The sequence below is a fragment of the Ammospiza caudacuta genome, chromosome Z, assembly GCF_027887145.1.
Source record: "Ammospiza caudacuta isolate bAmmCau1 chromosome Z, bAmmCau1.pri, whole genome shotgun sequence".
In the NCBI taxonomy this organism is placed as follows: Eukaryota; Metazoa; Chordata; class Aves; order Passeriformes; family Passerellidae; genus Ammospiza; species Ammospiza caudacuta.
In genome coordinates this window covers 29,765,309-29,837,397 of record NC_080632.1, presented here as the reverse complement: position 1 = coordinate 29,837,397, position 72,089 = coordinate 29,765,309, and the positions used below count along the sequence as shown (strand labels likewise).

Here is a 72,089-nt window from a genome sequence, read left to right as displayed (position 1 = left end):
TTGCAGCTAAATCTGGAGGTGACTTTTCTGCTCTTTTTCAAAGTAGAAAACAACATAGTACCAGTAAAAGTTGACCTCAGAATTTTAGTTCAGCAGTGCAGATCTATAGTGTAGAAATGAGAAACTAAAAATCAAAGGGCAGTTTTTCCCTGAATACTGTGAGAATTCTTTTTTACTTTGTGGCAAGTCTTTCACTCAACCTCCTCATTTTGATTGCTTAGCTGTGAAATACTTTGCTGTCCTCTGTATATGCTGCAATATGTTACTGATTAGGTAGCAGAGATGTTGTGGCAGAAGGTATTGTTACTGTTAAGTAAAATATTTGAAGAAAATTAATTAGCAACAGCTTCACACAGTTTATGGTATATTTGTTCTTCAGATGCAGGTTTATCCTGTCACCTGTTTTCCACTAGCATGTTATCACACAGTTGTTTCTATAACACATTGTAGTTTGTTTTGCACTTGCAAGCTACAGTGTCTGACAACAATCTGAAAATGCTTCTAGCCTTTTCCCCAGTGGCTTGGTTTGTTTGTAATGAACAACTCAAAGGCAAAAGACGTTTGCTTTCTGACTGCAATCTGAATATCAATCCTGATTAATATCAATCCTGATCCTTGAGAATACGGTAATCTACATTTATCCTGCAGAAAACTTCATCTAGTGAACAAGATGAAAGCAACTCATTTCTCAGATATAATAATTTTTCACAATGTCTGAAGTGTGATCAGATTGTCAAATGTGACGTATTTAACAATTTGTAAACCAGGAGATTTTGACAGTCTTCTACAGAATGTATAATTTAAAGAATTCTGATAACAATAAATTCTGAAATATCCAATGAGAGCTGCATGGTGGTTCACAGGATGAATTGTTATTCAGCTATGTGCACTCAGTACTTTGGATCTTTTATTGGATATTGGATCATATATATTGCAATCTTCCAAGTAATTCAGCAAACTAGATGTGATTATATTATCTACTAGTTTCCTCTTGTAATTCTTCAATTTTTGAGCCAATTTCAATGAAAAGGAGGAGAATCTTTGACAAGTCTTGTGAGAAGAACTTTTTGGTGATTATACCTTCACCCTCTTGCTAAAAACAGGACTAATTTCACATTAGAATTTCAACAGAGAAGTTTGAAGAACTTCAAGCTCAAAATCTTATTTCAAGCTTGAAACCCAATTTCAAGCTAGAAGCTAGAAGCTTGGCATTTTGTCCAGTCAAGTTTTAAAAGTTTCTAAAAAAGTTATTATCCATTTCCTCAAAAAAATCTCTTGTTATATTACATTTCTAAAATTTAATGAAACCTATCTTCTCGATAGAGTGGTCAGTAAAAGTGTCATTGTCAAAGAAAAGGCACATAGAAGACAATACACATTTTGCTTGACTTTCTCTAGTTAACTTTTTAGCTCATGGCTGAGGTTCTTATGGCACACAGAAACTATCAAGAAGGAAACTAGTGAACACATCAAGGGTAAAAAATAAACTTTGTTTACTCTCCTGTTTTCAGAATATATTGGAAAATTAACAAACACATGATGGTAAGCAGAATTTTAATTTTTCAACTATTTTTGTCACCTATGTAATGTAGTTCCACTTCCTGGACAGCATTTTACAGTAGAGCTGTAAAAAGCAAATATACATAACTAGCCCAGATTAAGAAATCTTATTTGCAAACCTGTTTCAAATAAATGTAAACCACTTAGATGCATTTTAAGCAGCATTCAGTTTGTTTTAGAAGGCTGAAAGAATTGAAAGAATTGGCTGAAAGATTGGCAGGCCTGTTATGTACTATCTAATCCTGAGTTTCTTTCACAAGTCCAAGAATGTACTTTATGTAACAGAGGTTTTTTAGAAATCTGTAAGAATAAAAAAGTATCAAACATTACTGAATGAATATCAGTGTCTCATATAAGGTTCTAGTACTCATAATTCTGCACATTCCTACAGATGGGGACTAGAAATACACAGTCAACACAGATGTACTCAGACTTCAATATTCAAAACCACAATTTATGAGTCAATATCATGGAAGATGAATGGCAAAAAATGGCCATTTGTATTGTTTGTGGTTTCCATCTGAAATAAAAACATTCTAAATAGAATATATTCTTATAATAACTGAGTGATTTTAGACTTCTGGACCTTTTAATGACCCAGTGTAGTAAGAAAATATGTATTTTAGTGTGTGGGTGGCTGTTATGTCAGTTGTCTAGCAATGGAAGAGAAAAGCCTTTTTTATACAGTTTTACTTGAACATTTTATTGCACTTGATCAGACATACCAATAAAAACCCTCCCAATTTTACATAATTTTTTACATTACATCAGAGGCAACAGAGCAACAAAGTTGAAAATGTCTGCAAAGCAAATAGCTTAGGCAAAATTTGTTTTCCAGACTGATTTCGTTGTTGTTTCAATTGGTATCTAGCCTCTAAGTATTAAAGAAAAATAGCTTAAAATTATAGAAATAAATTCTCATTTCAGAGCTAAAGGCTTACATTAAAATCACCCTGAGAAATTGGTTATAAATAACCATGGCAACTGTGGTCTGTGTATATGAGCATTGCATACAGCTGTACTTAGCAATCCACCGCTATACATTCTTGAAAGGGAGAGTGACATCAAAACCACTCAGCATTTCAGAGATCCAGCAATACAGACTGATTATTTCTTATTTCAGATGTGGAGGTTTGTTTAACTGACAAATTGAATTTTATTTCCTAGTCAACTGTATCTTTCAATGACTGATCATCATCCAGCCCTGAAATTAATGTTACCTGATTAAAGTAGTAAAGGTTAAAACATTTAAAACACATGCTGTAGACCTCAGAAATCAAGTCAAGATGTGTAAGGGTATGAATTATTAGAGGACTTATGAAATCCGCCCTGAACAAATTAATTCATCAGTTTAGCCAAAGGCCTGTCAATGAATTCAAGAGCTCTTCAAAAAATGAAACATCTGTTGCATATTTAAAGGTTCTGTGTATATGTAAATGTGTAAATGTTGTAGCTTATTCTTTCCAAGGTGGGATATGCTGTTTAAATCAATGTGTTTGGAAGTTACTTTGTAATTGCTGTAATGTCCTTGAGGATAAGGGGCAATTCATGAAGGGCTCCAGCAGCTTTTGAATTCTCAAGCCTTGGGAGTTATTGACGCAAATTAGATCTTGAGTGAAGCTGAAAGATATGTCCATAAATCTGCACAATGACATCATTGTCAAAACAACCTATTACCCTACAAGAGTTAATAGTAGCTTGCCTTCTTTTTTTTTTTAAGCAATCAAGATTACATGGCTTCTTAGAAAAAAGGTGAAATTCTTTCTGGATTCTGCTTTTTTTTCTGAGATGGCATAATAAACTGAGGGTCTCATTTGTTCTACAACTAAGTACTGACTAATCTCATTCTGTTGAGCAAATAATTGGAGCATCACTCAGCTAAAAGAATCTGATGTTCCGTCTTTGTTGTGAAAGGATGGTAGTGATCAAAATATTTGCATCAAGCGAAAGTTTGAACACTTTTTTCCTTCGGTATATTTATACAAATTTGGTGCTGTGAATGAACACCCCAGACTCTGCAGAAAACTTACTTGATTGTGATAGTTTGTACTAGTTACATAAACCTTATATGCACACAAGTGTAACGAACACAGCCACATACTAATTGAGACATTTTAATCTTCCTACAGTTTACCTAAAGTATTCTAAGAAAATATTTACATGAATGTAACTAATTTTTTTTATATCATGTAGATGAAATGTAACCTGAACTATCTGGCTGAGAAGGTGACTTCTTTGCCGCAGTATCTATGGTGACAACTTCTACTCCATTTATTTTTATGCCTCCATAATTGTAGTAGTTAGATGATAAATATCAAAGAAGTCATAATAACATAACAAATTTATCTTAAACCAGAATTATTCCCTCACACCTACAGATACAAAGCTAGGTTAATATCTTTAAGAAAAAGAAGAAAAAAACCATGCAATGAGTGACTGGTTGTTGGGAACATTTTGTTCTGCTATTTTTTCCAGTTCATTAAACCTATGACTGCAGGTCTGGAGTTTTACCACATCCTTTTTTGGTCAAAGTCAGTAGACTTCCTTTTACATTTATCCTATGTAGTCAGTTATTAGTTCATTCTACCCAAAGACCCACATGGACAGAACCAGCCCCCAGGTTCAACCACAACAGACAGCTGGATTTGAAGAAAGGCTGGTAAGGTCTGGATTGGCAATAATCTTGAATGTTGTGGGTAGTCCCTGGTGGGCCTGTGCAGAAGGCAGAAGCAATAGAATGCTATATATTTTACTCTTTTTTTTCTGGCTACATTTCTTTGGTTTGGACATTATGACTTAGCTATTATGGCATAGGGGTAAAGTGTGCTATTTTGTGGTTTTATTATGTTTTAATTACAGATACTTGCATTTGAACAGCCTTAATTTCCAACTAGGAAAGGGTTTCAGTCTGGTTTTGGGCCAGGAACACACAATCTGCATATGCACATATATGTACAGGTCAAGAGATTGCTTTGAATAGTCCCAACAGAGATATTATCTATTAAAATGATCAGATACCTAGCAACAATTTTACGTTACATCTATACATTAAAATGTATGTATGGCAACTTAATTTTTATTATAGAATGTATTTCTCTTGATTCATATCATTTAAAGTAACTTTTATGGTAGCTGGCTTGATAAGTCCTTTGATGTTTTAGAAATCATATAATGATATTTCTCCTATTTTATCTTCCATTTTATTTATAAGCAAAAACTTGAAAAAAATCTACCACAGTTTTACTCATATTATAATCTATTGCCAGTGTCACAAAAGGTTTCATACTTTTGTAACACATTTACTTTTGTAAATCATTGAACAGAGGCTGAAAATTTGTCTAAATCAAAGATATACTTTACAGTGTAGTTACCATTGTATTATAAAATGTGCTTGGGTTACTGACAATACATTTGTTATATTGAGAGCTGATTCAGCAGAAATAATCTCTGACATACTGGTCCCAGACGTTTGTGGTTTCTGGCACCACCAGCAGTCTGATTCCCCTACTAAAAGAGGTTAAATTACTTCAGAGCAAGAGAAAAATACCTTCAGGGATATAGCAAAAATATCCCTGCCTTCCACATCAAACCCCAGCATTCTTACATGCTTTAGGGGAGCTGACTGGTGAATTGTTTGACAAGACCCCAGTTTAGCCTGTCTCTAGTTTACATCTCTAGCATATTTGTACACAGCTATAATATTCCCCTAAAAACTGCCACTTCATCAAGCTACCCTACTTTGTTAGACATATAGACAGCACAAAGAAGAAACATAGGAAATAACTTGTAAAAAGCACTGTATTCTACTCACAGTATTGGAATATAATTTTTTGTGTTTAAACGGGAGTCCTATACTTAATGGAGCTCCAGAGTTTCTTCCTAATATGCTTTTTTTGTGTGTATTGTATGTATGTCTCTTGCTCGTTTCCTCAAAAGTATAACCCATCAGGTTATCAGGTGTTCACAAAATTAATGATGTAAATTGCTTAAAACAGGTAAGAAACAAAACCAAGATTTATCTTTAAGAAAATCACTATACAGTTTTTCTTTATTTGTGGATCCTCACAGCAGCCTAGCAATTTAGAGTGGGCATTCATATTTCCTATACTTTCATTTGGTTAGAGATATTTTGGCTAGGTATGACTTTATGATTGAGTCAGATAGCTGCTTACAAGGGCTGTGTATTACAGGTTTTACAAATTTAGTTATGAAAGATATTCAAATCTCCCACACCAGATCACACTTTCATCTCATCTTCTTAGGAGTTTAAAAAAAGCTTATCTCTTGAGAATAATTTGCCATGTTACCATACCTGACCCCTACCATCTAGTCTTTTTTGCTTTCTTTGTGTGTGCACTGCTTTTAAATCATTCCCCTCATGTTTTGCTGTCAATCAGACCTCAAAAAATAGTGAAATTAAACCTGAGGAAGCAAGTACTTTTTATTTTTTCCTCAAGGAAAAAAGAGATTACAGGAACTAAACACAATTGCAATTAAGCATAAAGTATTTCTATAACTACTAGTCCTAATGGAAAGATCTGTTCCCTTTTAAAAATAATTTCTATTTGTAAAGTGAAATCTGTAACACATAATAAAAGATTCTCTGAAGAACAATTATGCTGATTTCATTTAACCATACCCAGAGTGTAACTGAGACTGGTCCAAAAGCCTTTCAAATGTTCACAGACTTTTCTGAAACATTCAAAACTGCTCTATACAAATACCTGCTAAAAATCCAGTGGAGCTGACAAGGCTCATTACACAGTTCCCACTCCAGGCAATCATGAAATTGGAGTGTTGCTGACATGATCCATTTATATACAATATTTATTTAAGAACAAAACTTGACATTTTCCTCAAGTCACCCTTTAGCCAGACACTCAAAGGAAATGAATCAATACTTCGTAACACTTGTGGAAGCAGTCTCTCAGGTTTATTCAAGCTGAGTAACACATCATCTGGCAGACAAACTTTAAAGGACAACTTTACAGCAGTTATAAGAATTATACTACCCTGGCTCCTAAGAGTTAGTAAGATTTAGGACTAGCCAGAGTATAATTTGAGGGAAAATGAGTTAACAATACAAGGAATATCTGACTCACTAAGTTAAACTCCCAAGATGTTATCTATTTTATGGGTTGTGCCCATGTTTAACTGTGCAGCATTTCCAAACATCTGTAGTTAGCATTTTCAGGCTTTTATTTTACAATTGAGGGTACAAAAGAGAGGAATGACTTGAATATCTTAAAGTTATTAAGAATAACCAGAAGATAAGATGAGAAATATACATAGAAGTAGATTAGAAATGGTGCCATATCTTAACAGGACTGTGCAACAGGACAAGCTGGATTCTGTCTAAGCAACCTGCCTGCTATCTACAGCTCTTAATTTTTAAATAATAGCACAAGCAGTTAACCAGAACTCAATTTAACCTACACGATTCCTCACTCACAGAATAACCAAGGGTGGAAGGCCCTAGAGTACATCTAGCCCAACTATGCCTACTCCAAGTAGGATCACCTCAAGCAGGTTGCTCAGGCTTGTGTACAGATGAGTTTTGACTCTCTTCAAGGATGTGGATTCTACCTCTCTCAGCAAACTGAGGGAGTGTTTGGTCACTCCCAAAGCTGAAAAGCTTTTCCTTATCTCTAAATGGAATTTCCTGTTTCAGTTTGCACCTGCTGCCTCTTGCTGTGGGAACCATTGAGCAAAGTATCCTTTTACTACCCTCTCATCAAATGTTTGTGCACAGACAAGACCTCCCATAACTTTTCTCAAGCCTACACAATTCCAACTACGATCTCTTAAACTTCATGGCCTTGATTTTCTCCACTATCTTCAAGTTTTTCTTGTTGTGGAGAGATATGAGCTACCCTTGGGCTGCTGAGCAGTGCTCTTCCAGACAAAGCCCAAGACGCTGTTGGCCTTCCATGCTGTAGGATGCACCGCTGGTTCATGGACAATTTGATGTCCACCAGGACCCTTAAGCTTTTTTCTGCAAAGCTGGTTTCCAACTAGTCAACCTCCAGTCTATAGTGCAGGGTTATTTGACTGCTGTCATGAGACTTTGTTGAACTTCATGAGATTACTACCTACCTATTTTCCAGCATGTCACTCCCCACCTTGCATGGGACCACGAGTATTTGGTCTGTTAGCCACTCTTCCCGACTGAGTGTCATCTGTTAGCTTGCTGAGGATGCACTCTGTCCCGCCATCCAAGTCATTAAGGGCCGGTACCAGCCTCAGAATCATACCCCAAAATAATACACTAGTAATGGGAAGTGCAGCTGGACTTTGTGCTGCTGATGACACTCGTTTAAGTCCACAAGATGAGCCTGCTTTCAACCACCTCACTGCTCATTTACATAGTCCATTTTTCATCAGCCTGTATATTGAGGATGCTCCAAGAGAAAAGAATGAAGACATTGCTGAAATCAAGATGAACAATATATACTGCTTTCCCCTAATGCCTAAGCCAACAAACTCCTAAAGTTCAGGGTCATGATTCTACTACTAGATTTGCCTTGTTCCCTTCTCTCAAGACCCTGGACTCCAACATCTCGTGGTCTCTACAGACCACCAGGTAGAGCTCCACATGTCCTGCTGCTGTCTGAGATAAAAGGCCAAATCTGCTCCTACTGTCCTGACCTGTCCTTTCGAAATCCTGCCCACATCAGCCCACTGTGGCATTCAGCTGTGTGAGCTATCCCTCCACATCTCTTGATCACAAGGAGGAACTGTGGCCCTGCAGCTGCACACCGGGGCTCTAATGCCTTCTCTCTGTTTGGTATGGATATGTTTCAGAACACCCAGTCATGCTCATTTTCATGAAGAACTCTGAGAGCTTCTTGAATACTGTTGATGGGTAATGTTTAAAACACTGTGGCTAATAAACTGTTGAAGGTGCAAAAGGCTTTCCAATATCTTAATTTGGTGAATATCACATTGTGAAGTTCCTCTTTGTGGCACTTTTAATACTATCATGCTTAGTTAATGCCAATTAATTGAACCACCTCTTCTTTCTCCTATATATTCTAATATAGGATTGAACAACCAACATTTAAAAGAATTCTAGGTGCCTGTACTTTCTGTGGGTTTTGGTTAGGCTTTCAAATGCTGAGTGTATCTGAGAATCAGTCTTGCTGTGTTTTCAGGCATACTGATGTGGAGGATGCTGTAACCAAGCTGCCCTTTTCAGATGCACATCAGTTAATTCGTCTCCTCTCTCTGTCAAAGAAGAGTGAACAGGAAGGCCACAGTGTTACATGTGAAATGCTTTCAGGGATATAGCACATATTTAAAAAGTGCTTATCCCCATTATGGTATTCGCTTTGGTTGTTATCTTAGCCTAACACTTCTCTTACGAAATCTAAACTAAGTCAGATATGAAGAGAGTTCAAATTTTAATATAGAGTTTGGATATATTCAACTTTTCAGTAATAGCAACAGCTTTTCAAAATGAAATCTTTTACAAATCTTTTCCTGAGGAAACACGATGTGAGTTATTTTTTGACATCCCAGAAAATAACTTCTATCTTGTGCTAGAAAGATTCCTGAAAGGACCTACATTTTCCAAAAACTTTTAAAGATACGTGACAGAGCTAAATATTCTCTGGCCTTGGGATACGTTTTCATTATGGGCCCAGTCCAAACATGGTATAGCATTAAAGAAGTCCTAATCTCAGTGAGTCAGCTTGATTTCTAGCTTCTTCTTCAAAGTGAAGTAAAGATACAGAAACTGCGTGTAGCTGGCAAGAGAAACATTAAAGGTAAAAAGAAAACTACCTGTTGGCATACAGCCACCCTGATGTTCCTGTTAAGGGTGCTTTTCTCCCTTTGTTCTCTCTCCTGAATGGAAAAGCTTCAAGTGTGACCCTAAATGTAAGGAAGACTCATCCTAATGACTTCATCAGGATTTTCAGGTGAAATTCTGTTTCCAGCTAAGCCATCAAGGTCTTATCACTGACATAGAAGCACAACGGATCCTTGAACTGTATGTAGAATTTTTCTGCCTTTTTTATCAGAGAAATTGCAGTGCTTAAGAAAGAATTTAACTTTTCGTATGTTTTATATCATGAAGGCAGAATACCAAATTTGTCACTGTAAAACAGCAGCTCAAAGCTGCATCAGAGTCCTTATTAAGCACAAACAGCTTCATAAGAATCAAATGCAACCTTGTAGAATAAACACACATTTATCTTCAAACACAATACATTTTTAAAGCTTCCTTAGAATCAGAACCTATATTCTTGCTCCTTTTTTAAAGATGCTCTCAGGATCAAGGTCTGTTATGTACCTGAAGTCTTGTACAGTTTACACATGTTTCTTCAGTGAGAATTTTAAAATCTGGCATGCCACTCCTTTCAGTTTTGGGATATTTTTGTGGTTGGCATAGTTCCCTTCATCTTCCTTTGGAATGAATGCATGACTACACACTTTTTAAAAATAATGTAGCATTGGTACTATATTATTCTCTACTGCTGAGCAGCCTCCTGTAATGTATGGGGTGCTCAATGCTCACGTAGTTCATAGTGGAACTTTCTAACATAGCACTAACATAGTGCCTTCATGCTTGCTATTTTCCTATTACTTTAAGTGGCTGAGCAACCATCACCCATCTTTCATTAACCTCTTTTGGAACAAAATTCTGGCTAATAGCAGACAAAGAAGCAAATTAATGCTGCCCTAGGCTGCACAAGTCTGTATTACTCCTAGAGCAAACAAGGCAGGGCAGCCTTTTGCATGTTTGCTGCAAGCAGAAACAGCATGGAGACCTGTATCTCCTGCCTTGTCCTGCTTCTGAAAATACTGTAGGATGAAGAATTTTGATTAGGTAGTCTAATTATCCATCTTAATTATACAGAATTTTGTGGCATATGCTGAAAGAATATAGATGTTTTACTGCTGATGTTCAATCCCTTCTATAAATTCACCACAATTATATAAACTGAAAGATAATTAAAAGGAATGGAGAAATCATCCAAAATACCTTGTCTTCTGCATTAAAAATCAAAGGTGATTTAAAAATAGATCTTACATGCTCCTTACACATAAGCATTTAACTTTCAGAAGTGAAATTAGTATAGTGCAATTAAATGCATGTGAAGGCGTTTTGTCAAAATAATAGCAAGGATCTGGGAAGCCATACTGTTCATGTAATACTCCATTGCATTGCTACTGAGATATGAGTCAATCTGAATAGATTTCTTGGTGGGACCCATTTTTTTTTCCAGAAAGAACCGGGTAATTGCTACTCACTGCCTTCACAATCTGCAAAATCTAACTGTGTCCAGTTCAACTCCCCTGAAAGCAGAGCGGTTTTCATGGATGGAGGTGGAATGGCTGTAAACAAGCGGGTCTTTCTTGATTTTGATTCTTCCCAAATATCAGATCCTTGGCTCTCAGCACCCATCATCTCCACTCAGCTGGCTGCTCTGCACTGTGCCAGCTCTGCCTTCCATTGCATCAACTCTTTGTCCTGCTTCCTCACCTCTCCAATTTTTTTTCTTTTGCCGAGAATAACTTTAGATCTCTTTACCCCTGCTGCCCAGAATCACAGAATGGTTAAACTTAGATGGGACCACAGGGGATCATCTAGTCTAACTTCCCTGCTCAAGCAGGGTTATCCTTGAGCATATTCCACAGGATTGTGTCCAGTCAGTTCTTGGATATTTCCAGTGAAGGAGACCCCACAACTTCTCTGGACAACCTGTTCCAGTGCATGGTCACCTGCCCACAGTAAAGAAGTTCTTCCTCATGTTAAGGTGGAACTTCTGTGCATCAGTTTGTGCCCGTTGCCTCTTGTCCTATTGCTAGGTACCACTGAGAAGAACCCGGTTCCACCCTCTGACACCTTCCCTTCAGGTATTTATACACATTGATATGGTCCCCTCAGCCATCTCTTCTCAACATTGAACAGGCCCAGCTCCCTCAGCCTGTCCTCACAAAAGAAATCCTCCCAAACCCCCTAATCAGCTTCCTAGCCCTGTGCTGGATCCACTCCAAGAGCTCCAAGCCTCTCGTCCCCTGACGAGGACAGAACTCCACACAGCTCCACCGGGCAGCGCGAACCCAGGCACCGCCCCTCAGAAACATCTCGCGATATTTCCCGCCGGCGCCCCTGAGCACCGAGCACCATGGTAACGCACTTCTCGCGATACCCGCGCGGCGCTGCCCGCGCCAGGCGGGGCGGGGCGGAGCGGTGCGCGGCCGACGTGCGGCCCCGGCCGCGGGCTCGGCTCTGCGCGGCTGCGGCGCTCGGGGCCGGCCGCGGGGCGGGCAGCGGGGACAGCCACGGCGCCTGAGGCGCCCCGGCCGCTCCCTCGGCGCCTGCACCGCCGTGAGCCCCCCGGCGGAGGGGCGGCGGTGGGTCCCCAGCGCGCCCGTGCCCCTCCGCCCCCGGTGCCTCCGCCCGCGGCCCCCGTCGGGCTTTGCACGGCCAAAAGTTAAAATGTGTGGTGATGGTGTCCCAGGTAAGCGTCTTCCATGTGTCTTGCTCTGCAATATCTTCGAATTCTGTTTATACAGTCATTTATTAGAGTGTAAAAACAAAAAAAAATTAAACGAAAGGAAAACGAAACCTTGCATTTTAAATTAAGTTGTCAGCCCTCACTAGTTAGAAGGCATTCGACATAGTTTCATAGAGGAGTAGTGGTTGAAAGGAAGTAGTGTGTGACAGGAGGCCTTTAGCACCATGATTTAGTACAGTCAAAGTTGACAGTGGCACATTTTTTCCACCTGTAGTAAAAGGCGTAAGTACAGGTAAGCATCTTAAATACCAGCTTTCATCATTGGTGGCAAATGTATTGTACCCATGCTAGGAAGCCGTGTGAGATAATTGTCTTTATTTTTAAAAACTGATCCACATAAATTATGGTTCTAATTCAGAAGCCAAGAACTTGGTGAATCAGGCTAGTTAAACTAAGCAGTTCATGCTTTGGCTTTAACAGCATTATTTTCTGGCCTTATGCAGCAATGGTGTTCTTAATACCATTTCATGTCTCAGCCTTTTTCTCATTCTGTTCTCTGCTTCTCACTAAGTTTGGAGTTTAGTAACACTAATACTATTGCCCAGTGTAATTTATTCCACTTTGCACCTGAACTGTAGTTGTGAGGATCCATATGCAACTCTTTAGCCTCAAGTAAAAGCTTTGTTAAAAACAAAAGCTCTGTCGTCTTAAATAATGGCTTTAACTTGAGAGTTTCTGAACGTGTCCCTTCACTGCTGTAAAAAAAAGGAACTACAGAAGTGCTGTGTAGCACTTTGATTTGCATATATAGCAGTGTGCTGAACATAGCTCGTTTCAGTTTTTCAGTTTTGGTTCCTGTTCTCATGAAATTGCAGAAAGAATTAGATGCTACTGGAAGAAGTTAATGTACTCGTCTTTTTTACATTGAGATGAGAGATGGACAAATACCATGAACTTTAGGGATTAATTATGTATGATTTGTTGAATACACAGCCTGTACACACCCTTTGCCTCAGAAAGTTACATTTGAGCTTCAAGTCTTTGAGAAGATCTGAGGGAATGGCTGAGGGTCTTGGAGCAGCTTACGTAGCAGGTCACAAGGTGTGGGGCTGAACTCCAGAAAGGGATGATGGGGCCATTATTAAAGAGATCTGCAAAATAGTGAATTGAAGGGAGAGACTTTGGTTTATGATCTTGTTAGTGTAAGAACTGGTGGGCCATCAATTTAGGTCTTTGGATCGAAGTTCATATCAGGAAAAAGTGTGACATGTATGCAGAGCAGACCCACAATATTTTTAGTCAGAAGTCACCAAATTCTAGGAATCTGCATGTGTTGAAAGGGGAGTGGAGCTACTTGAAAGAGTGAGTCTGCTGGTATTTGCTAACCAGACAAACTACCTGTGGCTCATGAAATCTCTGTAACTAAAATAATATTTTAGAGGCCAAAGAATTTTGGAATAAGGGTGTTCTGTAGGCTTGTACTATTTTTATTGTTGCCTGCACGTCAGCTTAGGGCTAATGCTGGCTGCAGAATAGTGGGCTTGGCTATATGGAGGCTTTTGTTTTTTCTAAGTGTATATAATTAAATAAATTTAGTAAATGACTAGTGGTTATCATTGATTTAACTAATACATTGTGGACATTATCCTGTAAGTGTATGCTTCTAGGTGCTCAGAACTTGGTGAGTCTTCTTGCAGTTTTTACACAGAGACATTAAAATAGGCTAAGGTGGAGTTTCTTGCCTTCAGAACTTTTTTCCTTACCTGTGAAAAATGTCTGGGTTGATGTGTCCAGGAATATATACCACCACTGGTCATAGAATGATGAATACTCGCTCTGGTGGAAGATCTCCCTGGCTCACTCCTTCCTATAAATAAGGTGCATCTCATGGTAATTGATAATTACTTTCTTGTAAGTATCAAAACTCACTCCAGCAAATAGATAAGAAACAATAACAGTTCTGAAATTAATCAAATCATCCCTTTGTTTTAGTATGACTGAGCAGGGGAAGATTAGAAATTGTTTCTGCAAACTCAAAAGAGCATCCCTTTTTCTATCAGTTGAGATTTGGAAAACTTTGTGTGGAGCCCTTATTTGTGAGATCTTTTTACTATGAAGAGTGAAGATCTTGTTTTTCTTAGTAGAGGTATCTTGTATTATTTTTGATTGCCAGTGCGATGTGAGGTCTTTCCACTTTGTGTGTTTGCCTGTGTGAAGCCACTGTGTTAACTTAATGCATCAGAACCTGGATTTTGCTTTTTTTCCTATACACATTCTGTTATTTCTAAAATAGTGGTGTTAGAGCAAAAATTTTATGTCTAGCTGTAAACAGTAATTGCTGTTTTGATTCCAGTGCTACCTTCAATAAAGTGCTTGTAGAGAGTTGTATGAATTTTGTAAACTAAATTGATATCCATTGTTTTAATAGTGAAGAAATTAAATACTTTGTACATCAGGCCAGTTTGTCACTATGTGTGTTTGGTTTTTTTATAGATCATTGGCGTATTGGGGAGAAATGCCTTGCCCCTTGTTTTGAAAATGGAAAGCTTCATGAAGGAACAATAACTTCTCTTGAAAAGGACAAGAATGGAAAATCATTTGCTGTTGTATCATTCTTGGAGTCTGAAGAAAGGAAAATACTAATAACAAAACTTTGTAAAGTCAAAGACAGTAGAGGACCCTGGAAAAGCTTAATATTTGATGAAGGTGATCTGGAAAAGCCATATTTTCCTGACCGAAATCTTCCATCTCCTGGAGTTGCTTTTAAATTATCTGACAATGGCGATTTTATCCCGTATACAATTAACAGATACCTGCGTGATTATCAAAGGGAAGGAGCCCAGTTTCTGTATAGACACTATGCTAATAAAAGAGGGTGTATTCTTGGAGATGATATGGGCCTTGGAAAGACAATACAGGTATTCTTTTTGTTTGTTACTGAGGGAGGAGGTAGTATTTTCTGGGATCTGTAAATCTTTTTTTAAAAAGCATTGTTTTTATGAAATTTAGACCTCCCTCTGCTGTTGCTGAGATGAATGAGGCAGGACATGATGCCCAGGCAGCGCTCAGAGCCAGGAGTGCGTTGCTGATTTAAGACTCACTCCTCACAGGCCATAAAACTGGGATGTGACTCCTTTTAGTATAAGCACGAGTAATTATGGTAGTTAAAATGTTAGTGTGTTGAATTTACTTTGAGGATTGCTACCTGCCTGTCATGAAAGCAATTTGCACTGGAGTACACTAAAAGAACTTGAGACCCTTATGTGACTCTTGCTTTTAAAATACCTTTTTCCTTTTTTCCTGAAAACAAACAGTTTCACTGTTCTGGGAATACAAAAGAACTGACACTTTCACTCCCATCTCTGGACATAGTGCTTTGGTATTCCATGCTACTTCCATCACTTTTTTAATAATGCAGCTTGATTGATGAGAGGATAAAGTGTAGCTGGATTTTTTTCATTGTGCTTTGAATCTGGAATTTGCATCCAACCTAAATTACTTATTTTTCTTTACTTGCTCTTTACTTGCTTTGCTATAATTAAGGTGATTTTATGTGTGGAAATTCTCTACAGTCTGTCTGATTTAAAGTGAGTGGTTTGAGTTCTGTGGGAGATACTTTTTGTCCCACTCTATTTTGTCCTGCTCCATGTGTCCAGTGCAAGCTCATTTCTTCGCTCACAGGTATTGGTTGTGGTACCTATTGTCTTTCCATTTAGGAGAATGTTGATAGATGTCTTTCAGCACAACAAAAGTGTTGTCCTGTAGTAAACTTAACAAGAGGAGTGGGTAAACTAAACTGTCAAAACTCTGCATAGAGCATTTAGAGGTGTATCATGGATTTGTATAAAGATTTGTATCATCTGTTAGCTGATGCTTCGTTTTAAGAAGGGCCAAGTTTCTTGTCCGTGGTAGTTGAAGAGCTCAATAGTTATGGAAGACTGTTCCTGCTCAGAGCTGCAAATAATCTGATTTCATATAGTAAGACATGTCTATATATTTATCTGTCTATCTGCCTATATATATGTGAAAGATAATAGTAAGCTTTGGGGGCAAAAACTAAATTTATTTGTCGTGATTGCATCTTGCATTTTTGAATCTCAGAGCTGATTCTCTAGGCACATTTATCACAATTCCACATAGGAACATAGTGACAGTGTGTTCCTGTGTGGAATTCACATCTGATGGCTATTTCTTTTAATCTGTGTCAAGTTTTCAGAAGAAAGGTAGAGATTTCAAAGAATATTTTATGTGAAGAGTATCATATGTGAAGAATAACAAGAAAGGATTCTGTAGGTACAGAGGTCAGAAGAGAAAGGTTGAGGAGACTGATCTGAGGCAGTGGCAAACTTGTGCCTGACCAGTCTGATGACCTTACATGATGAAATTATGATAATGGTCAATGTGGGAAGATGGACAGATGTCTCTGATTCTTGTAGGGCCTTTGATACGGTTGCACATGACATCCTTAACTCCAAACTGGAGATGGGTGGATTTGATGGATGGACAGTTCAATGGATAAAGAGCTGGCTGGCTGTAGCCAGGGAGTTGTGGTCATGCCTCTGTGTTGAGGTGGAGGCTGGTGATGAGTGATGTCCTCAGGCTCTGTTTTGAGAACACTGCTCTGCAATGTTTACCTCAATGACACAGACGGTGGGATCGAGTGCAATCTCAGCAAGTTTGCAAATGACACAAATCTGAGCAGTGCAGTTGGCACAACAGAAGGATGGGATGCCATCCAAAGGGACCTGGAGAAACTTGAGAATTGGGCCCATGACAACCTTATGAAGTTCAGTAAGTCCAACTGCAAGGTGCTACACCTGGGCTAGGACACTCCCAGACATGAACACAAACTGGGAGCTGTAGAGAGCAGCCCTGAGAAGGGGGACTGGGGGATTCTTGTGGGTGGAGAGCTGGATATGAGCCAGCAATGTGTGCTTGCAGCCTAGGGATGCATCCGAAGCAGCATGTCCAGGAGGTCAAGAGACATGGTTCTTCCCCTCTGCTCTACTCTTCTGAGACCCCACCTGGAGCACTGCATCCAAGTCTGGGGTCCCCAGCACAGGAGGGATGTGGGCCTGTTGGAGTAACTCCAGAGGAAGCCACGAGGCGTTCTGAGAGATCTGCACCTCTCCTATGAAGAGAGGTGGAGAGATTTGGGGCAGTCCTGCCTGGAGAAGAGAAGGTTCTTGGAGGACCTCATTGCGGCCTTCCAGTAACCCTTGTGTTCAGGTTGGATGGGGGCCTGAGCAATCTGGTCTAGTGAATGGCATCCTTGCCCATGGCAGGGATTGGAACTAAGTGATCTTTAAAGTTCCTTCCAACCCTTACCATTTTATGATTCTGTGATCTTGTGTATTTTTTGTTAAACAGAGTGTTTGTGTTCAATGTGTTCAAATTTCAGCATGGGAAAGTCAGTTCAGTGGATATGAAGTAAAATGGTAGAGTTCACTTGTTTAGAAAAGGTTAGTACATATGAAAAAATAAATTTAAACTTCATTGAATAACTGGTAAAGTCTTTGAGAAAAGTTGTCTTATGATTGTCAGTTGGCAGAAGCTTAGTGTTTCTGAATTATAGGATGGTTCATGAGATAAACTTTTCTAGAGATCCTTTGAATGTTAATGTTCTTTGTATTTCTGAACTGATTTTTGCTTTAAATGTCCTGGCTATATGGTTCATACATATCAAGCTGAAGTTTAGCTGAAGGCCTAAACTTCACCTAACAATAGAATAATGTTGTTTCTTAGTGATTACAGTAAACTAGGCATTTAGATTGCTTTATCTAGAAGAGCCAAAGATTTTTGATAATGAGTTGCTATTTCACTGCCTTTGTTACTCTTAGAAATATGTGGGGTAAATTCTACTAAGAATTGAGAAGGTAGAAAAGACATGGAGATTTATTGTTCAGTTGAATTTGATTCTAATTCTCAAAGGATTTAAAGGTAAAACCCAATAGTTAAACAACATGTGCAAACTGGCAGGTCATCTCAACCTCAGTTTGTGAGATATTATTTATATGAAAATGCTTGGGTTACTTTTATTCTACATAGCTTTCTTTTACTCTGTGGCCATACCTAGGATGGATTTTTTCTCTCTTCTGTCCATCCAACTACTCTTTTCAGAGAGGTGTTTTTTCTGCACTCTGCTCTCCTGACTAGCTCTTTCTCCCCATCATTAGAGGGAGAAAGTTCTTTTTTTGGACATCAACAGTTGGTAGCTTTACCTCTAGCCTGCTATGAGCAGCTGTGTAGCAGCTGCAAAAAGGAAGTGGCTGGAGCTGGCTGCTCTGAATAAAAGGGGCCTGTTGAGATTTCAAAAGAAGGGCACTTCTCTGATGATGCACCTGGTCCTTGCTGCTACTTAGTCCATGGATACTGTTTATCCCAAGTGAATTTTTAATCTGCATTTTCTGGCCAGATCTTCCTCTACCTTCTTCCTGTTTTGGAACATGATAGGAGTAGTTTGGAATAGCCTGTGCTGGGATGTTTGTCCTTGCTGTGGTATATTGTAATAAATGTGTTCTCATAATCACCTTGACTGGTTTGAATCAGATGGGAGAATATGACACAAAAGGAGGAAAATGGTTTTGATGTCAAGAACAGGAATTTGAAAGAATGGAACATACAGAAAAATGTGTATTAGTAAAAAACAAACCCGTAGGATAAGCCTCTTCTTCCTTTTGCAGAAATAAAGTTGAGAGGATAGTTAGAGGATATCTGTTCCTTCTGTTTTCTGATCTGAAATTCAAGTTCCCTGAAAAGGAGGAGAGTTGCAAGACAAACCTCATCTCTGTTTTTTCCTGGCTCATTCATACTCTGTCTCTTGTGTATTTTTGTGACATTTCCACTTAAAGAATAAAAGACTGAGATAGAGCAATTAATTGCTCCTATCATTAGTGCAAGGAGTTCTTGGGAATCCAGAGGAGGGAGGGGTCCCATTTTAAAACCAGATTTATTTATAGCCAACAAACACTCCCTGCTGCACCCCCCAGAAAAAAATATTCGCCCCCGCTAAACCAAACCACCTTCCAGAGTCCTGTCCAGGATTTTGTCCTAAATGTTTATTTTTTGTGGAATTCATTCAATTTCTTATTATACATAGTTACTGAGAATTGTTTTCTTTCTCAAGGTCATTTCATTTTTGGCTGCAGTATTGCACAAAAAGGGAACACGTGAGGATATTGAAAATAATATGCCGGAGTTTTTGCTGCGGACAATGAAAAAGGGCTCAGATTGTAACCCCAAGAAGGTACAACTTTTAGAGATACTAACTTAAGGATTTTGATGAAAGGCAATACTTGCATTTGTTTGGGTTTTTTTGTTTGTTTGTTTGGTTTAGGAGTTTATATACATTAATTTTTAAAATTCAGCTGCTGAAGTAGGATTTCATGCCTGTCCTAGTAGTGTTTGAGAAGCCTTCCGTTTTCCAGACTGCCATAGTGCCCCTCTCTCTCTCTAGGTGTTATTGTGTAATCTATTACTACTGTTCACCTGCACGAATGGAAAACATTTGGAGGTGTCTGGGTTAGATTTGTGGCTAGAGTACTTTGAAAAACCCAGTGAGTAGAAAATTAGTGTTTTGTGATGATATTTTTAAAGTAAAAAAAAGTGTGTCTAAATAACAGGGTATTGAATTAAGACAAATCCGTATTTTTGGAAAGTGTAATGCTTATAGCCCTGTGATGTCTTGTGTTTTCTTGATTGGCTGTCATAATGTTGGAAGTAAGTCTGGCTGATAATCTAGGTAATGAAATACAGTGACAGCAAATAAAAGATACATATAAAAGTTCTATGTGAATAAGACACATCTGAAGATCATTTTAATTTTACCCATTACTGAAACCATGTGATTTCTATTTTCCATTGTTATTTTGATGCAATTGTTAGAGAATTTGACTGGCATAATGGGTTATGTGACTTAGCTCTGTGAGTAATGGATACATTTCCTCAGGAAATACAGGCTGAGAGGAAGGGGTAAAGGGATAGCACTTCATGTGCAAAGAAGTAGGAATGATTCTGGCTCTTGATTGTATGTGAGGAAAGGATGTCACTTTGAGGACATTTAATGTTGAATGAGGTCACAGAGAGGTTGTAGACCCCATCCATCCTTATGGGATTTTGAAGACCTCAGTTGGCTAAGCTTGGGTTTGAAGTCAGTGTTGCCACTGCTTTGACTATAAAGTTGGACTGAAAATGTCCCAAGGTCACTTCCTACCTCTTTGATTTTATTATCCTGTGATACTAAGTGAATTGTATGAGCTGTCCTAATTTTTTTAACTCTTTTCAGGACTATCTGTTTTCAATTCACATGATGACTAGACTTACGGATTTGAGGAAGCTGCTTACCCTCTTCATCCTTTTATTTTCTCCATTTGTAAAACATTTTACAAATTTATATATATATATGTACACAGATGCTATGACAACACAAAATGATAGTGTTTCATATCTTACTGCATTTGTTAAGCGTATAATTTAATTGTGTTTTTTAGTATTTAATTTTAGTATGACAGTATTTTTATGATGCATTGTATACTTACTCAGTGTAAACTTTTGAGTTTATATTAACTTTAGATATTTTTCTTACATCCTTTGAAAGGGCAGAATTAAACAGTCAGACTGCTCGGAGCAGTAAAATAGTTAAGATCTTGACTTCCGTTATTGAGAAATTGGTATGTTGTATTTTTTCTGGTGATACTGTAATATATATTTGTTTTCAGACTTTCCTCATAGTGGCCCCTCTTTCAGTGCTGTACAACTGGAAGGATGAGTTAGACACATGGGGATACTTTAAAGTCTCTGTCTTACATGGCAGTAAAAAAGATGATGACCTGAGTCGCATCAAGCAAGGGAAATTTGAAGTTGCTCTTACAACATATGAGATACTTCGCCTATATTTGGATGAATTTAACAGGTAATAGTTTTAATATGTTTTTGTACACACTGAATTTTAACTGTCTAATCGTGCATTGTTCTTTTCAAGGACTTTTTTCCGTACAACATATTTGCTGTAAAATACATTGACTCACTGTGCGGCAGAGAAGAATTCCTGTACTACTGAATTTATCCTGTACTTCTGAGTTTAACCTGTAGAGTTCTGGTGGGTTGACCTTGACTGGACACCAGGTGCTCACCAAGCCACTCTATCAGTCTCTTCCCAGCTGGACAGGGAAGAGAAATTAAGATAAAAACCAGCTCTTCAGTTGAGATAAGGCAGTTTACTAAAGCAAAAGTTTACACATGCACAAACAAAGAGGGGAAGAAGAGGTTTGTTTTCTGTTTCCCGTAAGTGTTGAGCCACTTCTGGGAAATGGTGCTTCTGCACATGTAGCAGTTGCCCTGAAAAGTAAACATCATAAATAACAAATGCCCCATTCCTCCTCCTTTTCTAGCTTTTGTATCTGAGCTGATACCGTATGGGATGAGTTATCCCTTTTGTCAGTTTGGGTCAGTGGGCCAAGTTTTGTCCCCTCCCAGGATCTTACCCATTCCCAGTCTGCTGATATGGGGGGAATGTTGAGAGACAGCGCTGATGCTGTGCCAGCACTGCTCAGCAGTAGCCAAAGCACTGGTGTGTTAACAACACCTTTCCAGCTACCCACCAGTGAGACCAGTGAGAGCTGGTGTGGGAAAATCAACTCCATCTCAGACAGACTCAATGCAACTGTCTTTGTAATGGGACACTTGTAGCACTAAGTGTTTGAATGAAACCAGTCTTTGCTGGTAACACACTTACGAAATGTTCTCTGAAAGATGCTGGACTTGCCTGCCTGGAACCTAATGACTGCTAAAAGATACTTAGAAAGTATTTCTGTCTGTCAGTATAAGGAGAGCAATCACCTGGAATTTTTAGCAAATGCTCAAAAAGGTATTTTCCTTGTTACTTGCTCTTTTCACCAGCTTGATGAGATTATTGAATGCGAAAAGCTTTGAGATTTAAACCCACACATTTCTTATCCAATCCTAAACATCCTTTTCCCCTATGTCATCTTGAAAGTAGGGTATGAATTGTGTCAGTGGCTGGTGGTAGCACCTTGCCCTCAGCAGCTGATATAAGTGGATCTGCAGATCTTGGCATTTCAGGTGTTGGGAAAGGTCCAGGCCCCAGAGGGTACCTTAGTTGTCTGGAGATCCATCATCAAAACAATCAGATCTTCATTTCTGTGCTCAGGTCTGAAGTACAGAGAATAGAGAAGTACAGATAGAAGAATAAAGTTGTTTTGTTATCAACGATTTGTGTTCTTTCTGAAGAACTCTTCATGCTTGATCATGGAATGGACTGTGGTCAGGAAATAGGTGCATGTGTGGAGGAGATCTAATGTGTGACTGCAAATACATTTCTTCAACATGCAGATTATCAAACTGTTTCTGCACAGGATGTGACTGGATGGGCCTGTGATCTTGACACCAGGAGAACCTTTGTGTCTTGCTTCAATACAGTAATGGATTGGCCTCAAAAGCTGCTCTTAAGTAATTAGCTGTCAGGAATAAGGATATATATGCTCAGTTATGCATGTAAATCAGTATGAGAGATTTAAGTGGAAGGAGCTAGGATATGAACATCCATTAGGCTTTTCAGAAACTCCCAATTTTTAGCATATTTTGGGAATGTAGGAACTTGAACATGAATTAATTTATTTAGTGATTAGCAAAAATGCCACAAGATCAGCCTTCATTAGTGACCTAAATGCAGCTTGCTCAGGAGATGTTTTCTGCTAAACATCTCTAAACATGTCTGCTTCAGCTTTTTGCAGCATATCAATCTGGATATGGTTGTGTTCTGAAATATTCATATATATAAATTTAATTAATAAAGTTAGTAAATCTCTTCCTAAGGACTTGAAGTCTTTCTTTATTATTATCTCAGTATACAGGTCATTCTATCCCTAAGTTTTATTCTTGAATTGGCTGCAAAATATCTTTTGGTTACTGCTTAAAGTTCCTTGTCATCACAATCCCAAAATATTAAAATTCCTCTGCTATATTGGTATTGTATATGTTTTCTTGAGTGATACTTTACATGTAGGAAACCATGCAGATTGAAATGTTTTCAGTTCACTGGTATTTGCCTTGGATAATTTTTGTTGGTAAAATGAAGTATACCTATGTTAAGTATATTTCGATAGTTTACCTACAGAGACTTAATTATTTTTCGTAAATCTTAATTATGAGTGGAGTTAATTTTAGTGAGATATGCTGGATTATTGGTCCACAGATTGAAAGCTTCTTTGTTCACAGAAAGCATTTGATACAGGAAACAGGAGGTTATTTATTTGATGATGTAGTTTAGCCATTATGTTCAACTATGTTAATTTAATTTACTAAACAAACAATATAAGGAAATGGAGTGATATTATGTAGCAAAACAGAGAAATCAAAAAGTAATAATGTGTTATAATCACAGCTGTTTGTGTGGCTGGCTTCACTTTTTGTATGTATGTGGGATGATGGGACAAGTAGTGTCAATTAATGAAATCTTTTTTTGATCTGCAGTATAGAGTGGTCTGCTGTGATAGTGGACGAAGCACACAGAATCAAGAATCCAAAGGCTCAAATAACTCAAACCATGAAGTCATTAAAATGCCATGTTCGCATAGGTCTTACTGGAACCATTCTTCAAAACAATATGAAGGAACTTTGGTGTGTTATGGACTGGTAAATATTTTCTTTTATGTTTAAACATCTCTGTGTGTTGACTGTGCAGTGGGGCTGGGGCAGGACTGGATGGTATGGACCCCTCTGTGTTATGAAAAAACAACAAAATACAGCCCTCAACCTCAAAACACCTGCTTTTTTTTGAGAATATAACTTACTGGGGAGGTAAGCTCCTGGTATTTTACAGTTGTTTCATACATTTGGAGTTCATCCCAGCTGGCTTCTTTGGGGAATTTGGGAAGTAGTTAGAATTATTCTTCCTCTGCCTCCCATATTACCCTTTTTTGTTTCTTCCTTTTTTTTTTTTTATTTCCATAGGGACAGTCTTTTTTTCTTCTGTCCTTTGCCCAGTAGATAGGAAATCATTACACAGCCTTGACCCACATAGTGCCTTTGCTCTGTCCAGTATGTGCAGGTCAGTCTGAGACCTACTTGGAGGATGAAAATAATAATATTTTGCTTATTTTTTTCCAAAATGTAGAAGTACACATATTTGAAAAGTAACAGTCTTGTCCAGAAAAACTTTTAATGGTCAAGGAGAGGTGCAACTCACCATAGATACAAATTTAAATCTTCTGGGAATGCTTTGCAGAGGAGAAACAAAGCAAATATATTTTAAATATAAGGATATACAGAACAGAAATAGCAGGAAGAATATTCTAAGCTTAGTAAATTGTTCCAATGTGTAATGCTGCCAACAGTTACTAAATTCTTTCTACCATTGGGTTTCTCAAGATTTTATTCAGTTAATTGTAATATCTGTATAGTCTGATTTCATAAAACCAGCGAATATTGAAAACATGCCTGTTTAGCTTCCAGTTTAGGCTCCTCAACACTAGCAGCCTTGTAGTTTAGAGCTTCTATATAATTGTGATTTCTTTTGTTCTGCTAAACTTTTTCTTTTCTTGAGATTGGAACCCTTTTCCTGAGGTGTGTGTCTTAGCATTTGAGAATCACAGAAAACAAAGGAAAAGTGGCATGTCTTAAAATAGTATCTGTTTCTATTTGTACTTAAAATTTTTAGTGGTTTCTCTAGTGACTGCTACTTTAAGATAGCTTGCTGTTAGTCAGAAAAAAAAGTTTATGGTATGCTTTAAATCAGTGAACCAACCCCCATCCCCTTTTGTTTTTTAATAGGGCTGTACCAGGACTTTTAGGTAGCAGAGTGCATTTCAAGAAGAAATTTTCTGATCCAGTGGAGCATGGCCAGAGGCACACTGCAACTAAAAGAGAGCTAGCAACAGGTCGTAAGGCCATGGTGAAGCTAGCAAGAATAATGTCTGGCTGGTTTCTGAGACGTACCAAAGCGCTTATCAGTGATCAGTTGCCGAAAAAGGAAGACAGAGTAAGAGTGCCTGCACATTTTGAATACAATGCTAATGAATGTCTCTTCTTTAGTTTTCTTGTTGTATTTTCTCTCTTGCATCATGTAGTTTATGGTTCTCTCTTCATCTTTTTAACTTGGGAAGACTTCATAGCCTTGGAAAAAGTGCACTTGAAGTAGTGTGCTTTGTTCCCATAATTACTATGATTGCACATTGAAATGGAGTTAATCAAGCATGAAAATGCTCAGCCAGTCTTCTGTCTAGTGATTTACACATCTGTTTTATGTATGTTTTTGTCCTTATCTCTGCAAGCCCAAAGCAATGTATGTAAATGTATGTCTTGAAATTCTATGCAGAACCTCTGAATTTGCATCTTGAAACTTTGTGTATGGAACAGTATGCATTTAACTCCTTCATTTTCAATCCTGAAATAAAAGAAAAATCTCAGACAAAATGATTCTGTGATAGGCCTGTAATCCTGTTCATCTGATGCAATTGTAAATATTACATGAAATTATAATACTTTACAGATAAGAGTTCTGCTAAATATTTTCTTCTGAGTTGACAAATATGTAAATTTGCATCTGGTTTTAGTTTCAAAATTTGGTGTTTTTTCTTCATCCTTAGTTTATAATAATGTCATCTAGGCAGTCTTCTGAAGGAAAGATTAACACAAACATCAGTCAGTCTCCTTTCTGAATCTAGCAGGTTTTATTCTTTTCATTATCTTGTTAATGTGAGTATATGTTCAAGTTACTGCTGTATTATTGTAGCTCAGCATGGTGCTGCTGCTATGTGGATAGCGTAGGTTAAGGAATGATCTTGGGATTTCTGTCTCCTGCTGCTTAAGACTAAAGATGTCATGGAGATGCCACCCATGGTCTTTCAGAAGAGGGATCAGTTTTCACCATAGCACTTTGTAGATCCATGCCTTCTCATTGTTTATTCTGTTTGTCCCGCTTGTGGCTTTCGGTAGTGCCCTACAACAGCTAATGCCTAAAAAGGGGAAAGAAAGGGCAAATTAAACACCTTGCAAAACAGAGAGAAATCTCTAATTAACATTATGCATTTACTTCTCTCACTGTTCCTTCCTCGTCCTATTCCTTCACAAAAGCCATGTTTAAAGGTTTAAATAAGTGTGCATACATTTTTGCTACAGTTTCATGCTATTTTGGTGTACAGATCCACTTTTTTTTTTCATTTGGTGATAGAATAATTTCCTGTTTAACTATTTGAGCAAGTCTAAAATTTATTTCTACTTTATTTTCAGTGATTTGTGATTTGTTTTTTATGATGCAGTGGTTTTTTTGCCCTTCATTGTACGATGCACATGATAGTGTTTCTTGTGTTTCCTCTTTGGCAGATGGTGTTTTGTTCCCTCACTGAATTCCAGAGGGCTGTGTACCAAGCTGTGCTGGAGACAGATGATGTAACCTTGGTGTTAAGAGCAGGAGAGCCCTGTAGCTGCAACAGTGGCCGTAGGAGGAAGAACTGTTGTTACAAAGTAAGAACTTGGCACTGTTTGGATTTTAGCGCATAGTCTTCTGAATTTCTCAAGAGACTCTCTGCTGATGAAGAGCTGATTGAAATATTTGCCTAGTTGTATCTCATCTGTTTGCGACATCCCAGCTGGAAACACAGGGAGCTGCATCACCAGCATGATAGAGTTAAGCACTTTGAGGTTACTGCAAAGCTGCTTTGCACGCCCTGAGCAGGTGATTGTTCCCTATGCAGTAAATTCTGGATCTTTTGTATCAATAGATGCACCTGTGATTTAGTTGATACTGGCAAGAGCACTGCATTGAGATGTTCAGTGTGTGTCAGGCATGCTGCTTCCAGGTGCCTCAGGCAGTTTGTGCAGGATGTGCGAATGGGAGGCACTATGAGCTCAGCAGGCTGCCTGGGTAGTTAGTTGTGTTCTAACTGCAGTCATGCCTTTCTGTGCCATTAAACATTCACTTTCTCTTGCTTCATGAGGGGAGAAATCTAACAGTGAAGAGCACTAGTCGAATTTCGTCCATGAGTAACAGCTTTGCAGATTTCTTTAATCTTCTCCGGACTTCTTTAAACCTTGATCAGTCTAGCTTTGTATTTGTTTTGCTTACCTCACTCAGTAGGCTCAGATTAAGCACATCTTTTAAACATTTAGAAGCATGTGTCACATGCTTGTTTCTCCCTTTTATCTCTCTGGCCTGCTCTGATTCTTGTGTAGTGTTTTGAGTTTTTTCCAAATGATGTAACTTCTTCAGTCTCCTGCATCTTTATTTATGAGCAATTCACTCATTAGTTTTTTTTAATATTCCATGGATATTAGCCCTCTTTGCAGACTTTTGTTTCTAGTGGTGTTTTGTAGAAAAAAAGGAATGCTGGTGGACTTGATTCACAAAAGGGCAGTAGGCAGGCCTGCAGATAGTTGAATGCTCTTATGGACTGTTTTATTCCAAAGTTAACTGTCAAATTTAGTAACTTGAGAAGGGAAAGGAAAACAAATATTGATCAAGCCAGCCAGCCATAACTAGGAAGATAGCTGATGCTGTTGCACAGTTGCTGTTGCACTGTAGAATATCTGAAGCTTGAATTTTGCTGAGATGCTTGTAAAGCTTTTGCTGGAAAGAAAAATAAAGTTAGAAGTTGAAAGGTAAGAAGTCATTCAAACTGGTCTTGCTTGATTTAATTAGTTACAAAGTTACCATCTTCTTGTTTACTAAAGAATTCTTGATTATCTCCATGGGATGTCTGTAGAAGTTACTAAGATGTATCTATTAATAGGGTGACAAAGCTGAAGAAAAAACAGAACTTGGTTCATTTTTAGCAGAAATACAGTACTCATGTCATGGGGATCAGTTATAGTATTGTTAATGCATTAAACCTGGTAATAATAGCATTTATTTGAGATTATTACTTATTTTCAGTAGTATTTGTTTGCATAAACTGGTTTTTTTTGTAGGTAAATGCACATGGTGAAACGATTAAGTCATTACGCTTCAGTTACCTAATGATCCTACAGAAGGTTGCAAACCATGCTGCACTGCTGCAGACAGACAACACTAGCAAACTGCAGGTTAGTTTCAGAAGTGTCTAAAAAATGGACTTTTGGAAGATAAATGGGATGAAAACTCTTGAATGAAAATTGCTGCTGGCCGCCTTATAAGCCTTAACTAACTGCAGTTAAGATATTTTGTAAGATTCCTTTTCCATTCAGTCATACAGAATGCATACCTTATAAAGATGTTATACAAAACAACATGTTAATTTAGTTGATTCATATCTGAAAGTAAGGGTTATAAAACATCAAAGAAGTTAGGAGAGAGAGTAATTTTTCATGATTTCTAATAGGGTTTCATAAATGTAACAAAAACATAAATTTTTGTTACATTTATGGAGTGCCTATAAGAGGAATGTCTTATGCAAATAAACAAATAATAGATAATTAGAATGGGTTTTTTCTCTAGTATTTTATGTTAAGAGCTGAGTTTCTTTAAATAATGAGAAACATGTTTCAGAAAAAATTGCTTAATGAAAGATCAGTATCAGCTTATCTTGTTACTATGGCAAGCAACTAGACCCACAAACAGCAGTTTCAGAAATGCTTGTTTGTGAGCCTTAAGATCCAGGAATGAGGAAAGGGATTTAGGGGCATTACCACTTTTTCTTAGAATCTATCAAGGAAGAGATATTGGAATGTCCTAGTTAATTTTGTGAGTTTGTTCCATTAAAGCAGTTTTGCTTTTTTATAAATGTTACTTTTAGTGTCCAGCACACTACACACAGCATATAGCCAGATGTTTTTAGTGGGCTTTTTTGTGTATTGCATATGTAGTTTTTGTTGTAATAACATCTGATATTTAAATAACCTCTGAAATAATGGAATGCAAGTATTTTGTGACTTACAGTCTTCTGCATCATGCATAATTAATAGTTTTACCAACATCTGCTAAGAAACTAATACTTAGTAGTTTTTCTTACCACGGATACTGCACTTACCTTGAGTATTGAAGGCCCTTACATGTGTTATTCTCAGGTGAGAGATGTAATCTTTTCTTTCTCTCTGTAAAAGTGGACTTAAAGTGTGAGATTGTGTTTAAGTTCAGAGCTAAATTTAGCAAGGGAGTTTTATGTGGCTTTAAAACACCTTAAGTCCATTTCCTGTACAGTTTTTGTTGTGGAACAATATATAATTCCCATACTGGCTTGCCTGAAAGAGTCAAGAGAAATGCTGGTGCAGAACCATTGGGTAGTGCAAATGTCAAGGCAAGAGGATCTTTTGAAACTGACAATTCTGGCCAGGAGAAGACATTCTGAATACAATCTATGATTTCAGATTAGGAATCTCTTTTTTTTTTTTAATGAAACAAAGCAAAACACACAGGAAATGTTTTATCCAGCAGTTTTGTAGTGAACAAAATAAAAACTACATCAGTCTGCTTGAGATACTTTGGCAGATCATGTTTCAACCTGTTTAACTCTTTGCATGGCTTAACATAGCTCTGATTTTTAACATCTGTTCAATCTTTCTGCTTTTCTTCCAGGAAGCGCATATCAAACGAGTTTGCAGCCAGGTATTTTCCAGTTTTCCCGATTTTGTGCAGTTAAGCAAAGATGCAGCCTTTGAAACTATTTCAGATCCAAAATATAGTGGAAAAATGAAGGTAAACCCCTTCCTTAGAAAAAAAATAAATTTTATTAATAGTAATAGATTTGGCCTGTATTATATGGATATAAGAAAATATACACCTAATAGTTTTGGGGGTTTTAATTATTCTGTTTATTGTTCATCATACAACAGCAGGAATCTTTGGTCATGGATCAATATTTATCTGGGTAAAGACTGGATAAGAATAATCTGTGATGCTAAAATTTTCTGAGACTTTAGCTTCACATGTTTGATGGTGGGCATGGAAATGACCCTTGTAGTCAACAGGATTATTGTTGCATGAAACCATGGATTCTGGTGACAGTCAGAAGTACTTGGCAAAGAAGAGGAGGCAAAACAAAATCATTATGGGCTTAATGATTTGTGCACAGCTTCAATTTTGTGTGAAGTTCCAGTCTCTCCTCTCAAAAAGGAGATGTTAGACTTCGAAAAGGTTCAGAGGACTGTTCAGAGAAGGGCCACAAGCGTGATTAGTAACTGTGTCAGGAGCAGCCAAGTAGGCTGGGACCCTCCAGACTGTAAGGAATGTCTTAGGGTAAATGTGAGTGGGACCTACACAATCATGGAATAGCATGGAACTGGTGAAAATGTACTAAGTGCTTACTGATTTCTTGAACCCTTCGGACATTAAATGAAAATAATAGTAGTTGTGCTGAAGATGACCAAAATAAATGTGTCTAGTATGAATCTGTGAAACCTCTCATGTCAGAAACTGTCTTTCTCTGGTTTCAGAGAGGAGCAAAAGATGACGTGATGACATATAGTGTAGATTGTTATGATGTTGCTTAATGTAGATGAAAAAGATGTCTAGTATAACTAATTAAAAAGAAAACCATACTAGTTTTAGTAGTACTCTGGAGCTGAGAGTGACTGGGGGGGTTAAAAGCTATGCAGAATTTTGGCTCTCTGTAAACCTGAATATTAACATTTTCTTCTTGGGACTGGTGGCAGCGGGAAGATTATGTTGCTGTAGCCGGAATGGCTGTTATCACTTTACTGATTTGTTACCATGTAAGCAACAACGTTCTTTATTGTTAATAATAGATATGTGTGAAATGCCTGCATATTAACTTTGTTGTATACACTTGATTATTTTGAGAAGCTGTTAAATTAATACATAGCTTTAAAAACCAAATCTGTCATCTTCAGGAGCTGAAGAATTACTTATGAAGCAGTTCTGTTACTGATTATTTTACCATGACATTATTCACGTTCCTATTTTACATTTTTGTTATTCTTTTATTATATTCAATTTTTTTCCATTGCATTCTCCTAGAAAAGCTGGCAGCCATGGCTTCCCTTTGCCAGATTAAAAACTGGCTGGGTAGCTGAGCCCAGAGAGTGGTGCTGGATGGTGCTACATCCAGTTGACATCCAGTCACCATGATGTCTCCCAGGGTTCAGTTTTGAGGCCAGTCCCGTTCAACATCTTTACTGATGATCTGGATGAGGGGATCAAGTGCATTCTCAGTAGGTTTGTAAACTTAAGGTCGGTGGGATTGTTGGTCTGCTGGAGGTGAAGAAGGCTCTGCAGAGGGATCAGTGGGCTGAGACCAATGATATAAGGTTCAGCAAGACCCAGTGCCAGGTCCTGCATTTGGCCACATCAACACCCTGCAGTACTACAGGCTGGGGCAGAGTGGCTGGAAAGCTGCCAGGTGAAAAAGGACATGGAGGTGCTGGTCAGCAGTGGCTGGATGTGAGACAGCAATTTGCCCAGACAGCGAGAAAGACCAGTGGCATCTTGGCTTGTATCAAATTTTGTGTCCAGCAGGATCAGGGAAGTGATTCTTCCCCTGTGCTTGGCATTAGTGAGGCCACACCTTGAGTGCTGTATCCAGTTCTGGGCCCCTCTGGCAAGAAGGACACTGAGATGCTGCTGGAGCATGTTCAGAGAAGGGCGAAGGAGCTGGTGAAGGGTTTGGAGTGTCAGGTTTATGATGAGCAGCTGAGAGAGCTGGGATTTGTTTAGCCTGCAAAAAAGGTCTCCCCTGGGCCTCCTCATTACTCTGTACAACTACCTGAAATGATGTTGTGGTAAGATGCGGTCCTGATTCTGGCCAGAGTTTATTTTGTCCAGTGGCTGCCTGAAGTGGTGCAGGTATGGCTAAAGGATTATTCTGTACAGCCCAGAAAGCCAAAGGTGTCCTGGAATGCATCGAAGGAGGTGTGGCCAGCAGGGCAAGGGAGGTAATTTTCCTCTTCTGCTCCACTCATGCAGTATACTGTATCCAGCTTTCTCAGCACAAAAAATATATTTTGGAACAAGTCCAGAGGGGCCATGAAGATTATTACATGGGTGGAACACCTCTTCTCTGAGGAAAGCCTGAGGGAATTGAGGTTGCTGAATCTGGAGAAGGCTCTTGAGGAATCTTATTGCTGCCTTTCACTAACGAGGGAAATCTAAAGAAATCTGGAGGGGGACTTTTTACAGTGATAGGAAAAGGGATAGCGGCTTCAAAATGAAAGAGAGTAAGTTTGGATTGGATTATAGGACGAAAGTCTTCACTGTGAGAGTAGCAAGGCACTGGAGCAGGTTGCCTGTAGAAGCTGTGTATGCCCTGTCCCTGGAAGTGTTCAAGGCCAGTTAGGATGGAACTTTGAATCTAGTAGGTGGCATCCCTACCCATGGTGGCATGGTTTGAAACAAAATGATCTTTAACCCAAACTGTTGTATGATTCAATAATCTTTGTGCCTGGAAAGAAGATAATGGGTTATATAGCTATTATTGAAAATAAGCTGGTTTTTGGGTCCATTAATTTTGACTTCATGGTGCCAAAAACTGGTTCATACCTTTTTGGTGTGGTGACTTGCTTCTTTTTTTTTCCTAAATTATAGAATGGAAGCTATTTGTGATGATTTTGCATTTTATACTGTGAAAGCAAAATCATTCAGGAAGTATGTAATGTAGAAAGTTGTCGTAACATAAGAAAATAATCACAGAGGAGTCAACTAGTATTAAAGCTTGGAAATGGCTTTATGAATTTTTAACATGTTTATTTGGAAATAACTGAGACAAATGATAGTAAAATGTTTTTAGTAACCTTGTTGCACTGTAGTAGTTTGCATTTCCTAAATAAATAAATTCATAATTAGTTTCATAAATGAATTCTACAAACTAAGTGACATTCTTTTGTAACTTTCATCTGGTAATGTAGACTGAATAAGCATTACTTTATCTTTTAACTTAAAATTCACTACAGACTGCAGAGAAGTTTTGGTACAGGTGATTATTCTTTTGTAGATAAGCATAGTTGCAAAGGAATTGTTTGTGGCATTTTTAAAAAATTTATTCAGGGAAGGGGGAAAGGCTGTGATTTTTTTTTTTTAATGAAGTTTATTAGCTAAGCAGCTGTAACTGTTTTGCAGAGTTGGAAAGGTTCCATTACTCAGCCTATTTGTTCTCCAGCCAAACAGAGGTAAAACACATTGGAAGACATTCTGTTATGGGATATGAATTACTTCCACCAGTAAAACTAGATCTGCTTGTATGCAATGGGTAAAGAATGGCCTGTATGTAGTGTTTGTGTCCTACCTGTTGTTGTGAGTCATCTCTCTGTGTTTTGCAAACTGTAACATTAACATGCCGCCCCAGGTTTTCTGTTCTGAATTTGGAGTTACACCAAGAGCCTGGAAAAAACAATTCCTACAGTCCAAATGTACAACTTGTATAGTCATTGATGGTGTACCAAATCCGGTATAACAAGGACACTAATGTATCTGTGTTACAGTGGGAGGTGGGTAATATGCAGTGATTAAAAGCTTCAGCTTTTTTTGTGAAATTATCCCCTCCTTTTCACTTGTACTGCAGATTCTACAGTTTGCAACTTTGCTGACATATTTTATTACATGGTAAATTTCATGCTTAGATTTTAAAATAGAAGTAGTTGAGTATATGAGAACTGAGTGAAAGGAGTGTTCTGCTTTGTTTGGAAACCACTGTTTTTCTATCATGATGTTGTAAAATAGTGGGGACCTGCAAAGTTTAAGGGCTAGTGGTTCATTGCTTTTGAAATGCAATGATTTCAGATTGTCTACACGGAAGTATTGGGGACTGGTTGGAAGAAGATGAGTGAGGATAGATTTACAATCCTGCAGTAATTCTCATTCAGACTACCTTGTCTGATTATTTCTACAGTTTTGTTAAAATTGTGTCAGAGAGATGCTATGAGCTTTCTAGGTGTAAAGGGTTATTAAAGTCTGGGCAGTTGAAATATTTTTTTTAAAGATTTATTTTTTACCTGCATACATTTCCACAGAGAGCTATTTGTGGCATTTCAGAATACTGTTCTTAATACAAATATCTTAGGAATAACTGTTGTATTGATTTAATTATTTTTGCTTGGGATATTATCATTCAGTAAAAAAATGGAAGTCTATTGGAGTACTTTGCAAGAAATGGTAATCTGTACCATTAAACATAACTCTGATCCAGACAGGGCTGGCTTTGAAGGTTTAAAAAATACTGTAGGCTAGCTTAAACATCTCTGTTGAAAAAAGTTCTCAAAAGCAAGAGGTAAAATTTCATCACATACAGATGACTCACAATGTGTAGCAATGGGGAGATGTATGTTAAAATCCATGGGGACTCTTACAAAGAACATGTGACTTCTGCTTGAGTATGATCGAGTGTTTCTGTTTTGGGCTAAAAGCATACAGGATAATATTCTGGTGAGCAAGTGTAGAATTTACTTCTCTTTCGTGCAAAACCATTCATTACTTTTCGCTGTTGGAGTTGTTTCTTACTCCAGAATACCTAAATTCCCAATGGGATGAAATTGATCCATTTCATTTAAGCGAATTGTGTGGATTTATTTTTGTATTCTCCTATAGGAAATTCACTATTTGACCTGTACTTTAATAATAACAACAATAACATAGAAGCCAATTCCTTCTAGTTTAAAAGAATGTCACTTCTGTTTCTTTTCTTAATGTGGCCAAATAAAATGCAAATTTGTATAGTATAGCTCTGCTAAATGGCCTGTTGAGTATTTTTTTCCCTAGTAAAATAAATCCTGGTTTATATGTTCATGTACAATGAAATGAGGCCAAAAAATCTGTCATTTGTACCCTGTTTTCAGTTGTAACAAGATGGCTAACGTTTAGTAAGGAGCTCAGGAGTGACATATTATTACCATTTTATATTGTAGATATTGTCCAAAATTGTAACATTAATACAAACATTAATCTTTATTTGATTGTCAAAGATTTCTTAGGCTTGTAGTGAAATAATTCTTGATTAACAGTTTATCTATTTATCACTGAATAAATACAATTTCAAAAATATTTATTGTCCAGTGGAAAAAAGCTACAGTCACGGTGCAGAAAATTCCTCTTTTCCCATTGTGTATGGCTTCAGCACAGTGCTCTGGAGCTGCCATTGCCAGATGTGGACATAGTTCTTTTGAAAATAACAGTATCACTATTATACACAAGGCTCTGGATTATTTGCTTCCCCACCAGAAGAACGTTGTGTGTGGGCGGATTATTGGCATTTCAAGGTCTGCGCAGAGTCTGGGAAGCTAGATCCTACTGTAAACAGAGCAACAGATGAGAGTGGGAGTGGGGAGGGGCATACATCTCACTGATTATTTTAAGAAGACAAGTTCCAAGAAGCTCTGAACTCAGATGTAGGACAGAAAGTTTAAGCAGACCTTGGAGTTTTCAGGATAAATGTGTGCATTTTTTAAATGAAAAACTCTGAATCTGAACTAGTGTGTGACATAAGTAACTTTTTGTTGCAGTCTATGTACTGACACAAGTAGCTTCTGAATCTACCTCTTAGTGGTCTGATGACCTTGTCACAGTAGGATTTCCATGTACATCATTGAAAAATGCAAAGTTCCAGCATCTCCATTACCTTTGTTACGGAGGTAACATTTATTATATTAGTAATGATTTTTGTTATGGCTCTGCTGGCTTTGCAAATAATTAAGTTCAGTGTAGTCTGTTTGGAGGTTGAAAACATGAGTTAAATGTGTGTAAGATGACCTGATAAAAATTTAGATTTTAGATAAAAATGTCTTCATTTTTCTGCTGTGCTTCATTTATAGGTCCTTCAGCAGCTTTTAAATCACTTCCGAAAAAATAAGGATAAAGTTCTTCTTTTCTCCTTTTCCACAAAGGTGAGCTCCATGTGATTTTTATCAATTAACTGCAGCAGTAAGTTCTGAAGGGTGAATCTGAAAGTTGACAACTTGTCAACCACATTTCCTTATTGCTTCTACTGTTAGGAGTAATTACGAGGACAGTGTGCCATACTCCACAAGCATATTGAAACTTTATGTTACCTCATGATAAAAATGGTGACAGCAAAACAGGTGTAGCTCTTCTGCTGTCCCTAGACCTTTTTGAAATAGTTGTATTACTTCAGGTGCAGATAGCTAAGTTCAGCTGGTATGTCTTGAGTTACAGCACTGTCATAGCTCAGTATGACTGCCATATCATAAAACCTTTGTGTTAGCATTGAAAGTTAAGTTTCCTCATTCTGCTGACTTTTCATCATCAGCAATGAAACTCAAATTCTAGTTGATTTGAAGTTAAAACTATCTAATTGGAGTGAGACTTATATGTACATTTTACTTTTAAGGTACTTGCTCCTTGGTTCCTTATTAGGGAGTAATGTCTTTCCTGAAATAGCTCACTCTGTTGTATTGGGGCTTTTATTTAAATATTTGTAATGATAGCACTAAAAAGTATTTTAAAGCATAGTAGTTTGAATAGTAGTTCAGGAGTCTTAAATACCTTTTTTTTTTTGACTTTAAGAAAGAATGCAAGTTTAATGTTTAGATGCAGCAGTAGATTACTCATGTATCTCTTAGGTTATGTGTTATGGTGTCCAGTACCAGTCTGACTGCTGGTTATTGCAATGTCTTTCACTCTATACCCCTGAACTCTGACTGTGCACTCTGTGCCTCTGTAATGCTCATTTACTGTATTTCAAGTAATTGCAGCTTGCTAAGATGGGAGGAAGCTGCTTAAATGGACTGCCTGCTGACTGGGTTGGATTGAGTGACAGGATGAAACAGGCAGCTAGAGTGGGATGATGGAGTCAGACCACAGCACACCAATATTAATCACCTTGTGTGCTGTGGAATCATGGCTAAAGAGAATCAGGAATGTTGATACCAAAGTGTCAGAGATTTACTGTAATTAGCAATGGATGGTGTACTAAAAATATATTTTATAAACATGGTTCCTGTGATCATGTTTAATTTAAAATATACTATTAAGTACTTAACTTTTTATTTTCCTTTTTTTGTCATTTTTCCACTCAGTTGCTTGATGTGCTAGAACAGTACTGCATGGCATCTGGGTTAGATTACCGAAGACTTGATGGAAATACAAAATCAGAAGATAGGATCAAAATTGTGAGAGAGTTCAACAGCCTTCAGGAAATTAACTTATGTCTTGTATCTACAATGTAAGAAAATTTAACTTGTAGCTTGTTTCAATATGTCTGTCTAGTGTTAGTAGATCAGTTACTCTGCATTTCTCTTGCTGAGCTTGTGAGGGATTACTTTCTGAGAAGATGAGAGTAAGTATAGACTTGCTGCTTTGGTCGGAAGCTTCTTAAAATATTTAGATCCTCCCTCCCTGCCTCCCTCCCTCCCTGCCACCCGCTTCATGAGGATTTTTAAAATCAGAAGGAAGTGGGTCTTCTGGATCCTAGTTTAAAGTTGTTGCAGGATTGAAGAAACAGTTTTATACACTATTATTAAAAAAATTATTACTATGTCATTATCTACCAAAGGCTTTTAATTTTATTGTAAACAGCCTCATTTTCTTGTTTTACACTAGTAGAACTAACAAGTGAGTATGAACATGAAATGCCATATTGAGCTGAAAAATTCACTATTACTGCAATTTATTAATCATGTTAATTAGCTAGCATGTCTATTTAAAATGTTTCAGCAAGATCTTTTGTCTTTTTGAAATGTACCTATCAGATTTGCTTATCAATTTATGATGGATAGCAAATTGTTTTGAAATAGATTGTTTTGTTCAACTAAAGTTATTGTTACTACAATGACTATTTATTTGTTTTATTCAGGTTACTTTCTTGCTTCATCTTGAATGAAATTTTTTACTGGGGAAGGGCAGAAAAGGAGCAAAGAAAAGCTTTGCTCCTTTTGTCTCCTATCCAGAGGGGAAAACTCAGTGAAACTTAATGAAATATGAGTATCTGTTCACTGTAGTTTTTACTGGAAGTGGGTATGTTGGAGTTAGGAGGATCCAAACTACCTCAATATAACTAGAGCAGACATCATCTTAAAGGCTGTTGCAAGTGCATGTCCGAGCAATCTTCAAATACTCTGGTGCTTATGTATAGCGTTGTGAAGAGATTTGTGATACTGGTCATTGAAGAGATTTGTGATACTGGTCGTGTCCATTGGCTTGTAATCTCTGTCAACTGTGAAATCGGACATGAGCTTCTCTAAGACCTTTGTGAGTCCATAGCCCTTGTCCCTGAAGACAGAGGGAAATTTCAGAAGCTGTAGCATCATGAAGGACTAATTTTTGCTTCAGTCGGTACTGTAATCATGGAGCTGTTAGTTCTCTTTCATTAATTTAAATTAAAATAAGAAGGAAGGTTAACTAAACAGAGATGGGCTTTCTCCTCTCTGTTTTGAAAGCTTGTGTGTAGATATTCTGCCTGCTGAAGGTGCTGGAGAAAAGGCTTGATTCTGTTTGTAGTTTTACTTATCTTATGAGACAACTGGAAGGAACAAACCATAATTACAGTCAGTATAGCTAGTATGTTATAAACAAAACAGAGGGTGTAATTTTTTGCCTAGTTTATTACAGATAATAGGAAGTGATATTTTTCCTTGCTTGATGCACAGTAATGGAAGCATCTTTACATTTGTAATGCTTTGGAAATTAGAAAGTGATTTATCCTATTTCTGCTGTACAAGAGATTGATCTTACTCTTACTCAGATTTCAGGCACATATAAAGTAATAATATAGAGTAAATTTAGAGTATATTCTATATTATTCTATATTTTTCATTGTAGAGTACATTGACAGAATTGGTTCATGCTCTTCTCTCTGTACTTTCTTGCAAAGTTTCTGGCTGACTGGTCTGTGTAGTCAATATATGTGTGTTCTGGAGGTCTCATTGCTCAGAGAACCAAATGTTGATTTTCACTGAAAATACTTGCATGGTCTTGTGGGTGCGTAAGTGCTTTGTGCAACGGATGAATTCTCTACATAGTAATGTTGAGACTGCCATTATGTTCACTGGCACAATTAATATGCAACTTACAAAACATAAAACACCAATCAGAGAATTACAGTGCAGTACTGATGATTTCACTATTACATTTGTGGTGTTTGTATTTTATACTCCTTTTCTTTCAAATGCTGTTTCTGCCTGAAATAATATATAATATAGCCCATAGAGCTTTGAAAATCTTGGTTTTAATGATCACTGAATTTTTTTGAGAAATGGGATCTTAAAAAAGAAAATAAAATAATAAAGAATAAAAAATAAACATTTGTCCATCTGTAGATTTGACCTCAAATCTTGAAGTTAATATTGGTACCAAGCATAGTCACATGGCTATCCCTAATGCTTTTATTGACAGCTGTGACTAATACAGCTTTCTGGATAAATATATTTTATAGGTGTAGAGAGGAAGTGTAATTGTTTTCTTCAGAACTTGTACATTTCATCAAGCCATTAGATCATGAATTTCAGATTGAGCACTAGGGAAAAATAGGTATATACCTGTTGGAACTTCTCAGTCTCATGAAGTAATACTTCGTGAGAATACTTCAGTCTTGCACTGGTGTTGCTGAGAAAATATGTGATTATTTAGAAAAGAGGATTTTTAGGCATGCTTACAAACATTAAAATAATTGCTGGAGTTGCCGTAACTAGATAGGAGAATGTCAATGCTTTCAGTTCCAGTGGTGCTGCTTAGCCAAAAGAAGGGAAACTGTATATGTACAGTACCAAAGTCAGCACAGTTCTGTTCCATTGTAGTTTTCTGGAAGAAATAAAAGCAGTGACTATGTCTGCCTTTAAGTCACTGTTTCTGGATTTTTTGGTGCTAGTCGTTCTCTAGATTGGTTCTGTCAGAATTAACTGTTAATGAAAATCCATTTCTGCTTCTCAGCTTTCTTTTTATGTAAAAAGAAGTGTCTAGAGAAATTTGTAGGTAGTTTTTATCATGTAAGGTTACATATCCATTTCCATTCTACCTGCAGCATTATCTATTACTGTCCGTTACTGGACTGCTGTTAGTTACTTTTTACTTTTACATTTAGCTTTAATTTTTTCACAGCAATGTTTTGAACAATTTTCAGTGTGCCTGTGATGACATCCAAAGAACTTTCAGCCACAAAAATCTCTCTGCAACAAAGAGCATAGAAACCCTAGAAAACCCAGCTTGGTAAACAGAATTACATAATCAAAACTTTTATAAAACCTTTCCTAATGTAGTATTGTTCTGTACCTTTTGAGGTACTGAGTTGTGCAGATTTAAGTAAGATCATCTTCTGAAAACTGTTCTTTTTAGTAAAACTCTTTATTTAAGCCATATCATACTAATTTGCATGGACCAAATTGCAGTAATGACTAGCTGCTAGTTAAAATGAGAGGTAAAATGGAGTACATAGCTTGTAATGCACAAACTTCTGCATTTGTTCTGTCTATGAAGGATATAAGAGCCATTCTTTTCTGTTTTGGACTAACTGAATTTTTGGGTCATACCTAAAAACACTGAAAGGTAAAATTAGTATAAATCTAGATATCCTGTTTTGTTAATTTTTGTGGACAGTTGGTTTTACATCTTCACTTATATTTCAGTCCAACTGCAGGGTTGGTTTGGAAACAGGAAAGGCTGAAGTCTTATTAATGAAAAAAGAGTTTTTTCATTAAAAAGAAGCACACTAAATTTGAAAAACACCGTCATGTATTCTGAAAGAAAAACCCAACCAAATATTGTTATTCAGTAATTCACAGTTTGAGAATGTGAGTTCTCTGGAAACATCCATTAATATTGGCAAGTTTCTATATCCCCTCCCTTTCCAGATATAACTAACCCAAAGCTACACCATGCTTAGAAAGGAAAGGCTGCAGTTGCATTTACATTGACATGGATTCCATGAAAAGCAGAACTTATGGTGGGGCTCCATAAGTTTTTGGTTTCTGTCTCCATTCACTCTTACACCAGAAAACTTTACCTCTCTTGTATTTCTTATCTGCTTCAAACAAGCAAAATTTAAAGTAATCTGTTAAACTAGCTGCTTGATAAGTTAATGGGATTTACTTTTTCAATTTTGCAGTACCTGTTTTAGAAAAATAGCGCACTTGGAATTAGTAATGCCTATGCTAATGTGAATAATTGTTTTAATAGTTTATTTAATTATAGTATTTAGCTTGTGCTTGTGTAGGAACTTATGTCTTTTGTATGATAGTTGGTTGAGCCAGTCAAAAAAAAAAATTCAGTATTTGCTTGCTTTGCAACTGGATGAGAAGTGGTATTTTCCTCACTTTTGCTCCTATCAAATCATTCATCTAAGCACGTGCTAAACTCTGAGTAACTGAGCAGTTTTGCAGGGTTCAGGAGTTAGCTGCATCAGGTTAGATGTATGCTCAATTTCTTCTCGGCTTGCAAGTTTTACCTGAAAACACTCTAGCTGTTGAGTGTTCTGAGATGATGCAGGTGGTACCTCTGTGACTTCTAAGCCACAGAGCAGATAAATTTCTCACTGTGACTTTTTTCGCTTTAATGACTGTTATAAATGTTGCTCATATGCAGTGTGGCCAACTGTGTTTTTAACAGCTCAATAACTTATTGTACAAATACACTTGTGTTAGTTGTTAATGCTTACAGGTATGGCTTACCTGAGATTCTGACCACTTTAGTGAAAGTTGCGCAGCATTATTGTCAAAAACTATGTACTGGGATTAGCTGAAGTAAAATTTCACCTGTAATTTTCCTGCTTCCATAATATTAACTGGCATTAAACTGGTTGTGAATTTCATTATAATATTAGGGGGTGTTGCCCTGTGTAGGACTTAATGGGAAATTAATGGCAGTGGTTATTTGAGTACTTGGCGGTTGTTAGTACAACAGTAACACAAAGCTGTACTGCACTTTTTGCAGTATCTTTTATGTGTTCTTTTTTTTCAAGTTGGGGAAGAGTAGGCAAGTATGGACCTAATACAGAATAATCTAGTTGCACGTTTTTTTCTTACTATCATAGAGTTTTGGTTTTTCGTTTTTATGTTTTCAGGGCTGGTGGACTGGGTCTTAATTTTGTTGGTGCCAATGTTGTTATACTGTTTGATCCTACATGGAATCCAGCAAATGATCTTCAAGCGATTGACAGGTACACTCTCAAAATACAGAACTTGATCCATGTTGCACTCTTCCATTGATTCTGTAACATGATTGTCCAACTAAATTTTTTTCTCAAGTAAGAAATTTTTACTTTGTCTGATTAATCTACAAGACAATAGGAAAAGTCCTACTAAATTAGTTTTTAACTCTGATGTGATTATTTTAACCTAAATTTTACAATATATTTTCCTTTATTTCTTCTTTTTTTTTGCAGCAGCAGTAGGCCAAACAAAAACTCAACAAAAAACTCCTTGTGGTTATTATAACTATTTTGTGATCCCTAGAATATATATGTGTGTGTAGATGACATTTTTCTTGAAGAATACATTGCAGTTGACCCCAGTTAAAATGGTGTTTTGAATTCCCAAACCATAAAAGACAGGGGCTCCTTATGTTCTCTTCTGCTTCACAGTTGTGGAGATTAGTGTCTTTTTAGCCCTTATATCTATCTCTGATATTATGGTGTTGGAGTATTTACAGTGATGCAGATTTTTCTTTCCAGGCTTGTTGACTCTTGGTATTTCCCTAGGAGTTCAAGGCAGACCTTTTAGTATCTGAAGTAAAGAATACTAAAAACCTATAAAAGAATATTAACAATTCAGTAGATTTATATATTTTCATGAGAAGAAATACACTTATTTCTGTTATCTCATGCAATTATGTAATCTGGTTTTAAGTGTCTTTCTGATTATTGGGATGTGTTTATGTGCACCTGTTCTAGACAAATATATCAGAAACGTGTATTGGGGACTATCTTTAAAGAATCTTTGCAAGATCACATTACTACTATGAATTGTTTTAGCCCCCTGTGAATTTTGTGGAATATAGTCTATTAGACGTCTCAGTATTTACCATTTGAATAGAACACAGTGCCAGTTCATTAGCTGTTTTTATGATGTTGTGTCTTGTAAAGTAATTTATGAAGTTAAGAAAGAACCGACTGCTCCAAGTAATCTATGAATTAATTCTGTATAAGGGAAATAGGAGAATACTTTGAGCAAAAGTAGGTGGAGACACAAAGGGGAAAAAAAACTCCAGCAAACCTTAGATAAACAGAGTGGATTTGTTTTGTGGAGAGGTGGGAGACAGTTCTTGTGATATAAAATGAGGAGAAGGCTTTTTAAACTGGGTAGGCCTGGGAGAAATATGAAATATTAAAGGTAAAGGAAAAGGAAATCAATTACTGTGGAAAATTCGGAAAGGTAAGGAAAACAGCCCAATCAACATATACATGATTTTGAATAGTACTGTTTTATTAGAATGCTTTTATATATTTAGTTTGTTTACTGTTTATTGCTGCCCCTAAGAGCTCTCATTTCTTCAAATGTTTTTAATGTGCCATGTCCTTGCAGAGCTTATAGAATTGGCCAACATAGAGCTGTTAAAGTGTTTAGATTGATATCCTTGGGAACTGTGGAAGAGATGATGTACTTGCGACAAGTTTATAAGCAGGTAAAGCTCACAAACTGTTTAAATTGGGAGTTCTTCCTAGCAGTTACAGGGATTGAACGCTAATCTTTTTTCAGGGACTGAAAGCTAATCTAGCCTGTAGTTTACTTTGTGTTTATGGTATGTGATGTTACCTTAACATACTAAGCCAAGCTTAGTAGCTGTTAAAGAGTGGAACAGAATAACATTTCTATTCAAGTGTTTTTCTTTAACTATTCACAGTTTAATTATGCAATGTACATTATTCAGGTTATATAGAGAACTGTTTTTATTTGAAGGTTTATGAAGTACAACTGTGATAGTTATAGTAAGTATCTGCAGCAATCTGATTCACACAGCTTTTTCTCATGAAAGTCTGGAGAAAAGAAAGGAGGTCTTGCTGATGCTATAGAAGAAAAGTTGATGATCTCGTAGAAAAAGAAGACCTGGATATTGTCTGTTTGGATTTCCAAAAAGCATGTATAAGTCTTCAAAGGATGTATAAATATTTTTCTTTTTCTTTTTTTTCAAATTGACTTGTATTTTTCAAGTTGAATATGCAGTAATAAACAAGAGTAATTATAAGTCTGAGGGGTTGGGTTTTTGTCAGCTATACTTGGATTGCTTTCCCTTAGCAAGTAAATATACAGTGCAAGGGAAGGTGAAAAGATTGCTAATAATTTAGTATAGTGGAAGCTGAGCTGTCAAGATACAGAGGGGTGCCAGTAACATGTATAGTAGGTGTCTGATAATAGGCAACAATGCAGTAAAAGTCTTCAAATGTTCTATTTTTTTTTTTAATTCGGTAACGCCAAGCAGGTTCATATTATACCACAATCTATTATACCAACCTCTGCCAGGGAAATTAAAATATCCTTCCTTAGGAATTTCTGCTTGTTCTAGCTAAAGCTGTGTATATAATGTGGGTGCCTGGAAATTTTGACGTGTTGTTGTAGCAAACCCTTCTGAAATCTCTTGTGTTGTTCTGTTTTAGCAACTTCACTGTGCAGTGATTGGAACTGAAAATGCCAGGCGGTATTTTGAGGCAGTGCAAGGATCAAAGGAACATCAAGGAGAGCTTTTTGGGATTCATAACCTATTCAAACTTAGGACTCATGGGTCCTGTCTTACCAAAGACATACTGGAGGTATGAAGTCCCTTTTACTTTTGGATATTAGTTTTACATTTTTCCTTTCTTGTGAGACTTCTTGGTCATTGTTTTGAATGGAAACACTGTAAAACAGAATGATGATACTTAACCAATACTTATCTGGGCAATGACTTAAATGAAATAGAAATGCTAATTTCTTGTTCTGATATGGACCACTTAAATTTTTCTAAATCCAAGAATGGTAAAACTTGGTTTATAATTTTTATAAATTTCCTACTATATATATTTTTTGCATTAAAAACTACATAACTTATTTTTTGATCCTTTCATGCAGCTTTGTGCACAGATACCTCTTATTCATCAGAAACTCATATTGAACTTTTAAGTCAGAATTCGTATCATAGAAATATTTTTTATGACCACATTAACCTCTTTGGAGTACTTTTTGCTGCAGCTAGCTTACATCTTCAAATTTACTGCAGCTTCATTCCATGTTTCTTTTTCTTTCCATGCTTCCCTTTATTTTGTTATTTTTCCTCTGCTAAGAATTTAGTCTGGACCATGCTGATTTTACTTCTGGTACTTACACTTCTGAAAAACAAAGGAAACTTCTTTTTCCTGTGCTTGTCTTTGTGTGTAACAAAAACTGAAACTGTTTATGTTAACTGTTTGATTGTCTTAGAGGGAAGGGCAGGTAGAAGCAGGAGTCATGACAGCAACTACTTGGCTGAAGGAAGAGAATCATTCATGCAGCTCAGAAAAGGTGAGATGTCTTTGTGGACTGTAGACCAGAGCATGACAGGCCTCCAGTTCCCCATATTGCAGTGGCAAATGTGGGCAATGTATCATTAGGCTGATGATACTTGTACTGTGTTGTTAAGAAAATTTTGTTTAGGGAATTGTGGAAAGGAGTACTAGGGGTTTAGATGATTGAAAGCTTCAGGTTTTGTGGAACTCTTGAAGACCTTGACTATTTAGTTATTGTAGTCTTGTAGTCAGACAATCAGAGTGATTCCCACCAAACCAGTGGTCTGTTCAATACTGTCTTTTTTTTTGTTTTGTTTTGTATTTTTTTTAATGTATGTAATTATCTAATGGTTTCCTTCTGGAATAAGATTTTTTAAAATTTTTTTTCAACAAAGGCCAGTTTTAATAGGAGCATTGCATTTGTAGGAATGTTTTGACTGAGTGCCATGTTCAGATACTTTGAGTAAAGGTATCATTAGATTAGATTGCAGTGAATTATATTACAAATTAGCCACTGTCTCTTATGCCTGTTGGAGATTTCTGTAAGTATATGTCAGTATTTAATGTGCCCTTACATTAATCTCAGTCTCATATTCATAATACATAACTGGATGGTCATGATCTCACATATGGCTTGCTGACAAACAGCAACTTTTTAAGCTCATATTAAATGCTTTTTGATGAGCAGAATTATATCAGGATTAAAATATTAATTTTAAAATGTCTCTGAGTACAGAATTTTGGTATTTATGGTTCTGACTTCAATTTACAGGCTGTCATAATTCTTACCTCAGTAGTATGCAGTTCTGGAGCAGTGTTCTGGACTTTTGTCTTAAAAACATTTTAAGATTGCCTGGGCATAATTTTATTTGATTACAGTAGGCCTTGATGAATTTTAGAGTGGAATGCTAGCATTCATATACAAGGAAGTAAACCACTACCTTAGAATTATTTTTATTATGAATGTCATTACACACAATATTAAAACTTGAATCATGAAGTCACCTTCCAAAGCACCCTTGAAAGACAAAAAGTAGCAATGAGATTAGTATAAACTTAAAAAATATGGATGTGGATTGGGAAGGCATAAGTTGTTTTAGCAGTGTACAGCATATATTGTCTCAAGTACATAAACTTTGGTTATTTTCACTGTTTTTCTGCTAAAAATAAGACTTCAATAATTTCTCATTATGAATTATTTTGCATTTTATAATACTACTTTGTGTATTTTTTACTTGAGTAACAACGAAAATCCACTGTTTTACACTGCTTTGAAATTAGGCATGTTGAGTGCACTAGAAATATTAAGTACACTTTATTAAATATAAAACTTTGCAGATGTTTTTTTGTTTCTGTTTTTTTTTTTTTTTAGTATGAACAACCAGACTGTCAAGAAGATGGAGATCCCCAAAGCATTCAGGCACACTTAAAAAGAGAAGAAACTGATTTTTGGGATGATTTGAGTGATGATGATATTCTGGAGAGTTCTGTGAAAAAATCTGACAGAAGGAAGCCATGCAATGAAAATGTAACAAAAGGACAGCTTTCCTTAATGCAGTGTGGATTCTCTAAGTTGTTGCAGAGAGAAATTGAGACTACCAGAGAAGGGGATCACAATTATGACTCTAATCATTCAAGTTCTGATGCTCACACTATAAGAAAAAATGCAAATAGCAAGCATGGTGATTTTCAGAAATGTCAAACCTGTGTGCCTGTTTTGGAGCATGGGAAAGCTGTTCTGTCTCCAAATGGAAGTGATAAAGAAAGTATGCATGGTACAGAGTGGCTTGGTTTATCAGGCTCTGAGGAGGAAGGCAACATAAAAAATGAGAATCAAAGCATTTTAAAGCAATGTGACATAGTCATGGAAACTGAAAGTAGTTCTGAAGCAGATGATGATGTCATCTTTCCTACCCAAGTTCAAGTATGCCAGCAACCAGTGCTTACTAAAGAAATTGAAATACATAGGTCAACATCTGAAAATCGTGAAGAGTTAGCAAAAGAAAAAGCTGGGTTTGTATTTAAGGGAAACAGTAGACAATTTGAATTCCACAGTACTGAGTCAAACTTCACCATGTCTTTTGAAGATGCCAAGAATGACATAGATTTGAAAGGAACGAGTGACGTAAGCGATGAGTCTGATGATATTGAACTTCCCTGTGATTCTGAATCAAGAAAGCCAGGAAGTCTGAGTTTTCCCAAGTGGAAGAAATCTCTACCACAAGCAAAGAAGCCCTGTAGAAAAGGAAGGGAAAGTGATTCCCAGAATATAGACGAATTCTCATCCTCTGAAGATAATTTTCCAGTTGAGAAAATTCATGCCAGGAAGAAAAGCTATAGGAGTAAACAGAGTAGCAGAATTCAGTTTGGGTCTAAAATGCTGTGTCCTAATCAAGACATGTCTGTTGTGCAAATGAAGTCAGGCAATTATGCTGTGCATAGCACTTGCGCAAGTAAAACTGTATTTGAGTATCAAGAAAAAAGAATGGAATCAATGGACAAATATTTAGGTAACTATTAAGTTAATTTGTTCAATTTTATTTCAGCTAAAGTAATAACATATGTCTAATTTACCATTGTCAGTAGATTTCAAGTTCTTGTTGCTGTACATTTTTTTTGTTATAAGATGTAGTAAATGCTCTGCTAAGTTGTTTTTCAGAAATATCTTTGTGTATCTTTCTCTTTATTAGTCTTACTTTTTTGTCTTACAGGGTGATAGGCTGCTTTGTAATTCTTGGTTAAACTCTTAGAGTCTCTTGAAATATGCTGTGATTGAAGATTTATTAAAAATTCACAAACTAAATATTTGTAATATCTTACAAGTCTTGAGAGGCCTATTAAATAAAGTGCACAGAAAAAAATGTGGTTTGGGAGTTTTAAACACCATGTGGAAGACTTGATTCCTAAACTTAATTTTAACCACTGATGTTGCAGCTGTTAAGTCATAGATGCTTTGGAATGTCTTTGTCCATCTGAAAATAACCACACTAAAACTGAAGTAGTAATAAACTATCTGGATAAATACAAACAAGTCTAATGATTGTTGTTAATTTCATATAACTGAGTAACTTGGTGCTGAGTGAAATAGTAACAAATTTTACAACTTCAGTGTAATTTTTTTTAAATTACAGTATCCTTCTGTGCAGATGTATATCTTCAGTGTTGTGGAATAACATCCTTGTATTTTTCTCATGATGTATCAGATGGCGTTCAAGAAGTGGCATATATTCATTCAAATCAGAATGTGGTTGGATCCAGCAAGGCTGAAAATCACTTGAGCCGATGGGCGGTGCACGACGTGTTTGAGTTGAAGCAGTTTTCCCAGCTGCCTGCTAATGTAGCTGTCTGTAGTGCCAAGGTAAAGAGATATTTTTGGAAATGTCGTTTTAACTTTTCTTTGTCCTCATTTTTCATCTTAAAAAGCTCTAAAAAACTTGTTTTTCTGTTACTGGCCACCATGAATGATCAAAGACACTGAGGATGGGAGGAAGAGAATGCTCAGTTGGAAGTCTAATAAATTACTTTGTTTTTTTGGGGTGGCTTTTACATTAGCCAGCTTTGAAAGAGCTGGTAATTAAACAGCACAGCACCCTCTGTGGATTTTTCTGTGGGAGAAATGTTAAGACTAGAGTTTTGAAATCAAATTCTGTGCCGTGTTTTTCTGATTTGAGCCTTGAAAAATCTTCAGTTTGTCCTGGATCCAGTTAACAAACATCCAGTTGCCACAATACGTTCTGACCACCCTGTAGCATAGAAATTTGAACATACATGAGTTTGCAGACTCGCTTGGGGAGGTGAGCATATGCAGTTGCTATAGTTAAGTCAAACTGTCTATGTTTAATGTCTTAAACATAGAAGTAGAGTTTACTGGGAGTTCTTATTTGCAGCAATGGTTATTTTTAATGTTTTTTGTTGGTTCTGTAGCTTGTTTAATTGCATTTGGAATGCACACAAATCTGGAATAAATTCAGGTACATCTTTCATATTTTTTTATTCTTACTACACAATGCTCTGATTATCTGGGTATAAACATTTGCCATTTCCTAGACTGATTTTTAAGATAAACCACAAGCACAGAATAAGTCATTGATGAATGTGCAACTTAGTCTTTACAGACACGTTAGCTATCCTTACAGAAATTGTAGACACACGACTGTGTTGTTCTGGGGTGTTGAACATCCACAGTAGCTAGAAGAGTTTCTTCCAGTGCTGTTGTTTTACTGTATTTAATTAAGCCATTAGCAGAGTTGCCAAGAATTTTTATACTGGGAAGATCAAACTACGCAAACCAGTAAAAGTAAGGCCTTTTCAATTTTAACACATTTGCATTAGAATGTTCCTCATTAGCGGAAAAGTTGGTCAAAAATACTCAAGAGTACAGTAGGAAGGTACTTATTAATTGGCAATGGCTGACAACATTATTAAAACCAAATAAAAATGAAAGAAAACTTTGAAGAGAGTATTTTGAGTAAATGTCTGTGATCCACCTCTTTTGAAAACTAGTTTGTGATGTTCATGTGGCTTAGAGCTTATTATGTAGAGTTATGTGACTGCAAGTATTGCAAATTAACTTACCTTGATTAACTCGTCAGGTTTTTTAAGGTATGCACTTTTCACTCAGAAGCAACAGTAGTATCATTTCTCCTGTAGATCTAAGTAGGAAGAAGAACATCAAAAAGTACGGAGAAGGCTGCCTCTCTCTTTTTTCACTACCTGTTATTCATTTACATAAAGGCACTAGTGTAGAAATAAAAGATAGATGACTGCCTATTCTTAGATGTGTCATTTTTGTGGTCTGCTTAAAAGAGAGCTTCTTAGACAATTTTGAAAGTTCTCTACTTAGAATTTTATTGATACTGTTTTTCTTTCTTCATTACTTTGTACTTCCTTAGAAGACATTTTGTGAAAAAAACATAGTCACTGTTGTGCTTCTGGCCATCAGGCTTTGCTGGTCAATTTTCACTTATTTGCCATCAAATGAAGTTAGGACATTCACTGTCTCAGCATCTACCTGTTTTATCTTAAATAATACTGCTTAATAAAAACGTTTTTCAGTAGATTAAAGTAGCATCATGTGTAATATTAAACATACAGCTGAGTCATTTAAATTTCCATAATTGTTTTAAGTAAATAAAAGTACACTTTTGAATGTTGGAATGTTGATTGGAAACTGACAGTTACTGAAGAAAATACAAAGTTTTGTGAGAAATTTTGAAATTCCTTATTAACGTAGATTTCAAATGTCATTGGTCTAATAGTTTCTCAGAAACTTGTGTAGCTCTTTCTGTTGGTTTTGGGTATCAATTATATTAGATTCTTAATTGGAAGCTTTTTTTACAGTATATTTAGGCTGAAGCTTTATGTGATACTATCATGAAGGCATCTGAATAATATTTATACTCTGATAATATTTATTATTCTTAGAACAGCTAATCAAATTGTTTTATTTCTAAGTAGAAGCAATCAAGAAAGGTTATTTTCATTTCACAGACAGGTCTGCTCAGGACAAAAAGTATAATGTCATTTGTGCTCATTTGTGCCCTGTCCATTCATTTTACTTGTGGCAACTCTGTCTTCCTGCTTTCCAATTTCACTCAGTGAGCAGTCTGTAATACTTCTCTGATGTAATACATTTTAAAAGCATTTTCCAAGCAATGACCTGTATCTCTGTGAAAGGAGTTCAAGAATTTTGAAAAACTATAAGTATTCTGTTGAATTGGATGAGTTGAAAATTGGGAAATACAAAATCCTACAAATCCTGGTAGGAGAGTGATGTTTTTGTTTCATGCTTACATAGAAATCTGGAATGACAGGGATAATAAGCAATATTATAATAAGCTAAAGCAAATAATAGTGAATACCCCTTACAAGAACATTGACATGTTGACTCCTTGCTATTGACTAGCCATCTAATCTCATTTTGGATTCACTACTTCTTTTGAACTTTTAAAACCGAGGTTAAGGTCTTTAGTTTCAGTAGCCAATTTATGGAAATTATATGAGTATGAGTAACAGAGAAAATAAGTTGCTAGAAAACACTATAAAACAATGTCTTCTTCCTGATTGTCTACCTGTAGTACCTAAAAGTATCAGTTAGGTTTAATAGTGCTTCATTTATTGTTGAGTCATGGAGACTAATGTGGTAGCTTAAATTGTAGTAACTGGTTAAATCTGGAGCAGATTGCAAAACCTGTGAGGTCTCTTTGAAAGTGAGAGTGGTTGCATGGCAAGAAGATCCTTGAGAGCCAACTTAGAAGGGATGGGAGGCAGCAAGTCTTGCTTCTCAGAAAATAACTGAAGGTATGTAGAACATCCTAAGAACATAAGTAACTAACAAGTTTTTATTTAAATTTGTTATTAAATAAAAGTGTAAGACTGGAACACCTGTTTTTACATCAAATTTCACCTTGGTGATATTTTCTTTCCTTGAGTTTAGAAGGCCAGTATTAAATGTGCACAGCTGGCACTAGTGTAGTTCTCAGTATAGGTCTGTAGCTTGTTTAATTGCATTTGGAATACACACAAATCTGGAATAAATTCAGGTACATCTTTCATATTTTTTATTCTTACTACACAATGCTCTGGTTATCTCTGATTAACCTTTTAAACTGTAGGTTTCAATTAAGCTTATTTTTTTATCCAGTGATATGTCTATTATCAGTCCATCCTTAATTTTACCTGGCCTAATATTTGTACATCCTAGCTACCTTTTCTCTGACCAGGTAGAACATATTATTTTAATCTGCTATTGCCTTGTACCTCTAAAGGGTTAAGCAGACAAAACTTTGATTCTTTTTATGAGAAATAGATCTTACTACTATTTTTTTCTTGCTTTCTTTGTTCTCCAGGTTCCATAACAATCCTGGATTCAAGACTGCAGAGCCTTTTACATTTCTTTCCCCAGAGCTGACAGGGAGTGTAGTCACATTGTCTATATAAGGTTTTTAAATGAATTTTGACAACTGACTAGTTTAGCTACAATGTTCACATTTATACTACTGAGTGCTTGTTTGGTCTGTATTTCTATAAGTACTGTATGACTCTGAAAGGCACAGTTTGGTAGCAGCAACCAGAATATAAAGTATGCCATCAAGAAACATAAACAAGACATCATGATACCTCTCTCACAACTTCGCAGCTGTGAAAGTTGAGATAAAATCCAGAAGTAATAAATGTAACAGTGTAAACTATGCATTAATTGTACAATCAAGAGAATAAACCATCATTTGATTTAATATCATTACCCAAAATAAATCCTGTCCAGCACCTGAATAAAAGAAAGTCTGTGTATGACAATAGTAGCAGCAAACATATGTGGAAAGGTGTTTTATCACGTGATCCATTGTGGAACATGTTTCTTTTATCACAGAAGTCCATGGGATTGCATAAAAATAGAAGAAGATGCTCTAGGTGTTAGGTGAGTTGAAGCAGCATTCTCAGTGAAGAAAGACATTGTCAAGTTGTTACAGAATGAATTTTCATAAATAATCATCTACAGCAGTGGAGATTAATTTATAGTTTATTTTGCAAGTATGATGAGTGAAAAGAGTAAGATTAACTGGAGTATTTTGACAGACGTGGCATGATAGCTCTTAAATGCTTAGAATTAAAATGCTTAGAATTAGAATAAAAATATTGTAATACTAATAGTTCCTGTATTGAATGTTATTATCCTTTGTTTGAAGATTATCTGTATTCTGACCATGGCCCACCACTGTCAGTATAGGATTGCTGTAGATTTTGAGAAGAAAATACGTAAGATCTATAGAGTATGACCCTTAAAGTTCATCTAGTTCAAACTCCCTCCTGCAATCAGCAGAGACATCTCCAACTAGATCAGGTTGCTTAGAGCCATATCCAACCTGACCTTGAATGTTTCCAGAGATCAGGCATCCACTGCCTCTCTGAACAACCACCTTGCAGTATTTTACAATCTTCACTGTCAAAAAGCCTTCTTCCTTATGTCTTGTCTAGGTCAAAACCAGGCCCTGATGGAAAGTATTTTTCCATCTTTCTTACAGACCCCTGTTAAGTACTGAAGGACATACAAAGGAAGTTCTCTCCAGAGTCTTCTCTTCTCCAGGCTAAATAACTTGAAGTCTCTCAGCCTTTCCTGACAGGAGAGGTGTTCCATCCCTCCACTCATATTTGTGGCTTTTTTCTGCACTAAGAATCACCTGCCTTGACCAGTGGCCACACTTCTTTTGATGAAGCACAGAGCAGTATGACAATCTTCCCTCAAAGAGATGATGTTTCTGATAGTGCTGCTTATGCAGAAGGGACTGATGTGTCAATACTTGGAGGTGTTTAGAGCCTCAGTAATCAAAACAAAGCCAGGGATTTCTGTTCAATGCAAAAGTGTGGTAGGCAGCCGTTTCTGAAGAAATTTTGGAGATACAGATTATACTGTATAATAGGTTAATAGTACATCTCATCTTCCTTTATAGTTATAAACTTTACTTGCATGTCCCAGAACCTAAGTGTCACAGAAAGTAGACAGGTGTGTCTCTGTGCAGTTTGAGATCTCATGCTACTCATAATCTTTGCTAAGAAGTCATGAGTGTTAAAGTGTGAGTTTCATTTCTATTTGTGATGCCTTGATGCAGGGAGAATCACATGAGGCTATAGTAAAGACCTCGAGGTACAAAATGCATGTCATTAATTGTGGCACATGGCCACTCCAGTAAAGATTACTGAGAGCTGTTATATGACAACAAAACATACTTTATGTGCTGCTCACTGAAGATTATTCATAGGAAGGGTTTTCTACTCTGTTATATACAAGGGTGAAGGAGAAAGATTATATTGCAAATTAATCTACTGGAATAAATATCTCGGTTTTTTTCTGGGATTATTTTGTTTGGTTTAGCCTGATTTGATGACATTGAGCACTCTGTGTTCTGCACTTGAGTTGAAATTCAAGTCTTGTGCTAATAAACTTTTTAAACAATGTGTTTTCATTAAACGAAGATTGCTGTCTATTATCACGTCACTATATGTTAAGAACATATGTTAAGATGAAAACTAGAAATAACTATCTTGTGTAACCACAGAAAGAGTTGTATGGAAAACAAAAGCTTCTTAAAGCAAATGTGTGTAATGAATTTGTAGATTGTACATGGTGGACTTGCAAAGGCAGACTGTAATTTTCAGGGCAGACGTACATTTACTTCAGCCTTTCAGAGAGAAATAACAGTCTTGAGTAATTAAGGTGATACTTTGCTCAGAATTATTCTGACATTAATTTCGAGGAGAGAAAGGAAGTGTTAACAAACTCTGTAAGGCCTTAGTCGTCTACTGACTATTTTTAGAGGTTTTATTTTATTGGTGGGCTCCAGGTTCCAGAGCAACCTGATTTCAGTGCAGAAGCTTTTTACATATTTGGGTTTTTGGTAACTTGCATTGAAACTTCTGCTTGTGAAACTTTTTCTTAGCAACCATAAGAAAGAGAAAACTCCAAGAGGCAAGATTTAAATATATTCTAATGTTTCTAGTCTATTCTGAATTAAATGACTGCGTTTCCTAATGAATTTCCTAATTAATTTCTAAAACAGCTTACGTTAAATGTTTTGCACAGTATGGAAGTCTGGGATAGGCTTTCTCTAGTTCTTATACTGCTGAATTTGTGTAGTATTTCTTCAGTAGGAGTCCAGGGTGTGGAGGGGCAGGCCGGGGGGCTGTGTGAGCACGGGGAAGTCTTTGGAGAAGGCTTGGAGGTTTCACAAAGAAAGACAGAAGATGGGAACAGGACATACTAACTAATTTGAAAAACTGATGATGTTCCATGTTAGAGCAAGTTGCACTTATTAATATATGGAAAAGTATTAGTCACAAGAACTTGTACTATACCTGTTGAATATGTTAAGTCTTTTTTCTGTCAACTGCATGTTTTCAACTTAAGTTTACTTAAAGTTTTACTGAAAAGAAATGTACAAAGACAGCCATTCAATTGAGGATTAATCACTATGGCAACAGAAATGTGGTGACTGAAAAGGGAGAGGATGTATTCTCCCCTCAGCTTCCTGCCAGCTGTCATATTCAACCTCTGCAGCATGAATTCAGGCCAAAATATAGACTGTGACCAGCTCTAAGAAACTTTATCTGTATTTTTATAAATTTGTACAAGAATTGCACTATAAAGGAAGACTTAATCCCCTGAATTGGATGACAGACATTTGGCACTATTGCCAGTGTTTGACAGAGAAATAACGAGATGCTTTGTAGTAAAACATGGATTAATGGTAAACCCCTCTTTATGTTATTGCAATGTGGTGTAAATGAGAAAACTAAGCATGCTGTCAGCCTAGGAAAAAACATGCCCTTTGTATCTCCGATGCAGATTTAAGCACTGTTGAGAATACTGTAAATACAAAAGTTGTGTCATTAAGAACTCTACTTTATCTTACTTTATCTTATTTGTATTACACTGACATTTTGTAGATTATTTAAACAAAGACTTTCTATCAGTTGTAGGAACTCTGATTGCAATGTGTTTGCACAGCTTTCAGATTCAACAAGTTTAGATAGTTGTTTACAAAGAGTAGGCTTTTGGGAGATAACATGCCTTTGTCCTTGCTCTTCTGGGATGGGGAAATACTCAGCTTTAAAGTAATTGTTCTGAAATGGTTGGTCTGTAATGCTGCTTTATTGAGTTTACTGGTTCAGTTTGCAATGGAATTATTTCACTATTCTGCTTTTGGTTGTGTTTTTATAATGTAGTGAGTTAAAATGTGGCATTCTTTGAAGCTTGTAGTGGAGGTTTCATTATGATGTATGTGCATCGCCTTTGGTTTTACTACTCTTTGATGGAAGGATGATGGCTGCAAGTCCACAGCTTCTGCTGGAATAAGCAATTACCTTAAGCTTTGAATTCTGGGACAGGCTGAGTATCTCCTCTCATTCTCAACAGTAATAACTACATTGATTCAAGGTCAGTTTTTTTGTGAAAGACAGTAGTATGTCTTATAGGAGTTACTTTAGGTAAAGGTTTAAAAACTTAAGATTGATCCTAATGAGAAATTCTTGCTGGTACCTGATTATAGAAGAAACAGACTCAAGTAAATGTGAAATAGAGAGGATGCAATCTGTTCTCAATTGATATAGTAGTCAATTGTCCAGTACCAAGCAAAAGATTAGAGTTTATGGAATGTCTTTGTCTAAACTTGTTTATGCAGTAAAGCTACATGTGACACACATGGGGAAATGACTATATATTACTCTAAAATTTGTGTAATTTTATCATATTTAATTCTACTGGGGTGTTGGTGCTGGCAAAATATTTTGGAGGAGTAATTTAGATATGTAATATTCTTAACAGTTTTTATAACTTGAAAAATATTTCTGCTGTTAGTCTGCTGGGATACATTGAAATATTAGATACACTTGAAATCATACCAAACATGCTTTGTTTAATTCAGAAAGCTTGATATAAATATAGTTATCCTAAAGTATTCTAAAATGTTAAGGTAGGTTACCTTCATTTTCTAAGACAATTAAGGTATTGACTGTTGACTGTATATTACTTGTAATTCTGATTCTACAACCTTATTTTTTTAGAACAGCAGATGCATTCATTCAGAGACTGCTTTTCCATTAAAAAAGCTAAATTCAAAGGAAAAACTAATGTCCATGTCAAAAGTAGTTTTGAAATATTGTAAGACTCATTTCAAACTGGAATTTTTAACTCACCATACATCTCTGAAGTACATTTTGTTCAGTAGTGTATTCTTGGCAAGTAAAAAAGTAATTCTAGTTTATTTAAAATTCATGTGAAAGTAGTTACTTTTTTTTGCTAATTGTATTTTTTGTCTTCACCATGTGGACCTCATTTTTAAAGAAACTGCGTGAAATTTATTACAATTTATCTTCCTTGACCTACAGAATAATTTAGGAAGAAATTCTTGTGTGACATGTACTAGATTGGGTTTAAAACGTCCCCTTCCAACTCAAACTGCTCTATCAGTCTGTGTAGAAGAGAGAAGGAAACAAGACCAAGAATGGACAGTCAGGTATCAAACATTTCTTGGTACTTTGTGTACATCCTGACAGCAAAGAAACATTGGTAAATTAAAATAACATTTAGCAATAGCATATGTTCAAGAAAAGCTTATAGAAGGGTCATAATAACTAATATGTATAACTGGAAAAATTGCTAGGGGAAAAAAACCCAAACCAACAAAAACCTCCAAACCAGACCAAAAAACCACAAGGAAAAACTGCAAAGGGGAAAAAGATTAGTTGAAATAATTTAGAATTGTAGATAAAGACACTAGAATGCAGTATCAAATCATCAAATTAATAACAATAATCCAAAACCAACTTCAACTCTCAGTGTATTGGGAAAGTCATGTGTTTTCTCAAGTTTTGAGGGAAGTGGGAAAATATAAATCAAGATATGGCGTAATGGTTTGTTATTTGTTGTAAGAAGTATTTCAAGAGGTTAGTCATACTGAATTTACTGTGTCTTTCTTTTCTGTTTTTTGGGTGACTGCAAGGCAACTAGACATTTTAGAAGGCTATTCTTGTTTATTATAGAAATGTAAGTAATGCAACTGCAATGATAAATATCTTGGATATCTGACAGCAGTGGTTTCATGCACTCCTAAGGAGAAAAGTCTTATAACACTGGGGGCAAGTCAGAGGGTTTATTGATGATTGGAAGTCAGTATTTGGCAAATTAGTTACTGCAGGGATACTTTGGGTAATGAAGTATTAAAAGAGAGGAAGGTGCTTGAACATGGTGCAACTATGGCTGAAGAATAATTATGCAAACATTTCAGCTTCAGGCTTCTGAAGGACGTTCATTTTCCTCCACGTCTGATTTCCTAACAAACTGCCACAGACATTAGACAGTTTAAAAAACAAGTGTCTCTGTTTCTCTACTTAATCTTACTCCCAGCTTCTGCCCACTTACTCTCCCTTACCTTTTCATCTTGCTCTATTTAAAAAAGTGAAACATTGTTGTCCTTTGCCTTGCTTGAAGGAACTAAAGAAAAGGAATTTACTGGCTTAAGGTGTCCAGTCATCTCAGTCATGTCAGATGATGCTTATGCGTGGACTAGCATTCATTGTTCCAGAGTATAGAGCTGACCCTTTATGTGTGTTACAAGGACAGATACTGAAGTCTCGTACTGTCAAAGATAGACCAAAGTTTGATTTGGTAGGTTTATAGTGTTTTTAAATAACTGCTGTAACTAGGGATCAGGAGACAGGTTGCCATACAGAGCTAACAGGTCCAAGAGTTGTAGATTCAAGATGGAAACTTGAAGTAGGTATTACTGCTGCCATTCTTCTTGAAGAGTGTTACCCTTAAATGGGTTCTGTGACACTTAATGTGCAGATAGTCTAGCATTTTTGCTACACTCTTGATTGCTGCATTATGTAATGTATAATTCAAAGGAATCAAAACTCATTATTGGTATGCAAAACTCAATGTATACTTTCAAGAGTAAGGGAATTGCATAACAAAAGAAGGGATCAAAACCATCATAGACTAAATGGAACGTGAAAGGGGTCAATATATACTTTCTTTGGAGTATTTTTCCATTGTAGTAATAATCCCTGAGTCTTCTGAATACTTTAGAAACCATTTTCGGAACAACTACTTAGTCTTCATTCCATTGCAATATATAAAAATTGTCTTAAGTGTAGTAGATCAAGGGGGAATAGGAGAAGAGAACAAGGATAAGACAGAAAGGACTGACTACAGTTTTGTGGGTTTTTCCGTAGTTCAAAATAGCACTTAATAATTTCACGTTATTGTACTTTTATTAACTTTTTCTTTGCATTTAGTTGGATATTTCTGGAGTGTAACTTTTTCTCATTTCATTTTTCAGTTAAAAAACACTGCCTTCTGCTAAACTGCTTGCATGGTCTTTGTCTTATATATATGCCTTTGAAAGTAAATTAAGTGTACATTTCTTTTGAACTTGCTGTGAAGGTTTTCTTGACAAAATGGAAGTGGACAAAGTTTAATAAAGTAATAAAGATGCTGCATTCAGTAATTCAATCAAAATTTTTTATCTTTGATGTCAGTGTAATTATTTTGCTGCACCTTGTGCCCCTCCCCCTCACATTTGTGAAAACCGCAATGTATAATGGTGTTACAGATAATTCAATATAGACAAATATAATTTTTCAGATGACAAAAAAGTATTGGTTCCGTTTAAGTGAAATTTTCCACTTTGATCCATAGAAATTTTATAACATGCACTACAAAGGCATATTGCGTTTAATGCATTTAAATATTTAGTAAAGACTTTCCTGATTGTTGTCATTTCTGTCTGTCAGTATTCTTTTAACATACAGCATACAGAAGGAGTTCTGTTTCCTTTATTATTCCATCATACTATACCCAAGTATGACATATTGAATGTCATACAGAGTGTGACATTCAGTAGTACAAGCAGATTAAATGTGCTAGTGTCTGTAGCAGAACAAGAGTCAGAGGCTTCTACCTGAATCAAGTTGTCTTGATTTCAGTCTTGCTTCGTGAGATTGTCTTATGTGTGTGATAAGTGTGATAATTCGTGTAAGCATGACCAGCACTATACATGGCATTTCACGTAGAAGCGAGGAATGTGGACACAGTAATTTGTCAGTGAAAGGGCTTGGGGAACAGAAAAATACAGAAAGCTGTTGAAAAGAAATTTTCATTAAGAGATCAGTGATTCAGAGGGCAGATATTGAAAGATAATTGAAAATATACTGTCCATGAGATGAATGAATTTAGGAGAGCCACACACAAAGTCAGATTCAAAAGAAAGCAAAATAGTGTAGAATATTGACAGCACTGGAATATTGACTGAAGTTTTCACTTTTTGATAGTAATGCTAATAGAAAGTTAGAATATTTTCATCTCATTTTTCAAGTCTTACTTATACATAGACCCTGTCACACATTGTGTCATTCAGAGTAATAAACATCAGATTTGACCTTTAACAAACATGAAGCCATCTAAAAAAACTTAAGTGTTTTAAGTTTATTAAAACAAAATGTTTATTTAAAAAAAAAAATAAGTTCCTGGGTTTAGGAGCTGGGTATTGGGCTTCCTAAAATGTTTGCCCGTTCAGCAGAGTCAGTTGTTGTGTTTCAGCCTTACTGAGTATCCTGTAACCAATTGCCTTTGCTCTGGGGAGCTGGGAAGTTTTTCAGGAGTAACTCACAATGGCTGCAGACTTTCACTGGAATTTGCTCCTGCAGTTCTTGCAATAATTTTTTTACAGTAACTATTTCTGCCATGAGTTAAAAAAACCCCACCTTTAAACAACTTATTTAAGTGGAAGAAGACATGCTCTTTGTATATATTTGGTGGTATTTTTATGTTGTTCTTTTGGGTGGTGCAGTGTACCTAAAATTTTATGCTTCCAGAACTCAGTATTGCCTTTGTACATTTATATGCAATTAATAATACTTCTGACATTAAATGTGGTTCTTTGCAAAGACAAGCAATTTTATGACTTTCAGTGTGTTTAAAACATTTGGCTTTTTTCCCAAAGATATTAAAACTCTTCTTTGTTTGAACAGATGTGTAAACCAAAGTATTACTGCCTTATATACTTTGGTCTTGTTTAATGAGAGGTAGATTGATGTACATTTATGGGGGTTTAACATAACTTTAACACAGACATTTACATGGTTTGCCTTGTATTCTATTCAAGTTATACTTTCTTGAATCAAGTTATATTTTCTTGAATTAAATTATACAGCCCTAATTTCCTAACAGAGTGAAAAATAGTCTGTCATATCATAGTGAGATAAGAATACTGTAGGTATTTTTCATGAAAAAAATCCATAAAAATAAATATTTTTAAGACCATGGTTTCTTTCTTCTTTGAAAATACATTTTCCAAGTAAAAAATTAACAAATATATATAGAACCAGCAAGAGAACTGTAGAATATTTATCCTGTAGATAACATCTACTAATTCAGTCTTAATTTTGTTACTAGTATTATACTATTATTGGGAGAATAGAGTTTTTATCTTAATTGGGATGGGCTTTCAGTGTAGTTTAGAGTAACATAGTGTTGAAGTAAAATTTTGGTCTTTGGAGCTGTACATTTGTCTTACAGTGAAAATTTATGTCTCTAGGTTCTGTAATATTAACATCTTTCTCTGTATGCTAGTTTGAGGTTACTTACCAAAGTAGTGGAGTGAGAACACATGTGAGATCCTAAGGCTCAAGAACATTGTGAGCAGCCCATGAAAATAAAGGAAATGGACATGGATCAAGTAGAAAAACATTGGGAAGAAACAGTGTAGATTTGAAACCAGATTTTGAACAGCAAATGACAAGGTGTGAATGCAATTTTTGATTTAATCTCTAAAGTAGAGTCTGTAGGGAGACTGAGGATATCACTAAGCTGCTATGTGTTGGCAAAGGGGAAATTTTGGTGAGAATTTGTGAGAGTTTAAGAAAAATAATTCAGGTTTAAATAGGATCATATTTTTGTGCAAGATGTCAGAGAACCAAGACTTCCCTTCAATGTCTCTGGAATTTTGTGACTGAGCAGGGAGTGTGCATTTCAGCTCCAAATCCCAATCCTAGTGTTCAGTCTAGTAATGCTAGTTACAAGGGACAGAATTGGGTGCAGTTGGTTGCATTGTTACATCAGAGGCACAGCTGTTCTAATGACTTCCATGTCTCCTTTTACTAGAAAAATTATGAAGTTCCAGAAGACAATACTTCAGAGAAGAAAGTTGTTAAGGAAAGGCAAGAAATGTTGAAGAACAGTAAGCAACAGCATCTATATGTTACACATCCTGTGACCCAGAGAAGCAAAAAAGTACACAGAGTAGGTTCGACCACCTTCTTGATTGGAAGGACACCCAAAGGAATACGCAGGTGAGACTGCTTTGGTGACTTGGAAGTAAAATTCTAAGGTTGAAACAAATTTCCTTTTGAGTAGTTGCATTTGTCTTTGTTTCAACCCTGCTGAGGCAATACTGTTATTTTCTATGGCAAGAGTGGAATTAGTGGGAAACTTAGACTCACACTACTCTGAGTACTGTAATTGATTAATAAAATTAATTGAATCCACAAATTACTTGAACGTGTTGATTCAATGGTCATATATTACATAACTCTGTAGATGTCATGACCATGAGTATTTGTATTATGTGCATCATGGGCTACTACAAAACAGTGTTTAAACTGTATAGAAAGGAGGCAGTTTATAACATTAGCTTCTGACTGCCTACTGATTTTGCCCAGATCTCATCACTTGCATTGAATGGCTGTTAAAAAAAAGGGCTTCATGTTTCTTTTTAGCATGGGGCTCAGTATTTTTCAATATTTCTTTTAATGCTTTTTTCCCTCTGTTATTTTTGGAGGGATAATAATTTTTTGTTTCCTTGTTTTCTGTTTTCCCAAATGATTGCTGTTATTAATACGAATATTGATTTCCATTGTTATGCAGATAGAAATTCAATAAAAATAGCCTGATGGTTTGTGGAAATAGAAAGTGGAAAGCTGTAGCTGCATAGTCAAATCTACAGAATAGGTATTTGGTAAATATTTTCAATTTGCCTTGAGACAAGTAAATTACTATATGAAAGTTGGTATCTAGGTAATGCCTGTAAGCATTCAGAAGCTGTCATATCCACTAACTGGCTTCAGTTATCCCTACTGTTATTGTCAAAGTGCCAATAATTGTTCGGTTTTTTTACTATTATAGACACTGAAAATTATAAATATTTATTATGCAGGTAAAGGAGAACTCTTAATTCTAAAAATGTTCAAAATCTTAATTAGTTATGAAAAAATCTATTGAGGTAAAATTTTCAAAGGTGGTGAAGTGACTTAGGCTGTTATTCCAAGATTTAAAGCCATATCTAGCAAAAAGCTGAAACAATTCACTCTTGAGCATTGAGCAGATTGTTTGTTAGCACCTGACATGCAGCTAGACTTTGTAGTACATGTGGATGTGCCATGGAGTGAATGAGGGTGATTACATGTCTCAGTTTGTTGTAATTGGAGGGCAGAGTGGGGAGCTGTCTGCAGTCACCACACTCAAATGATTGGAGCTACCCAGTCAAGTGGTATTGGAGGCAAACAGGGTTAAATCTTACTGCCTTTTGGAGCCTTCATAACAGGAAAGGCAACATATTTCATATCTTTTCTCCAACAGGGGATTGTTGATCACTCAACTAGAGTGATCTGTTTTAATTAGAGGTTGGCTTTTTAGCAGAAACAAATATTCCATAATTCACTGGGGTAGGATGATGCAGACAATGTCTCCTGTGCATGCATTTATCCAATTTTTGTTTAGCAAGTCTTTTTTAAAAGGACTTGGAACAATTATTTCCTCCCCATTTCCCCCACCCCCTTGTTAAGGATGTCAGCATAACACATTTTTCCTTCTTGATAATTACAGGAGACAATTTGAGGAAATGGTATCTCACTTTAATATGGGATCAGTGAAGGACCTTGCGGAACACATTGCAAAAGCTACATCAGAAACCAGGCAGAAAATGTTGAAGGAATTCTATGTTTCCAAGCATCCAGAGATGGAGTCTTTCTTCTCTCTTGAAAAACCAGCAGAAGCTTCACATAACTGTGAGGAAAGTGAACGGGGTAAAACACGCTTCAGAAAAAGAAAATCCATTGTTAATTTTGGAAGATCCGAGTCTAGACCTTCATCAGCTAAAGGACTGCTTCTGAGTGGAACTACAGAAACACAGACCCAGGAGGTCCATAAGGGACAAGCAAAACAGCTTCACAGGAACTCCTACTTGCAAGATATGCTTGTTGATGCAAAATATAAACAATCACCCACTATTGCTACTCAACATATCCAAAGAAGAAACAGTCAGGCATTCAAGGATTTTATGGCATCTGGCTCACGAAGCAGTAAATCAGAAATAATTGAGGTGCTGTCTGTAAAAAGTTGTGAAGGACAGCAAGACTCAGAAGAAACACAGCTGCCAAAGGAAAGATCCATGTCTCAGTCAGAAAATGGAGAAAGAAAAGCTCAGATTTGCAGGAAAAATTCTTTTGTGGACTTACTTGGAGATACCTCTATTCTCAGTGAAATCTTCAGAAATGATGGAAATGGGTCTACAGGATCACCAAGGACATATTCTTCAGGACAAGCAGAAAAATCAAAGGGGAGACCAAAAGATTTCTGGGATATGCTGAATGAACAGAATGAGGACAGCCTCAAAAAGCTCACAGATATAGCAGTCATAGAGAAGCTTTGTGAAAGAGCCCCTCATTCCACAGTGACAGAAGAGAGAGAAGTGTGTGAAAGTTCTCTTTGGAAAAGAAATGAAACTTTTTTGTGGAAAAAATACAGTGCAGATGATTGAGATGAACCATCCACTGCTAAATCTTGTAGTGTAGTAAAATGAAAATTTTCTATGTAAGTTGCACTATAACTATTTTATTTGAACTTTGACGGCATTATGCCACAAAATATGGTAATTCCATGAATTTAAAGGTAAAATGATGAATTCATATTTATAGTGATACAGAATTACATTTTACAAGTAATTATTTATAAGTGAATATGTATGCAATTACATATGTAGTGTATAGTACATATGTGCATAGTCATGCCTATGTACTGTATGTTGTAACCTATGATATATAATGATTTTATATTAAATTTTTTTCGAATTTTCTGAATGTACTATACTTTCTTTAATTCTGATTATATTCCTCGGCTCAACAGAAGTACTAAGTAATTTTTTCCGTTTACTTCAATTTGGACACCAGCAGTCATCTCAACACAATTTAGGGATAACAGGATTTGACAATGATACTGCGTATATTTTCTGAGGTGCTAGAGACTGGAGGACTTCCTGAGGCAAAGATGATGTCTTTGTGTCTAGTAGCTTTTGATGGATTCCCATCTTCCATGATTTTGCTCAGTCTCTGAAGCTGTGGACCTTTGAAATCTTCACAGTATCCTGTAATGGTGAGTTTCTCAGCTTGGTTGATGTGAAGAATCAAGTTTTTTTATTTGATCTTTCTCATTAAGTTACATTGGGTGTCAAATTTCATCTCATCTACACTTTCATCTGCCTTTTTCTATAAACTTCTGTCATGTCTTTGTCAGGGAATATGCAGCACAGTATGTGTTGAAAATATGCAGTACAGTGTGTATGTGGTAAGGAATTTCAACACCTTGACAGGTTATAATCTTGAATTCTGGATGTAATAAAACTTCCAGGTGAAAACTATACTTCACAGATTGGAAGGGTGTAAGATACTCAGTGTCATATCTCCTTTGCCAAATAGTCTGTCACGTTTTTCAGTGCTATGGGACCATGTGAAGAGTACCTTGTAACTAGAAGACACCAGGGCTTCATGTTGCTCTGGAAACCTTGACCCTGATTTTTGATTTTTGTAAGCATTAGTATACATATACATATATATAGGTTTTCATTCAGTATACTGTATAAATTGTTTTATGTGAAGGGTAAATGTTACGAAATTTTAAAACCCTGGACATTGAACCTGCACAGCAGCAGTCTGTGAATGGTGGTAGTTTTTGTGGTCTGGAAGACTGCCCACTGGAAAATAAGCTTAAATTTGATCTGGTGCAGCTTCTACTTTAGGTCATGAGAAGCTGTTGTAGACTATACTCTGTCTCTGTGGTAGCCATTGTGCACATATTATAAGTGGAAACCACCTGAAATCCTGACTGTGAAATCTGACTTAACTACCTGAAACAGGGAGCTGAGTATTTAACATAAATGTGAAGGAATAAAAGCTTTGGGTTTTACAGGTAGCTAACATAAGTAAGATTAATGTATTCCCTAACTTTTTCTTACTCTATGCTGTTACCACTTTACTATACCAAATGGTATATTGGTCAGTTGGAACAGCTTTTCAAGAAGAAGTATGAACTAAGAAAGTAGAAGAGGAAGCTGTAAGCTCTTACTCATTGGTACCTTGGAATTACATACAGCTAAATGAAGTCAGCCTAAGCTAGGTAATATCTACACCCTCATTGATGTTAATAAATGTGAGATAAATTAAGGCCTTTTGTTCATTTCATCAGTACTGATTTTCTTTACAGGTTAGTGTCCTTAAGCTTAGAGAAGCAAACTGCTTCTTGGGTAAGAAAGAGAAAATTTGATGGAATAAAAACTCTGGTCATCAAATACATTAAAAAAGAGGAAGGGAATAACCCCCTTATGTCAGCAAAAAGAGGAGTTAAGTGGCTTAAATTGCACCAAAGATAACTGAAGTTAGATAATAAAGAAACCCTGTAGTATGCCAGTATTTGACATAATCAAAAATAAGAAAGGTACCTGCTGAAAGTTGCATGGATGAAACTGTCCTTATTTTAGGCCAGAAGGAGGGACTGATAACCTCTACCTAAGGGGTAGAAGGGGCTGGATAATCTTGTTTAATTTCAGCTGATATTGGTGTACTGAAGGAAGGCTTCACCTTAGCACCATGTTTGTCAGTCATGGTGTGAATCAGTTGGTGCTAGACAGAGTGAAATCTGATTGGGATAGGTAAGATTTCTATTGATGACCAAGTACAAAGCTGTCATCATTTTCTTGAAGTAATCAGGAAGTTATGTTTCTCTTACAAGGTGATGGTATGCATAAATCAAAACTTCCATAGTGTGCATGTTTTATGCCAAATACTGACAGTATATTTGTGGAAATCTATTTGTTATATGCAATTGAATTGAGCTATGGGAACATGTCTTGAAGTAAGATTTATGTCACTCTGTAGCTTCCTGCAAATTTAATATATTTTACAAAGAAATATCACCTAAGCCATAAATATTGAAACTTAGTGCCCTAGGAATCTGTCCATAAAATATTTTGGCTGTCAAGACATCTGTATAATTAAAAAAAATAAATCTACACAAATTTAAAAAAGAAGAATTTTACCTGCATTTGAGGTCTTCAAATATTAGAACTACATAGTCTTCAAATATTAGAACTAAAGAGATCAATTCTGTCTTCTTAGAAATCTGTGGTTATCATTTTGTTTGGCTTTAAAAACAAAAATTATGGTGTGAAATTCATACTTCCATGTACAGGTTCCATGCAGGAAGGCGTGAACTACAGGAAAACCATAATAACCTCCTGGCATAAGGAAATAGCTTCATGATAGTTGTCACCTGATCGGAATAGAAATCATCCAGGAGATGTAGTGTCATTGCTTTCACATGGAAATTGCTTGGTAGGTTTTACTGTTCTTGATGGCAGCTCCCTTGTTTTTTTACTCATTGGTGTTCCTATAGGTCTGGCTGTGGGTCCCTGACCTTGCAGGTGGTACCAGTATTTCCATTATTGCCTTCAATAGAAATTCTTTGACTGGAAAAAAAACAGGTTTCCCATGAAACAGTAAAAAAATTTGCCCTGTCTATGCTAACAAATGCAGCTATCCCAATCACAACCTTACAAGACCTAGGTAAAGACTCTGTGTGTTCTGAGTCTGATTTGCAGTGAATTTTACATCATAAGTTGTTTTGCAAACTGGGGCTATACTTAGAACTGCCTTTGGCAGTAGCTGAATGCTACACAGATTCCATATTTGATCTGGGAGAGGGAAACTGAGTAATTTCAGGTAATGAATGTGTTTGAGAAAGTCAGGGTGTTAATGCAAACATTTGTCAACACATCAAGACAGTTTGAAAGGATACATTTGCTTTGAGCACCAGAAAGCAGACTGATGCCAGTGCCATGGCTTCAGTACAGGGTGTAAAAACCAGCATTATGAAGAGGAAAAGATGATTAGTAATAACATAATCAGAGTATCACAGGATAATTCAAAGGTGATAATACAGTTACTATGTAAAAAAATGATTACTTAAGTTACTTCCTTAGATATCTTAACTGCAGAAGGAGGAGAGGATTTTGTTCTTCCAAGAAAGAATTTAAGTGTCTTTTCTGCGACGTATTTTTCTATTCCTGCAGTGTCCTGCATATCTTTTTCATTGCATACCTTCCAGCTTATGCATCAAATGGTGTAATGTTGGTACAAATACTCTCTCCTTGTGTTTGCGCATTCCCCAGTTCAGTACATCTTGACTTGGTCCATTCTATAAAAAATGAGTAATCACCACTTAAGTTGACATCATGTCAGAATCTACCTTCCTTTTGAGAGTACCTGAAAAGTAGATAATTGGCTAGGGATGATTAAGGAGATGCAATTTCTGCTGTCGAAACTGGATGTCTAGATTGCAGATGAGAGAGGTAGGAGTGATTCAGAGCATTTAAGAGATATGCCTTTTGTCCTGTAGATCATGTGTGAATCATAGCAGTGTCAGCTAATTCTGAAAGAGGAAGAGAGTACATCTAAACAGATGATTGGAGGTCTTCAGAGTTGTTTGCTGGGCATCCTAACCTTTGTTTAGTTGGCATCAGAAAGCTGAATCTCCTTTTCAAAGATCATGTGAAGACTGTGCTCTGAAACAAAAGATGTAATTGAACGTAAGCATGATGTATATGCATGATACTTGAAGACAGATTGTTTCAGTTGTTCTCAGAGGTTTGCCTGAGCTAAGAGGATGCAATTGAGTGGTCAGAACCTGACCCAGTGTCTGTGTCAACACAGTATGACTGAATTGAGACTGTATACACAACTTGCACAAGCTGGAGCATAAGCAGGCCCACTCACTAAAGCATTGTTTTCTGAAAATATGCAGAGACAGTTTAATTACATTAAAATTTGCATTGGTCTGTTGTAACGTGTCACAATGGCTGAATGTTATTTGTATATTTAGTAGCAGTATTCTCAGTCCCTAACACTGTAGCTGGTGAAGACAATGGCTTATCAGTGGAGATAGCTGGGATGCTAAACAAGTATCACCTAGCCTCTGAGTGAATCTGTTTTTTCTTCAACAGAACTGTACTAGAGGGGTTTTATTTCCCTTTGTTTGTATTGAGTTGTTTCCATCATGTGTATGTTCATGTAAATGTGATCTACTGTATCATCCTGAAAATCATTCTATGCTGTGCTACTTACTTTAGAAACAAATAGTATTGTCTATTTATATTGTTTGAGGTAAGTGCACGCAACTGTCATCAGCCCTTACCTCTCCATGATTCAGACTATGATGGAACATCTGTTACAGTTTCTGCTTGTTCTGGTTTATAATTCTGCAGCAAGGAAAACATTCATACTGTGGTCTGATTGGAAATGTAATTTAATTACCTCTGAGAAAGCTGATTCCTTAAAACATCTCTTTTGTGCTTTTGTCTCTTCACCTCCACAGCAAACTCAGAGATTGGTCCTTCAATATATTTATAAAGTAACAGCATAACTAGAGGCATTTATGCTCATCTTGCCTTTCTGCCCTCACTGATTTGTAGTTGTGGTTATATATATGGCTGTAATTACAATACGCTAATTCTAATTTAAGAGTCACAGACTTGGAGTATTGAGGAATATCTCCTAGTAAAATATTGAGGTCCTGTTCTGCTTCTGATGCATCACTCTGCACTATTTAGAAAAAAGAGAACCTGTGTTCCTTCTAACGGACATTTCCTATACATTGCTATGTGCCCTAATCATTAGAGTTAGATAATTTATATTTAATATATATGTACTTACTCACGTACTGTCTTTATATTATATACTACGCATACGTATGTATATATAAATTAGAATTATGCAGTATAATCAACTTCTAGCATACAGTTCAAGAAGTTATGATTATGAAATAAGTATTTTATGCCTGAGACAAGAGAAATATTAGGTATTTTATCTTAATATTTGACATACTGCTGTTTGATCCTTGGGAACACAGAAAAATTTTGTGGTTTAGAATTTTGTGGTTCTATCAAATTGTAACTGGGTAATTTGCCATCTGATGGTCTTCTATGTCAAACCTTTAGACTGATGAGAAACAAATGAGAAGTGGTAACATCAGAAATACCTGAATTCAGTGCCATTCATCTCTCTGATTCTTTGTAAACTGCACAGAAGAGAATGTGCAGTTTCTTACTTTGTACTTAGACTGCGCAGTCTATTTTTAGGTTGGACTAAACTGTGGTATTTCTCTTGAAACATTTCTGGATAAATTAAGGAATTTTCTTTGTAAATTCCATTTCACTAAAAGAAATAGAAGCTTAAAAGTAAAAATTGGACTTCCTATTGCTTATGTAATGAAAAAGTTAAAATAAGAATTTAATATTTATTAATTAAATAATCCTCTTTAGTAATGAGAAAAGCTGTTTATAGTGGTGGGAGTTTTTAAAATGTTTTCATTTACCCTTTGGTTCAAGCATTCTATGCATTAAAGTTCGTGAATGCCAGTGAAAGGAATAACCTGACTAGTGACTGAAAAAGCCAAAGGCATTGAACTTGTTTGCATCTGGAGACCCTGATGTCCAGTGTCAAAACTGCCACCCCTACCCTAAGAAAGGTAAAGGTTTAGGCCTTTTTGCAGAGTTCACTATACATGGTTAGGTATTTAGGCTGTGATGATAGATTGAGTGTGGTTACAGTTTTTCATCTCATACATGAAGTCTTTGCTTCTAACCATGAGAAGAGACATTTGTAACCTGGTAGTCTTGTGGGTAGTAGGATGATGTCTCTGAAAATAAAAAATCCTGGTAAGAAAACAATTTATGAAGTTCTAGGGGAATTTAAAAAATAGATCAAGACACTTTTATTTTACTTACCTCACCATCAACATCTCAACATCTTAGAAGATAGTGTGTTTAAGACCCAGAGTGACCAATAAAACCCTCTGTAATTGAGTTGCTATATTTTAAGCATGTCACTTTTTAAGTAAAAGTTTATGTTTTGTTGTTTTATTCCTTCAGGAATGAGAAGTGGGTATTCGAAACCTCTGGGAAGCCTCAGTGAATCTGGTCTTCCTGGCAGCAGAGAACTTTAATTTTTAACCTTGCAGGATTACAGCATGACAGATTGGAAGTTTGTGATCTGTGTCTGGCTTTATCTTTTGGTTTTCAGTTGGTGAACTGGGAACTAACTAGAAGAGGTTATAACTACCCAGTAGCTTGGTTGGGATGCACTGGGATAGTAGCCCACAGTGCAGCTGTGCTTCACAGCTGCAGAGGCTGCTCCTGGTCTGTGGTGCAACCTGGGGTTTCTTCTCCTTGGCCTTGTGCTCAGACAGAGGGGAAAAACCGTAAATCTTAAGGGAGAGAGATAAAATGATCTCTTTAGAAATGTGGTGATCTGCAGAGAAGGGAGGGTGATATCTCTGTGAAAAGTTAGTATTGCTAAGCATACAGTAGAAGACTAGACGGATCCATGAGCAGTTGTAATGCTGTAATTTTCTAGCTTCTGAGTGTTTTTATAACTTTATTATTTCTTGTGCAGTTCTGAAAAGGTGATTTTTGAAAACTTTCAAACAAAACCGTAAAGAGAAGGGTATTCCTTTACTCAGAAGTGATTGATTCCTGTGTGGATCATTATGAAAATTTGGAATCACAATTCCAATTACTTGATCAGTTGGAGTTGCTGATAGCACTGGATTATAGTCTCTTTTGTAGACTAGCCAGTTAGGAGAGAAAAGGATGTAGTTGTTAGTAGATGTCACAGAAACTGGTTGAAAACAAAAGAGTGCAGGCATCTGTGAAATCTTGGTTCTATTCTACAGTCTGGAGACAGTGTTTGTGTATTTAACACAGTGGATCATTATGCCCTGCCTATGTTGCATCTGTCTCTTGAAGTCTGCTCTTCTTTCTATTTCTTTCTTGTCAGCCCAAGCTCTTCTTTCCAAGCTAATGAACTTCCTCAGTGTTCTGCATGGGCACCATCAATGAGTGTTGATGGAACAACAGGCAGGATTTCTCAGCTCTCAGTTCTGGTGCCACAGCAGCTTTTGGAAGCC

General features: G+C 36.5%; 1 protein-coding gene across 2 annotated transcripts; it reads left to right on the top strand.

Annotated features, from left to right (window-relative positions):
* Positions 1-11,837: 11,837 nt before the first annotated feature.
* Positions 11,838-64,929, top strand: ERCC6L2 (ERCC excision repair 6 like 2). 2 transcript variants are annotated; one of them, XM_058823422.1, is made up of 19 exons: positions 11,838-12,032; positions 14,523-14,947; positions 19,156-19,275; positions 20,747-20,940; positions 23,520-23,681; positions 24,819-25,026; positions 26,370-26,510; positions 27,954-28,067; positions 29,536-29,655; positions 35,715-35,786; positions 36,939-37,084; positions 41,912-42,007; positions 43,371-43,470; positions 44,441-44,593; positions 45,240-45,320; positions 46,677-47,814; positions 48,508-48,662; positions 61,962-62,149; positions 63,681-64,929. In XM_058823422.1, exons 1-19 carry the CDS (start codon positions 12,011-12,013, stop codon positions 64,612-64,614), a joined length of 4,569 nt encoding a protein of 1,522 aa, XP_058679405.1. In that variant the 5' UTR covers positions 11,838-12,010; the 3' UTR covers positions 64,615-64,929. The 2 variants fall into 2 exon arrangements, with proteins under 2 accessions (XP_058679405.1, XP_058679406.1); XM_058823423.1 differs by lacking the exons at positions 45,240-45,320; positions 46,677-47,814; positions 48,508-48,662; positions 61,962-62,149; positions 63,681-64,929 and having other exon boundaries at positions 44,441-44,599.
* Positions 64,930-72,089: the final 7,160 nt, after the last annotated feature.

Coding starts and splice junctions, on each gene's coding strand:
- ERCC6L2 (XM_058823422.1), top strand. CDS start 12,011: ATGTGTGGTGATGGTGTCCCAG. Junction 28,068..29,535: donor ACAACACTAGCAAACTGCAG/GTTAGTTTCAGA, acceptor CTTTTCTTCCAG/GAAGCGCATATCAAACGAGT. Junction 35,787..36,938: donor TTTTCTCCTTTTCCACAAAG/GTGAGCTCCATG, acceptor TTTTCCACTCAG/TTGCTTGATGTGCTAGAACA.